This window comes from Ictidomys tridecemlineatus, unplaced genomic scaffold, assembly GCF_052094955.1.
Source record: "Ictidomys tridecemlineatus isolate mIctTri1 unplaced genomic scaffold, mIctTri1.hap1 Scaffold_195, whole genome shotgun sequence".
Taxonomy (NCBI): Eukaryota; Metazoa; Chordata; class Mammalia; order Rodentia; family Sciuridae; genus Ictidomys; species Ictidomys tridecemlineatus.
In genome coordinates, this window is record NW_027521673.1 from 49,696 (window position 1) to 121,147 (window position 71,452).

Sequence of the window (71,452 nt, forward strand, 5' to 3'; positions counted from 1 at the left end):
TACTGGCAACTATGAAAAATTTTTTTAGGGAGTTTTGCTTGCAAATTTTGTTGACAATGTTCTGTAGGAAAGAAAGTTTAATGGAACTTATTAGGTAAGTTAGTGGGGGGCTGTTTTGTACATCTCCTTGTCTTGGACAATGGATTACCCAAAGAAATGGAGTGGTCAAAGAACCAGGTAGGTGATATCATTTAACTCTCCCCAAAGGGTTTTTCTTAGCTTCTTCTTTTCAATCCTGACCACCTTAATAATTTGCCAGCAGTGATGTTTGTGTATCCTCTCCCTCAAACTCGTTTGTTGAAGCCTTAATCTCTAATGTGGCTGTATTTGGTGAAAATTTCTTGACAGAATTAATTAAGGTTAAGTGGGTCATGAAGGTAAGGCCCTGATCCTAGGAGACTGGTACCCTTATAAAAAGAGATAACGGAGAGTTCTTTTTGCCTTTCTCTCTTTTTGTCTGAGGATGCACAAGGAAAAGGACATGTGAAGGCACGGCAAGAAGGCAGCCCTCTACAAACCAGGAAAAGTCCTCCACAGAAACCAAATTTGTTAACACTTCAAGTTTGGACTTCCCAGCCCCCAAAATTATCAGCAATAAATTTCTGTTGTTTAAGCCACCCAGTGTGTAGTATTTTGTGGTTTGTACTAATGCAATTAATGGACTATTGCAATTAATTTAAGTTATGTCTTCCCCATTAGAAGGCAGAAACCATGCATCTCTATTTCCTCAAATACCACCATGCCTGGCATAGTAGCTCTCATATGGCAGGCACTCAATATTTGTTGAATGAACCATTGATCAGAAAATCAATGGGGGCATGGTAAGTATTATTATGCTTATTTTCATGTGGAGAAAATTGACAGCTATAAAAAGACAGTTAATACTCATAATCTTGGGACACAAATGTATTTCCTAAACTAAAATTAATTGAAAGTGGACCAGGGCTATATAACATCCTCATACACAAAACACATTAAGACTTGTTTTAGTTGCTGAGGGAGGAGGGTTGTATTATCCTCTGCTGTCTAGTGTTCTTTCTCTAATCAGGATCAGGGATTTGCCAACCCACATCTGGTTCCTCATAATCAATGCTCTCAGAGTCAGCAGATAGATATAAAGCTAGAGGAAATTTTTTTTTTTTTTTTTTTTTTTTTTTTTGCTAAAGGCAAGGTGAGGTACATCAGAGGATGAGTATTTGGCATCTCTGAGAGATCTCACAGGGTGGCACCACTTCTGTCCAGGGCCCTGCAGGTTTAAGAACTGGATTTTCAGAAGACTGTGTGCAGATCCATCTCTCAGCTTTAATTAAGCATGAAGAGCTGATGCATGAAACCAGCATGCCAATTTGTTGATTCAAAAGAGGACTGGAACTGCCTCTCTGTCTGGAATGCTTGTCTCTTCTCACATCATCTTCCACTGAAGACAGACCTCTAAGGAAGGTAAATATCAGAAAGTTGCTCATGAGCATGAAATCCAGATTAAGGGAACTGGATGGCTCAAATGTTTAATGGCAGTGAACTACCATTTTTACTTTATAAATATTTTTTCTAATGGCAAAAATAATTCAAAACCATTGTCTGGGGCTCTGTCTGCAGAGGGCATTTCTTCAATAGGTATTTTCCTCACAGTGACAGAAGCTGACTAAAATACCAACTTTTACAAATAGGTACCTGAAAATCATCTCATACAACTCACATATGGCTCTGATTCTGAACTTAAAGTATTTGTGGGTTTGTACTAGCCAGCTTTATGGAGCCCATAAGGGCTTCAACTATTTTAAGAATGAAATGGTCATCAAAACTCTCCAGGGCTGTGGCTGTGGCTCAGCAGTAAAGTGCTTGCCTTGCACACGTGAGGCATTGGGTTCTATCCTCAGCACCACGTAAAAATAAACAAAATAAAGGTAAAATAGGTAGAAGAAAATTTATATTAAAAAAAAGCTCTCCAGATTCTCCAGAGTTTCTTGCATGAAGCAGATGTGACTGTTTATACACAAATTTTTACAAAAGCAAAAGACAAAGTCATTGGTTTAGAGTAAGAATCTCTGAGTTTTTAATTTTGTTTTTATTATTATTTATGTATTTATTAATTTGTTCTAATTACTTATACTTGACAGCAGAATGCATTCTGATTCACAATACACAAATGAAGCACAACTTTTTATTTCTCTGATTGTACACAAAGTAGAGTCACACCATTTGTGTGTTCATACATGTACCTAGGGTAATGATGTTCATCTTATTCCACCATATTTCCTACCTCTGTGCCCCCCTCCCTTTTTCTCCCTCCTCTTTGCCCTATCCAAAGTTTCTCCATTCCTCCCATGCTTTCCCCCACCCCCATTTTGGATCAGCTTTCACTTATCAGAGAAAACATTTGGTCTTTGTTTTTTGGGGATTGGCTTATTTCACTTAGCATAATATTCTCCAACTCAATCCACTTACCTGCAAATGCCATGATTTTATTCTCTTTTAATGCAGAGTAATATTCCATTGTGTATATAATTTCTTTATCCATTCATCTGCTGAAGGGCATTTAGGTTAGTTTCACAATTTAGCTGTTGTGAATTGTGCTGCTATAAACATTGATGTGGCTGTATCCCTATATAGTGTGTTGTTTTTAAGTCCTTTGGGTATAAACCAAGGAATGGGGTAGCTGGGTCAAATGGTGATTCCATTGAAAGTTATCTGAGGAATCTCCATACTGCTTTCCAGATTGGTTGCACCAATTTGCAGTCCCACCAGTAATTTAAGAGCCCCCCACATCCTCACCAAAATTTATTGTTGCTTGTATTCTTGATAAATGACATTGGACTGGAGTGGGATGCAATCTTAGAGTAGTTTTTATTTGCATTTCTCTAATTGCTAGGGATGTTGAACATTTTTTCATATATTTGTTGATCAATTGTATATCTTCTTCTGAGAAGGGTCTGTTTAGTTCCTTAGCCCATTTATTGTTTGAGTTATTTATTTTTTCAGTGTTAAGTTTGTTGAGTTCTTTATATTCCTGGGTATTAGTGCTCTATCTGATGTGCATGTGGTAAAAATTTGCTCCCATTCTGTATACTCTCTCTTCACCTCACTGATTGTTTCTTTTTAGTTTGAATCCATCCCATTTATCATCTCTTCATTTTATTTCTTATGCTTTAGGAGTCTTGTTAAGAAAACCGAGGCCTAATCCAACATGATGAAGATTTGGTCCTACTTTTTATTCTATTAGGTGCAGGGTCTCTGCTATAATTCCTAGGTCCTTGATCCACTTAGAGTTGAATTTTTTGCATGGTGAGAGATAGGGGCTTAATTTAATTTTGCTGCATATTGATTTCCAGTTTTCCCAGCACCATTTTATGAAGAGGCTGTCTTTTCTCCAATACATATTTTTGGAGCCTTTATCTAGTATGAGATAACTGTATTTATGTAGGTTTTTTCTCTGTGCTCTCTATTCTGTACCATTGGTCTACCAATCTATTTTGGTGCCAATATTATGCCATTTATGTTACTGTTGCTCTGTAGTATAGTTTAAGGTCTGGTGTTGTGATGTCACCTGCTTCACTCTTCTTGCTAAGGATTGCTTTGGCTATTTTGGGTCTTTTATTTTTCCAGATGAATTTCATGATTTCCTTTTCTATTTCTATGAGGAATGTCATTGGGAATTGATTGGAATTGCATTAAATCTGTATAGTGCTGTTGGTAGTATTGTCATTTTGACAATATCAATTCTACCTATCCAAAAACAAGAAAGAGTTTTTCATCTTCTAAGGTCTTCTTTGATTTCTTTCTTTAGCCTTCTGTAGTTTTCATTGTAGAGGCCTTTTACCTCTTTTATTAAGTTGAGAATCTCTGAGTTTTAAAATTGGCCCAATCACTGAAAAGATGTGTAAGGTTTCATTTGTTCAGTTATTTAATGACAATACTGAGTAGCTGCCAGAGGCCAGGGGCTAGTCTAGGCACCTGGCAGATTAAACAACCAAGTCAGACATGGATCCTCTGTGAGAAGCCAGTGGGGAGGGAAATAGAAAAGAAAACAGGAACTGCAAATGATTATAACACAATGTAAACTCAACAGAACACACACTGCATTATTCTGTTTATATAAAGTAAATTCTTAGTGGTAGAGTCAGGGTAAGAGTTTATGTGGAAGAAGAGGGGCTGTGAGGTAGGCTTTCTGAGGCTTCCTAAGACTTCTTGATTTGTGTGTGTGTGTGTGTGTGTGTGTGTGTGTGTGTGTGTTGGTTACACAGGTGTGATCCATTTGTGATAATTTATTGAGGTCTCAAAAATAAGTGTACAAAAATATAATTTATGTTCTTTGTTATATACATGGTATTCTTCAATTAATCCTTTCTAAAATAAGAACAGTCACAAAGAGTATTATTTGTACAGGCAGGAAATTAAACTGATTATGTATGATAAAGTAGTATTTAATTAAAATATATATAATATAATCCATTATGCAGGACATTCTATAAGACAACTCAGCTGTGTCCAGAAAACCTCATTAATTTGATAAATAATTCATTCATATCACAATTTTTCAGCATATCTTATCATTGATATTAAAATGTTACACTTATGTTTTTATGCATGATACAGCCACATCAATATTTGAGTTCTGAATCAATCATGGCCAACCAATCAGTAAGCATTTATTGAACAACTACTTTGAAATCATCTGTTGGGTGCTGTGGGAGCACACACAAAAAATAGAGTAGCATTTCTGACTCAAGGAACTTCATGTTTTGGGGAAGTCTTGAGCAACCAAGGTACAGTTGAAGACTGCTGGGATTTCTGGAAAAAGAAAGAGAATTGTGCTAGGCACAATTCACAAGCCACTTATCAAGCAGAAATGAACTTTATTTTTAGAACACACGCCACACCACCCCAGCTCTTCAGAATTCCCTCAGAGCCCACCTGCCACCACCGGGGCTTCCCACAAGCCTCTCAACCCACCCCCCACTCCTGCTCTTGAGGCCAATTGTCTGGGTCGTGTGGGCAGAGCCAAAACAAAGTCCCCCAATGAGCAGCTTCTTGGTCTGAAAGGGAGGGGAAACAGCCCAATGAGCATCACTGCAGAGGAGCCAATCAGCTGGCGGCCAGAAGTTTGCTGGGGCCACTGTGAGCCAATCATCAGCTGACAGCTGGAAGTTTGCTGGCAGCTGGAAGTTTGCTGGGGCCCCTTCAGCTGTGGCTCTCAACATAATTGAAAGTAACTTGCCCAGCAAAAGGCTGTGGAGGAGCTGGAGGGAAGAGCAAAGAGTAACTTCTATTCCTGCCCACCAATACGTGATGTATGTGTATACTACTTTGATTGCCCTTATCAAAGTCTGAATATCTTTAAAATGCAAGACAGTGGGGAAGATCAGCAGGGGATGTTTCTTGGCATGTAGAGTAAGAATTTAAGCAGGTGCCACAGGTGAAGTGATGGGTGGGTAGGTGAAGGTCAGGTCGATTGTTGTGACCAGCAGTGAGAAGCCATTCAGGAGCCAGGGCTGAAATGTTAGAAGTAGCTATTAAGCAGTTCTACCAGAACTTAAAGCAAAGTCAAAACAAAAAGTGAATTTAGCTATTGAGGTTCACTCAAGTCCAAGATCAGAGTCAACCATCAAGGTTAACTCCCAGGGAAGCCAATGTCTCCTAAAAGGAAAATTTTACTAATGCTAACTATAGGGTTTGCTAGGTAAAGTCTAGTACTTCTGTGCCAGGAGTTCTTCCCTTTTCTCCAGCTCCATTACCTGGCCAGGTCTCTGTTTGGTGCTGTGGTCTTCACACGTGTACAGCTTTGTTGTCTCCATTGACCCTCTTTCCCCCATACGATACTAGGACCCACAAAATCTTCCCTCTCATCTGAAATTTGGGTTTTTGGCTGAGAGTTGGGACAGGACTATGACACTCAAAGTGTTTTTATAGACTATTTGGATAGAGGTGGTATTTATGATGTTGGAAAAATTTGGGCCAATTTTTCTTAAAATGTTAATTATTTTGAATAATTAATTTTCCCACTTCCATGGGGTCATCTTTAAAGAAATTTTAAAAAGAAATACCATCTCTTTAGAGTTATATCTTAAGAAGTTAGAACTGGAGTAAGATTAATGCTGAGAGAATTCCTATTTCAATATATTCATTAATTATAGAATTTCTACTATACTTCCAAACACTGCTCTCTCTCTCACACCCTGGCACAGAGAGTTCATAGTGACTAATCCATTCAGTATTGCTGGCTCTATCTTAGAAAAGTGTGACACACAATGGACTATTACTCAGCACTAAAAAATGACAAATTCATGGCATTTGCAGGGAAATGGATGGCATTAGAGCAGATTATGCTAAGTGAAGCTAGCCAATCCCTAAAAAACAAATGCCAAATGTCTTATTTGATATAAGGAGGGCAACTAAGAACAGAGCAGGGAGGAAGAGTATGAGAAGAAGATTACCATTAAACAGGGATGAGAGGTGGGAGGGAAAGGGAGAGAGAAGGGAAATTGCATGGAAATGGAAGGAGACCCTCTTTGTTATACAAAATTACATATAAGAAGAAGTGAGGGGAAAGGGAAAAAACAAGAGAGAGAAATGAGTTACGATAGATGGGGTAGAGAGAGGGGAGGGGAGGGGAGGGGAAGGGGGATAGTAGAGGATAGGAAAGGCAGCAGAATACATCAGACACTAGTATGACAGTATGTAAAAACGTGGATGTGTAACCGATGTGATTCTGCAATCTGTATATGGGGTAAAAATGGGAGTTCATAATCTACTTGAATCAAATTTATGAAATATGATATGTCAAGAGCTTTGTAATGTTTTGAACAACTAACAATAAAAAAAGAAAGAAAAAACAACAAAAAATAAAAGTGTGAGACAGTGTCTTTAAGTCTTCAGGGGTAGTAGAAATAATTTGCTTCCAAGACACTCTGTTATCTCAGGGCTCCACATCAAAGAAGTTTGTACAGATCTCTGCCTGCTGAAGTAGCTATCTGGCAGACTCAGACAATGTTTGCCCTTAGAATGATAACTTGACATATCAACACTCTGCAGAATCTGGTCTGGTCTGGAAAGAAAGGATATGTGTTTATGCATATTGATTCAATGTGTATGTATTTCAGTATGTAAATGAATATTCACACTCCCAGTTCCTCTTTGTAAAACATTTCTTCTTCCTCAGCAGTCTTATAATGACAAAAAATTTTCTTTCTTTTTCAGATAATTTTATTATTACTTTTCAAATTATGAGAGCAATATTTTTTATTGTAATGGGAGAAATAATACTAAGATCAGCAAATAAAAAGTTAATTATTCCTGCCCTCCCCACCCTGTTTCTTCCCTCAGGCCCCTGAAATAATCACAATTGTTAATAGCCTTGTGTAACCCTTCCTCAAGGATCTCTCCCTCCCTCTCTCAGTCTACCTCCCACCCCCATCCTCAGCTGCATGCCTGAGCATTGCCCTTGCACTGGAGTCCAGGGGTCAGAAGTGACTGCAGAGATGGAGTCTTTATTTGGGTGATGAAATGGGAAGATGGAACAAACAACATTTAGGTTCTGCCTCCATGAATTTCAAAGTCTTCCATTTAACTCCTTCCTAGTCTTTTCAGTTCTGAAAACATATGTAAAATGTGAAAATGTAAAAACAGTGTGGAAGTGAAATTTTGTCCTGCTGCCCCTGGGAGACTGCCTACTCTCTAGTCTGTTTTCACCAGGCTGAAGCAGGCAGGCAGTGACTCACCAGGATTTGAGTGTTTATTAAATGCCAAGTAAAAGAAATCTCTGTTTCCATTGCTAGAGCTGTTGGATGCAGAGCAGGCTGAACTGTGTTGTCTGCAGGACAGGCTGAACAGATGTTGGCTGCAAGATACCCCACGCACTCAAATCCCCCTCCATCTGGTCCTTTATCACCTGTTTGCCTCAAGTCTGAACATTCAACCCCACTCAAGGTTGAACACTTAACCCCTCCTTGGGCCAACAAGGCAGCTTGCAGACCCAGAGGCCCCATTAGATTTGGGCTATTAAAACTCCCTCCTGCCAGCCCCCCCTCTCTTGCTCTCTTTGTCTCTCTTGCATGTGCTCTCTGTCTCTCTTGCTCTTGCTCTCTCCCTCTTCATCTCTCCCCTTCCGTTCTCTCTCTCTCTCTCTCTCTCTCTCTCTCTCTCTCTCTCTCTCTCTCTCTCCTTCTTTCTTTTCTCTTTGTTGCACTGCTGCAATAAAGATCTTTTGGTTGCTCCAAGTGCTGTGGTCACTTTCCTTTCAACAGCGATAGGGAAATAGAGAACCTGAATTTGACCAGAAGCCTGGATCTTACTGTAAGGTTCTTCCTTAGCATCTGGACGGCCATCTTAAGGGACAGTCGCTATTTTAAGTAAATTTCATTTTTCTGCCTAAGGTTCTTTCTGAGAAAAGCTCATCACTTCCTCATACCAACCCAAGCCTTCAACCACCTGCGTTAGGACCCACCGGGACCCCTGAGCCTGACCCATAAAAGTCCCAATCCTCAAGCCTGTTTTGCCTCTCTTTGGCTATGAAGAGATGTGCCTTTATTTGTCATCTCTAACCAATAAACTCTGGTGTGTATCTCCGCCTGGTCTCCATCTTTCATTTCTCGCCTGTCTCCTGGTTTCTTGCTTTCCTTTCACTTACCACTTTGTGAATTAACTGAGCAGCCCAGAGCAGCAGGAGGGGTAGAGGCAGTACACAAGGCCATTCCACAGCGAGGTGGCCCAGGCTAAAAAGCACAGTTAATGGGCCATGGCAGGCATGTGCTCTGGTTATGGAGAAACCATCCAGTTTGACAATGGGTTTGTATACCTGTAGGGGCTATGTTGCAAAGCCAACTGGAGCAACTTAGTGCTTGATGCAAAGTTTTTTAATTATGGACTAAGAGCTGTTTAGAAGTACGAGGCAGCTTAAGCTGAATGGTGAGATCCTTGTTGCCCTGATATTTTTTGTATTGCAGTGTGCTAACTTGGGGCGACTTCACAAGAGAACAGTCCTCAGGAGTTGTCTTTACTAGCACTGGAAGAAGTGGGGAAACTTCAGTATAAGTAGATCAAGGGACCCACCCCGTTTGCCCTATTAGAAGATGCTGGCCTTTGTGTTCTCCACTTTTTTGTTTTTTAATTGTAGTGTTGGGGATTGAAGCCAGGGCTTCACATACGTTGGGCACCTGTTCTACAACTCAGCTATATCTCCAATCCTGCCTTCTCTAATTTTGACTATATTTAACTTTTCTTTCTTTTAATACATTATTCATTTATGTCTTTCTAGTGTAATCAATTTATCTATTTATTATTTTATTTACCTAGTCTGACTTTTAAACCTATGATTTTTAATCTTTCATTTTTTCCATTATTTATTCTTTATATCTATTCTGCTTATTAGTCTCCTTTCTGCTATTTTATCTTATTGTCATTGATAATGGTATAATTTTGTTGTTGGCACTTTCTCATTACTAACTTTATTTCTGCATAGAATTTTATCTAGCTTTGACCATACCAATATAAGAGGACAGGGAAAGGGCACCATAGATAGAAGATTATGAAGAAGGCCTTTGACCAAATCCATAAAGAAGAAACCGTGGTTGAAGAAGAACCCAGCTCATTCACCTGCTTTTTCAAAACTGGAATTCCTTTCACTAAAATCCCTTGAATTTGTTACTTGTAGAACTTTAGGCCTAGGGAAATAAAATGTATATCTTCCAATGACCTGGCTGAACTACTAGAACTTTCTGCAGCATCTTGCCTCATAGTTGGGTGGGGTGGAGTGGGAGGAAAAGAGGGAGTTTGTTGGCACTGGTATAGTCATATCCAGCAATTAGGGAGGAAATTATGTTTGTAATCCTTGAGCTAATGTTATAGCAAAGCTGTGAATTTGTTCATGATTAAAGCTGGCAAGAGAGTTCTTGCTCAAGGCAATGAAACACTGAAGGCCAGAGGAAAGAGCCAGCACAGAGAGTTGTGGAGTCCTGCACTGCTGCACATGGTATGATGAACATGATTCTGCTGAGGCTGCTGTGTAATCCTCTTGTCTCTGCCCTGGACAAGGGTTTCCTCTGAAGGGTAAGATCAACCCTTGCATCAGCCTTTGGGAGCTCGTACCTGGTGCTGGATGAGAGGTTTGACTTGGGGTCAGGCAGGAAAACAGCCAGGAAGTGGCTTTAAGCTGCAGATGGATGAACAGGATTCTGTAAATCAGATTAACAGACTTTATCACAGGAATGTTGTTGTGTTCCCCCAGATGCTCCCAAGGACTTGGTAATATACTACTTAAAAAAATGTCTTGGTGGTGACCCAGTTGTGTTCTTGAAGTGTGTTTCTCTAACTAGGTCTATAGATATGTTTTTGAGGGAATGAATATTCCATGAGAATTTTTAAGTTTTAGGGTTTTGCTTTGAAGATAATCTGAAATATATATATATATATTCCACCACATTATTTCAGTGCTTACAGCTGAGTTTGGTGCCAACTGAAAAACAAATAACATCATGGCCTGTGGGCCATGGGAATGCAGATTTTGCAGGAAGTTCAAACAGAGAAAGGTGGTGGAAAAATTGATCTATTTCCTGACCTGAAGGTAGTACAGGCATCCTCAATTCAAATTCTCTGTTACAGCAGTGGAATTTCATGTCATATAGGAAGTATACCAACTTGATTATTGCTCATTAGCGAGAAAGAAACAAGAAAGTCATTTCTGTTCAATAGTATTTATAATCTTAATCTTTAGTTTTTTTTTCATCATTATGCACTTGCTACATGGATGTGGTTTGTGTGTGTATCCCAAAAGGTCATGTGTTGGAAGTTTGATCTCCAAGGTGCTGGTCACAGAAAATGGTATGAACTTTTAAGAGATGGAGCCTGGAGGAAAGTCAGTGGAGGTATGCTCTTAGAAGGGATTGAGGTATTTCTTGTGGGGCTCTGGTTAGTTCCCTCTAGAGGGCTTTGATGAAAGCCTGAGCCTGGCCCAATTAACCTCTCTGGCTTCCTGTTTGACACTGCGATTTCTCCATCTTGCACATAGTTCCACCATTGCCATCTGCCATGAGGTGATAGGACCAAGGGGGTTCCCTCACCTGCTCTATCCTGTTTGGACTTTCAATATACTAAAACTGTGAGACTCAATAAACTTCTTTTTATTTAAAAAATAAAGTTTACTTATCTTGGTATTTTGTTATAGTAATGAATAACATAGTACTTATTGAAAATTTTTTATTTTATTTTATTAAGGAAGCCAATTATTTCCTTAGGTCTTATAGAATATCTGGGTTCTAAGAATTTCAGCAGAGAGTTTTAAGTGTCAAAGAACTGAATAAAAAGAATAGTCATATAAGTGCAGAAAACTAGAAATTTGGGTTCATGGAGATGAAATGAAACTTATAAGTGTCTGTAACAAATCTTTGTGTGTGGGGGGTGGTGAGGGGATTAAGAAATTTGCCTACTCTTGTTTGTGAGTTGGTGATGGAGTGTCTGCTGAATAGCATCACCCATTCCCCAGACATCTTTCTCGAGAGAGCTTGGCTTGGATTTTTCCTGGTTGTCTCAGGTATAAATCTAGGTATATTTTGAGTTTTTATATTGGAAGTTGGGGAAAAGTTCCCATGAATGCACTTTAGAACAGTTAGTTTCCATTATAATCAAGTGTTGGAGTGACCACAGTGCTAGTGGGAGGCCACTCTCCTTACATCACATTTCACCATTTATTTCAATTCTGTGTCTTGGTTATTGAGGCATGTACACATGGCATGGAGAACTGGGCCTTGGTCAGAGCTAGGGAAGTAGTAAAGACAAGGTGAATACATATAGAGAGATATTATAGGAGAGAGAACATCAGAATTAATGGTACTTCTGACCTTATGGGGCCTTGGATAGCCACTTTCTAATTTTCTGAATGGGTAGAATGCTACATTCAAGTATAAAAGAACACCTGCTGTCTCCACTGCTTGACACTGATAAATATTAGTTTTGGTGTGCCAGAGCATGACTGGCTGATACTATGAATTGCCTAAAATTCCTCCTTGTACTGGTCAGCTGTTGGTGGGTATCTCCCTCATAAAGACACAAACTACAAGTTCTATGGTGTGAACTCTTCTGAATGCAGTCTCGGAGTGGTAGGGCAGGTCTGTTATCTGCTCAATGGGCAGCATCAGTAGACCTGGTCTAGGACCTATTCAAAGCATTCTCTCTGACCCTGATGGGTAGATGACAGGTGAATTGGAAAATGAGTAGTCTTTGAATAATACCTTCCAGAATAATAATATAAATTGGGATCATCTTCTTATGACAACCTGGGGTTTTCTTTTGTCATATATAGCAGTTTGTAATGACACATTTCTGTACTTATTTAATTAATATCTACCATATGTGTTATATTTTAAGCTATACAAAGGCAGGGATTGTATCTACTTTTACTTACTGATGGATCCTCAATGGCTAGCATAGTGCCTGAAAGAGTGGGTTTCTTGGTTATGTGTTAATTATCTATTGCTGCATGACAATTGTCCCCAGGCTTAGTAGTTTAAAACAATCAACATGTATGTATCATCTTACAGTTTCTATGAGTTCACAATTTGGGAGTGGCTTAACTGGGTAGTTCTGGCTCAGGGTCTCTCATGATATTGCAGTAAAGATCCTAGTCCTTCCTAATACAGTTGTCTTAGTCAGTGAGGGTTTGAGGATACATTTCTAAGACAGCTCGTTCTCATGGATGTTATCTCAAAGGTTCAGTTCTCTTGCTGCTTACCTATGGGAGGCTTCAATTTTTCACACATATGTCAAATAGTGCCATTTGAGTGTCCTTAATATGAGAGCTAATTTCTCCTACAGTGATTGATAGAAGAGGAAGGGAGGAAAGGAGGGAGGAAGGAAAGCAAGGAGGCAAGAAGAGAAAGGAATCAGTAGTGCCTTTTTAAAAAATAGTTTTTAAAATTTTGAAATAGAATTTACATATCACAACATTCATGCTTTTAAAGTGTAAACTCAGTGGCCTTTAGTATATTTACAAGGTTGTGCAATAATTACCACTAATTTTTGCATATTTTCATTATCCCTCAGAGAAACTCCATATCCACTGACAGTCACTTCTCATTTTCCCTCCCCACAGCACTTGGCAACCATCAATCTACTTTTTATTTTAATGAGTTTGCCTATGATATGTGGTCTTCTGTGTCTGGTTTCTTTCATTTAGCATGTTCTCAAGATTCGTCCATTTCGCAACTTGTATCAGTGTTTCATTCCTTTTTATGGCCTAACAATATTATATTGTATGAATAGATCACACTTGGTTTATCTGTTCATAAGTTCATGGACATTTGGGCTGTTTCTACTTTTGTACATTATAAAGAATGTTGCTAAGAATATCTGTGTACAAGTTTTTACTCAGACATATGTTTTCAGTTTTCTTGGGCATATACCTAGGGATGGAATTGATTGGTCATATGGTAACTCTGTTAAACTTTTAAAGAAATTGCCCATCTATTTTCCAAAGTAGCTGCACTACCAGAAAATATGACCAGAAATATGCGAGGGTTCCAATTTCTCAATATACTCACCAATACTTTTTGTCTTTCTCTCTCTCTCTCTCTCTCTCTCTCTCTCTCTCTCTCTCTCTCTCTCTCTCTCTCTTTTATTGATGTTATAGCCATCTTAGTGAGAAGTGGTATTTCATTGTGGTTTTGACTTGTATTTTCCTTTTCTAATTAATAATGATATTCAGCATTTTTTAATTGTATATCTTCTTTGGAGAAATGTCTATACAAATCCTGTGCCCATTCTTAAACTGGGTTTTTTTTTAAATCTATTATTGTATTAGCTGTTTATTTTTCACCAATATCCTATTCTAGGTACAAGTCCTTTATTAAATATATGATTTTTCAAATATTTTGTCTTTTTATCCTTTTAATAGCATCATTGAAGCACAAATTTAAAAATTTTAATGAAGTCCAATTTATCTGGTTTTTCTTGTTTCTCATGCTTTTGATGCTTTTGTCTAAGGGTTCTTTGCTAAATACAAAGTCATAAAATTTATATTCATGTTTTCTTCTGAGAGTTTTATAGTTGTGGTCTTCTTTTCAATTCTTTGATTCATTTTGAGTTAAATTTTTTGTATATGATGTAGGATAAGAACCCAATTTCATTCTTTTGTATTTGGTTATTCAGCTGCCCTAGCACAGTTTGTTGAAAAGATTATGCATTGCTCATTGAATTGTCTTGGTGCCCTTGTTGAAAGTCAATTAATCATAAATGTATAAGTTTATTTCTGGGTTTTCATTTTCATATCATTCATCTATATGCTTGTCCTTAAGCCAATACTGCTCAGTCTGTATTACTATAGCTTTGTAGTGAGTTTTGAAATTGACATATGTGAATCCTCTAACTTTGTTCTTCCTCTTCAAAATTGTTTTGGCTTTTCTAGTTTCCTTGCATTTACATATGGATTTTAGGATAAGAATGTCAATTTCTGTGAAAACAGCAAGCAGGGATTTTGATAGAAATTGTACTGAATCTTAGATCAATTTATACAGTATTGCCTTCCAATTTATGAACACAGGGTATCTTCCAAGATAATTTGATGTTCTTTAAATTCCTAACTATAAAAGATTAGTATGCAGATTTTTCACTTGATTGGTTAAATTCATTTTTAAGAATTATTTTTTTCATTTGATGTGATTATACATAGAATTATTTTCTTAAATTTTGGACTGTTCATTTCTGTTGTTTAAAAATACAATTGATTTTTCATATTGATCCTGAATCTTGTAACCTTGCTGAACTCATATATTAGCTCTTGTAGTCTTCTTGTGCACTATGTCTTTTATGATCTAATCTTGAAGGGCATACAGGTCACTTCTTCATATTATCTATTATTAAAAGTTAGTCATGGAGTCCAGCATACACTTGAGGAGAGGGATTTCAGACTCCACTTTTTGAAATAGGAGTGTCAAAAAATTTATGGACATAATTTGAAGCTATCACAATAGTGTACAAATGATTGACTGCCTGATACAAAATTGCTACCCAGCCCTTACTCCTAATGTCTGCTTGAGTTCCATTTGGTCCTAGTCCTCTACTCTAGAGGGCAGGAACTAGTAAAGGAATGAATTTCAAAGTTCTCTTTGAGAATGCTGCATTTGTGTATAATAGAGATGGATGGCTTCTTACTACAGATTGAATCAGAAGAAAGATTTTGAACACGATTTTGAAAGATTTGAACCAGGTGTCATGCCCTTATAGAAAATTATTGAATTGTATCAGCATGAGACCAATAAATCCAACTTCTAAAAATAATGTTAGTGGGAAGTCAGGCCTGATTCACAGTAGGAATAAATTTACTGCTTATTTATAGTTTTTCTCCTTTCTCTCTCCTTCCCTGGAAAACTTTCTCCTTCTCTCCTTTCTCTCTTTTTGAAAAGAACTTGTAATGTTTAATGAATCGTACCTCTATTTGATCACTAGCACAGAAGCTGTCCCATATCCTTGAACTCCTCCTTATGTCTTCTGTTTAAGAACCTTCACAATTACTGGATGCTTCATGAGATTTCTTCTCCCCAAAACTTTGTGGTAGACTGGCTGCATCCATCAAAGATGGCAACTATTGTTTCAGCAGCATTGACTCTTGTCTGCTTCACCAAGGATCTACAGAATATTGACAGAGAAATTCTGGTTATTTTTCAGGAGATAAAACGTCATACTGCTCTTCCAAGTGACCAGAGTGTTATTTGTGGACTTGTATTGATGCATGCCACCAGCATTCTCTCAGCCTCTTAGGAGCTTCCAATGCTGGGCAAAGTGATCATAGCTGTGGTTCACAAGTCCCTGAATTTCATGGCCTTAGTCTACATGTCATGCCCATGATGGGATGAAAGAGCTTGGATAGATATTTTACAAGAACAATTTCAAAGTTAAGTTTGTTCAAAAATAATCATAATAAGCCTCTTGGAATTAAGCTTAACATAAAAAGTGCTCCTAATTATAAGCACTGGTGGTGTAATAAATGATACTTAACACTGTTTATATGGTAAATATTTCTACATATCAGTTTAATTCATAACTGAAATGTCACACAACTTGACATTTACTACTTCCTTACTCTCTTTTGAACACTTCTTAAATACTACATATACTTCATAATAATTCTATTATTTCTCGAGAATAAGAAAATCCAATCTTCTTGACCGCTGAACTAAAACGGAATTTTTGGGAAGTGATTTAAGTTAGTGTTTGGCTCTTCTCCTGGTTGCACATAAACTTTTCCAAAAACCAGATTCCACAGATGAGAGTGTGGGGCAAATTCAACTTCTGACTGTGTCTGTTGTTCATATAAAGAAGGAGACTAAACAAACAAAGGAAATGACCCAAAAGTGTCATTACAAGTATCTATCTTATTTTCTGTTTTTTTAAGTTATAAAAGATATTTTTCTTTATTTCATGCTTTTACCTTTCCCCTCCATCAAAGTAAACAAAATAAGTAAGAAAATGCTAAATTAATTGTTCAAGGGCGTGATTCTAAGGATTGAGGGAAGGACAGAACCCATTATGGGAATTACTAGAGGCTTTTGGTAGACATTTTCAAATAACAATTCTAACAGGCTTTTTATTTTTGAGACATCAATTCCAAGTGAGTCACTGTTAATGATTCATTCATCCAGTAAATATGTATTGAGCACCTACTAAGTGCCAGTTACAGTACCACACTGAAGACTCAATGAGCAAAATCAGGCGGGAACACCTTCTTTCTTTATAATTTTTTAGTTGTAGTTGGACACAAAGGTATTGTACCTTCATTTTTAAATTTATTTTTATGTGGTGCTGAGGATCGAACTCAGGGCCTCACATGTGCTAGACTAGTGCTCTACCACTGAGCCAACCCCAGGCCCCAGGAATATCTTCTTTATGGAGGTTTTGATTTGGAGGTGAAGGAGGAGGAGACAAACATCGTTCTAATAATCACACAGGAAAATGCAGGATTATAACTGTGATCAGTTCTAAGAAGGACAGGAGCCTAGTGGGGTGGGGTGGGGGCGGTGGGTGAAGGGGCCGGCGCCGCTTGCGAGCTCACAGTCGGCGGCCTTGCGCAGCACACTCAGTGCCAGGATGGAGGCAGCGGCTGGAAGCGGGGCGCCCCGGGAGGAGAAGGGGCCTGGAGGGGAGGCAGCGGCCTCACAAGCTCAAGCTCCGAAGAGTGGGGGGGGAAGTGGGGGGGCGGGGGGGCGGGGCTGGACTCTGGAGGCTGCCTTTGGCGCCAATGAAGGCTTTGGTGAAGGCGGACCCGATGTGAAGCTAGTGGCAGAGAAAGCAATCTTCATTGTGGCTCGAGCCCCGCTGCGAAGGGAGCGCAAGGGCACTAGGGGTGGCAGCGCGTGGTTCTAGGGGCGTGGCTTCCTTTGGGCGGGGCTTGGGGCTGTTTGGCGGAATTTGGGGAGGAGGAAAAAAAGGGTCTGAGCGGGCTGTGCTGAGCCGGAAAGTGAAAGGGGTGTTTGCAGTCCATGGCGTGTGTAATCAGGGAAGGTTGGAGAAGAGTGTCACGCACCTTCGTGTGTTGTATTGCTTTGTTAACCACTTTACGAGGGCGCAGAGATCAACTTTAATTTGCACCTCTCCTGGCTCACATGCAACCTGTAGCAGTCTAGTAAAGGAACACAGTGGATTTATGAGCAGGGGGGAAGGGACGTAGTGGCCTTCTGGGGGAAGAGGTACTGGAATGACCTTAGTGAAGTCCTGTACCGTCTTAAGTTTCAGAACCTCCCCACCTGCTTGAGCCCTTCACCTTCTTTTCTTTCAAAAACAGGAGTCCATTGATTTTTTAATTTGTTCATTTGTTTGACAGGAACTGTTTGTGGAGACCATTGCAAAAGATGCCTACTGTTGTGCTTAACAAGGAAAGAGGGAAACCCTTCAGAGCAGAGATTTGGGTAAAGTATCTCTATAGTATCTGGCAGTAGACAATGGAGGGCTGGGTTAAGCTTTCCCTTTGCAGGTTGAGAAGGCAAAGCAGGTGTTTGATTTCTGACCCTCTATCCAGCTGCTAACCCTTGCACATGTCTGAAGTTTTCATATACTGTATCTTGTACTCCCTGCTATATTGCCAAACTCTTCTCTGATAACTTTCAGAACAAAGAGAATAAATTCAAGAGTAAAGCAACATGGTAGGAGGATTCACATTTACCCCTCTCATTGAACAGTATTTGCCTGGACTTGACTTTACTCTATTAGGCAGCCAGTATGTAAGATTTAGTGGTGGAACAGAAATAGATCTCAAGACAGCAAGGGACATATTTTATAAATGCCTAAATTTGTATAAAGCCTCATCTCCTTCATTGTGTGGATTGTGCTAATTTGGAGCTGATGTCCAAATGACCACAGTCAAGTGTCCCTTTTCCTTGTGTTTCAGATAATGCGATAGAAGCTGTCGATGATTTTGCTTTTCTGGAAGGTAAGCTTTTTATCAGTGGAAAATCATTTCCACCTGTTTTTTTCATGCTAAAGATGCAAGTTCAGCTCTTATAAACAAATGTTTGGTTCTCTCTTATTTGTACAGGGATAGTTTCTTCTCCTTACTTCCTATTAGGACAGTGAAAACAAACTTGCTAACTCTATTTATAGTCAGTTTCCCTTGGGGAGTTAGAACTTCTGGCAAACTTCTAACCATAAAGAAGGGAGAGGGAATATGAAGACACATGGTGGACTCAGATGAATTGGAAAGTTTTGTACCTGCTTGTGTTTTCCATCCCTAAATGTAAATAAATACAAATTTTGTTCCCTCATCATAATGTTAGCCATCAGGAACAATTGCCAACATTTAAAAGGTTACTTCTGTCCATTTTCTTCTTTAGCAGTCTGTGTGTACTGATTATTTGCATTGATATTCTGTACTTCTTGTAACTATTTTTTTCTTAGGAATTTTAGGTTAACTCATGTACTAACTAAATCTTGTCATCAAAATAGGAAATATTTGAAGTACCACATTTTAACTGCTTTCTCAGCTATTTCTTCTACTGAATTCCTAAGTCTTACCCTTAAATCCATATGTTCTGATTGAATAGCTTTTCAGAATCCATGTGCCCTCAGTTCATTCTCACCTTCACCCTAACAAGGTGTTCTCATTACCTCCTTTAAGCTTCATTACCTTCTGAAATCTTTTCTTCATTTATTTCATTCTTTTTATTCCATGTTCTGCATCTCCTTATCACACTAGGCCTGTGTTGTAGTATTTTATATGTCTTTGAAGATACCTTTTCATGGCCAGCTTCAAGCCTAGATCTTGAGTAATCTCTTAATTTGTAGATGTTTGTTCAGCCTCTTTTTCAACCTATTTTTTAAAAAATAATTTCTTTAGTTTCATGTGTTACTAATCCAGTATGTAGGTGTATTATGTGTGTGGGTGCCTATGAATGAAGAAAAAGTGTAGTCTCCAGTTGTTGGGTGCAATGTCAAGTCTCATTGTACAGTTTATGTTTTCTATATTCTTACTGAATTTCTTTTGTCTGCTTACTGTATCAATTAATGAGAGTTGTGTATTAATGTCTCCTACTATGACTGAAGAATATTTTCACTTATGGTTCTGGATCTATTTTTCATTATAGATTTAAAACTGGAATTAGGAATATACAAATTTAAAATCATTATATATTGCTCGTGATAGAACCTTTAATATTTAAAAATTTACCATTGTTACTTCTAATAATGTTCTTTTGCCTTAAAATCTATTTGGTCTCGTTATTAAAGTTTGCCAGCTTTCTTTAGTGTTTATGTGTTTTTTCCCATCTTTTTGTTTTTACATTTCCATATCTTTGTAAGTGCTGTATAATTGGTGATATTAAATTCATACTGACAATCTTTGCCTTTAACTGGAGCACTTAGTTCATTTATGCCTAATTTAATTAGTGATAACAATGGACTTAAATCTCCTATCTTATTTTTCCTGCTTTTCATTTGTCCTATTTTATGCTGCCTTTTGTATTATTATTCCTTTTTTTTCCCCTTCCATCTGTTGGGAAGTCGTATATATCTATCCTTTTAGGGTTCGTCCATTAGTTACTATATGCATGCTTAATTTATCAAAGCCAAAAGTTAGAATCTTTTCCCTCATCCTCAGCAAAATGGAATCTTAGAATCCATTAATGCCATTTACAAACCCTCATTCCTTAAATTAACATGCTGTTATTGCCATGTGTCTTTATCAGCCCACATCAGACATTGTTATTGATGTATGATACAGACAATATATGAGTTTATTCACATGCTTACAACAATTTTTGATCTTTTTGTATTTCTTACCCTCCATTTTTAATCCTTTTCCCCAAAATAAGTCCTTTAGAGCTTTCTTTAGTATAGGTAACTGGTAGCTGACTCTCAACTTTCTCTTTTCTTTCTTTTTTTTTTTTGAGGGGGAAATGGAAATACAAAAAGATTTTACTGCTAAATTCAGAATTCTAGCTGTTCTTTTACCATTTTTTTTGGCTTCCACTGTTTTTGTTGAGAAATCACAGTCTGTCTTTTGAAGGTAGTTTATCCCTTTTTAAGATTTTCTCTTTGCCTTTGATTTTCTGAGATTTCACTCTGATGGACAGAAGTTTGGATATGCTCTGGGAAATTCTCAGCCAGTTTCTCTAGACATTGACTCTGCTTTGGTCTTTCTCTGCACTTTCTCTGGGATTTTCACTAAACATACATAAAAGCCCAACCCTAATTTTGCCTTTGTATGATGTGTTCTGTGTAATTTTTGTTTTGGAATTTTCGGTTCTTTCTTCAGTTCTTTTAATTTCCTTTAAACCTCTTTGTTTTTCTGTGGATACTCTGAAACTTGTATTTCATTTATTTAAGTGGTGAATGTAGTTGTTTATTATAGAGTATGTCGTGTGTAATATCCCATCTAATATCCAAAGCCTTTTGAAGTTCTTACTTTGTAGTATATCCAATCCAATATCTAGACTTTTGAGTTTGTCTTTTTATCCGTTCTTTCTTTTGGTACTGTCTTTACATAGTGGTCATTGCACTGGAAAAAAATTATTTGTTAGATAATTTGAGATTTTATGGTGATATCTTTCTCTAAAGAACATTTTTCTTTGCTCCAGCAAGACACATAGGAACATTATCAGTACAGTACCTCCTTAATGAGATCTAAGACTGGAAGTTTTCTGCATCATAGTGGTGATGTAACCCCTGGGCTATAAGTCAGTGAGGAGTCTGATTTAATTTTGGTTACTGTGAGGGTATAATATTATGGGACTCTAGCTTAAAAAAGGGTGGGTTACCAGTCTTCCCCACTCAGGCAGACTTTGGGGTTTGACTATTGATTGGTTCCCTGCCTTTTCTAGATTTTAAATTTGCCTTTTCTTGATTTTTTTTAATGTCTTAAAGATCTTCTCTTGGGCTGGGGATGTGGCTCAGGCAGTAGCGTGCTCGCCTGGCATGCGTGCAGCCCGGGTTCGATCCTCAGCACCACATACAAACAAAGATGTTGTGTCTGCCGAGAAATAAAAAATAACTAATAAAAAAATTTTCTCTCTCTCTCTCCCTCTCTCTCTCTCTCTCACTCTCTCTTAAAAAAAGATCTCTCATTTATACTCATACACATACACATACACACACACTTGTATACATATATACATGCCCATATTTATATTTATATATTTTAGCTTTACTAGTTGATCTCAGCAAGATGTTGTCATTGTCAAAAGCAGGCTATTATCTTTTTAAATTAGAGGTGTTTCTGGCTTGTTTTTACTATGTTCTTTGCCTTGAGTTATCTGTTTTATGCTAGAAACTTTTAAAATAAATTTTGGTCTTTTTTATTTGTGTAGGATTTCTTCAAATTCTCAATGATGTTTATTCTTTTTAAGAATGATAGAATGTGAAGACTGGAAGCTGTGTGTAGTGCAGTGGGGATGGTTTTTGCCTGGCAGCTTTGCTTTAGAATGAGCAGAGTTGTGGTTAGATGTTAACCTGGGGCTTCCAAAGGCCAGTATACAGAATGCTGTGTTGTGGAAGCAGTGTTGGTAGAGGTGCCCTAGTGTCCAATGATGGTCTGTCTGGCTCTTTAGAAGAGAGCCCTGTGATTCTCCCATCCAAGTTAGGTGTAAATATCTTCACCACATAGAAAAAGTTAAGAGGGACATATGAGGGCAATAGTTTGTGATAGAGAAACATGGGTCATTATCTCATTTTCCTATCTGGTCTTTTATAATTCTTGTTGACTGAGTCTAGATCCTCCCTGTGGTTCTAGGCAGATGGGCTTCCTATTCAGCTGCAGCCCCCTCTGTGTTCCTTCTGGGCTCATTTTTCTTTATTTAAAAACTTGCTTCAGCCAGATTTTGATAATTCACTTTTTTTGTTGTTGTTGTTGGAATCTGTTAACTGCTCATAGGCCCCTATTCCTTTTTGCAGATTTATATCTTTTTTAAACCTTTTTTTTTCTTTTGAATGTAATTTTGGGTGGCAGGGCATATAAATTTATGGGCTCAGTCCCACATCTTAAGTTGGAACTATCTAAAAGATTATAAACTCTTTTAGCTTATCTCATTTATTTTATGTCACTTACTCCTTGTATGGTTTCCCTGTATGTTTAGTTACACAACAGTTATTTATAACCTTACCTACCTAATTCTAATTCTCTAGATTGGTATGCTTAATTTCTAACTACCCACCCTCTTTAGTATCATATTTTTCCCTGAGGAGCTTTTGGATAGAGATTCGTCAAAATTAGAATTGCTGCTTGTACCAACATCCTTTCTATTTTAACTTTGCTCAGTTTGTTACACTAATCCTGCTCTCAAGGTACCTTGCTTTACATATTGCTCTTTGTATTTTTAGGTACTTTGGATTGATTGCTGAGCTGGGCAGTTTTTGAGCCTTCACTGCATTCCTCATCTTGCCTCTCTGCAGGCCTCAGCTTTGAAGAACAGAATCTCTGCACATCTGCACATCTTCCTGCTCTACCTTTACTTGAGCTGGGATAAGTAGAGCTCTTACCTGATAACTTTTCTTTATAAGGTCTTCCACTACTTATGTCTGTCTTCCACTTTAGCCCTGGATGCAGCTATTGCTGCTTGGGGCAGAGATGAAGAAATTATTTGCATAGGTGGCTTAATGAATGATGAGGACCAGAATAAAGGTCTTTGATCAGCTTCATTCTAGTGTGTTCCATGATCTTGCCTTTGTTCTTGCCCTGTGATTGGAAAGCCACCATGCCCTGGTACAGACCTTCCTGATCTTCACTGCCAGCCATTTTAAACCACAGTCCTTTTATTATTATTATTATTATTATTATTATTATTATTATTTTTGTTCTTTGTTCACTTTTGCACCATAATGTGGTTCCAGAATTTATAGAATAGTATTTGTCTTTAGTAGTCATAGATTGAAAATGAGTTAATTTTTTTTAATTGAGAAATAATTCATAAACTGTTCACCAAAGTGCATAATTCATTGGTTTTTAGTATAGTAACAGATGATGTGCAACTATCACCAATGAATTTTGAACATTTTCAATGATTGGAATCACATAATATGAAATCTTTTGTGCTTATGTGGCTGGCATTTTTCATGTAGATTTTTTTTCTTTTTTTTTCTTTTAAGTGGTCATGTTTATTTATACCAATAGGTTATATTAAATCATTAGTACCATAACTATATTATTGTTCATGTAGATTGTTTTGTTTATTTTTTCTAAGATTTGTCCATGTATCAGTGCCTTTTATAAAAATTGTGGTATACATAATATAAAATTTACTGTTTTAACCATTTTTAAATGTATTTAGCTCAGTGGCATTAATATATTTATATTTTTGTACTACCCTTACCACCATCCTTCAGAATTGCTGACACTTTCGGTGGGGAGATACAGAGAAACAGTATGGTGAAGGTTTTATTTATTTTTTGCAAATGTAGAACTTTCCCTTAGATGTTAACATAGTGGGTATTTAAATTCCTTTAAATTGTGTAGCTTGTATTCTTAGATTCTGTTTCCAATTCTAAATAATGGCTGAGATCAAAAAGTGAAAAAAATTAAACTGAAACTTGGTACCCAATAGATACCCATTAAACAGTAACTCCTCTTTCTTATCTCCCTCAGTCACTGGCTAAATTTTTTATTTTTGTGATAAAGTGTGAGTGACTTAGGAAACAGGCAGAGGACTAGAAAGCAGTGATAAGGAAAGCAGCAAGAAACCTTGGAGAGCAGTTCTGGAGTATTTTTGGTTGTGGACCAGTTTTAAGATACAAAGTCCATGGCTGGGTGTGGTGGTGCATGTCTATAATCTCTTTGATGGAGAAACTGGAGCAGGAGGATCACAAGTTCAAAGCTAGCCTCAGCAATTTAGTGAGGTCCTGAGAACCTTGAAAAGCCTAAAATAAAATATGAAAAGGGCTAGGGGTGTGGCTCAGTGTTTAAGTGTCCCTGGGTTCAATCCCCAGTACTAAAAAAAAATAAATAAAAAGATACAAAGTCCACAGGATCTTCCCCTTAGAGTATCAATGAGATGCTCAGTCCTATTGCATTAAAAAAAAGTAAACTTTATTTCAGAATAAGATGATTCCCAGAAAATTCTTGCACACCCTATACCTAGTTCCCCCATTGCTAGCATCTTAAAGTTACTAGGTACATTTGTTAAGAAATGGCATTTATGGGTCACTATTAACCACACTCATAGTTTTTAGGATTTCACTAATTTTCCCATTCCAAGATCCAAACCAAGATACTATATTGCATTTACTTGTCATGTTGCCTACTCACTGGTTTCTGACAGTGTCTAGTCTTTTCTCATTTTTTTTTACTGCTTTGACATTCTTGACTAATTCTGGCCAAGTATATGTAGATTGTGCCTCTGCCTGGGTTTGTCTGTCTGTCTTGTCATTAGTTAGCTCCATAACTTTGCATATAATTTTGGATGTTTTACACACTGATGCCCGGGCTAAGACCATAAAACAGGTCAAGGTCCATGGAGGAACAACCACAGCCATGATTCATTCCAAAGTCTTAGAGGCTGATAAAACTGCCTTATCCAATAAGGACCAACCCCAGTTAGACACCATCTTGTTTTTTGACCAAGCCAACACAGCAGAAGCCATAAGCTGTATTAAGGAAGTCTTGTGTGACTAGACTGTGGATGGCCAGTCCCTGGAGGAGGACTCAGGCTTTCACATCATACCTGCCTGCAATCCTTACAGGAAGCACTCCCAGGAGGCCATCTGCCATTTGGAGTCAGGTAGTTTGGGATACAGGGTCAGTGCAGAGGATACAGCATACAGGTTGTGCTCTATTCCCCTCAGGCAGCTGGTGTACCATGTCCACGCTCTGCCCCTGAGGCTGATTCCTCTAGTGTGGGATTTCAGGCAGCTGAACAACACTGCTGAAAAGCTCTACATCCATCAGATTGTGCAGAGACTGTTGGACTACATCAGGATCATTGAAGATGAGACTCATATGATCACAGAAGTGCTCTCTGCCTCTCAGAGGTTCCTGAGGAACACTGAAAGTAAGTACAGTTTTGTCAGCCTCTGGGATGTGGAGTGCTGTGTGAAGGTGTTCACTTGGTTTCATGGCCGCAGCGAAATGCTATTGGTGAAGCTGAACACCTTTCTCTGTGAGATCTGTGTCAGCAAAAATAACTTCAGGAGAGACCCCATCATCTGGTCTCTGGTGCTGGATGAATCCCTAAAGGAGAAGGAATCCTACTGCAGAGCCATTTGCAGGTATTTTCTAGAACCATATGATGACAGCAGGGTCATCCTGGATGAGATCATGCATGCACAGGATCTTTTCCTGAGTGAGATGCCTCTGAGAAAAACCATAGCCAGGAACTTGGCTCTGAAGGAGAACTTATTCATGATGATCATCTACCCTGAGCTAAAGATACCTCTCTTCCTGGCGGGAAAGCCTGGCAGCTCCAAATCTCTTGCTAAGACTATCATGGCAGATGCCATACAGGGCCAGGCCTCACACTCCACTCTATTTCGAAGCCTGAAGCAGGTCCACCTGGTGTCATTCCAGTGTAACCCCCACTGCATCCCCACATGGCATCATGAACACCTTCAAGCAGTGTGCTCACTTTCAGCAGGGGAAGGACCTGCAGCAGTATGTATCTGTGGTGGTGTTGGATGAGGTTGGCTTGGCAGAAGCTTCCCCAAAAATGTCCCTGAAGGCTCTGCACCCACTGCTGAAAGATAGGTGCATTGAAGGTGATCCTGCCCCCCACCAAAAAGTTGGCTTCTTGGGTATTTCCAACTGGGCCCTCGGCCCTGCCAGGATGAACCAGGGTAGTTTGTGTCCCATGGCAGCCCCAGTGAGAAGGAGCTCATAGAGAGTACCAGAAGGATCTGCTCTTCAGACAGTCTGGTACAGGACAGGGTCCAAGGGTACTTCACTCCTTTTGCCAAAGCCTATGAAACACTGTGCAGTAGGCATAACAAGGAATTCTTCGGGCTTCGTTACTACTGTAGCTTCATCAAGATGGTCTTTGCCATGGCCAAAGCATCTAACAAGAAGCCTTCTCCACAGGATATTGCACAGGCAGTCCTTCAGAACTTCAGGGGCAAAGGTGACATCCCCACTTTGGACATCTTCATGGTCAGTTTACCTGAGCCCGGGTGTGTGGGAGAGGTCAGTCAGCACCCTGGAACTCATCAAGCAGAGTTGGGGAACTGGAAGAAGCTGAATCCCACTACTTGCTCATACTGACCAAAAACTACATGGCCCTGCAGATCCTGCAGCAGTCATTCTTCAGTGAGGACCAGTAGCCCGAGATCATCTTTGGTTCCAGTTTTCCCCAGGATCAGGAATACACCCAGATCTGCAGAAACATCAACCTGGTGAAGATCTGCATGAAGACAGGCAAGATGGTGGTGCTGCTGAACATACAGCACCTCTATGAGAGCCTGTATGATGCGCTCAACCAGTACTACATCTACCTCGGGGGCCAGAAGTACGTGGACCTTGGGCTCAGCACCCATGGTGTCAAGTGTCAGGTCCACCCTGACTTCTGCCAGCTTGTCATCGAGGAGAAAAATATGGTGTATGATCAGTTCCCCATACCCCTTATAAACCAGCTGGAGAAGCACTACCTGGACTTCAGCTCAGTGCTACAGGGGTGGCAGAAGAGCATCGTGCAGGAGCTCACATAGCGGGCAGAGGAGTTTGCTGATGTGAAGGCTTATCAATTCCTTGCTGGGCACAAGTACAGCCCTGCTGATGTCTTTATCAGCTTCCATTCCGACGCCTGTGCCTGCATGGTACTGCAGGCTGTGAAGAGGCAGGGCCCTGGGGACCTGATGGAGGAGATGCACCACAGGGTGTCTGGGGAGGCCAAGCTGATCCTATTGTACTGTGCCACACCAGATGCTGTGGTGCAGCTGAGCACCTCCACTCTGGGCTCATTTGTGGTGCAGGCGCTGTCACACAAATACTGGAACAAGTAGCAGCACCACTCCTTTGCAGATTTCCTCTAGGCCCATCTTCACAATGTGGACCTGGGGTGCCATGCCATCTTCACAGAGGTGACTACCCCCACAGCCTTTCCTGTTTCTCTTTCACCCATGAGCCCTTTATCTCCAGTGCCAGAAGGTCTCAACTCTGTTTAAGGCACTGTTCAGTTTGGGAAACCCGTATGTCCCTCCATGTTAGGCCCAATGAGGATAAGTCCATTTTGGCCTCTCTCACCTGTTTGTCAGCAGAGCTCTATTCTGAGAGCAGAACTGAGCACAACGTTCAGTTCCCAGAATACTGGGCCCACCTGGGATATAAGTGATTGGCCTGCTTCTCATTATTGGACAGCCTAAGAGTAAAGGATGAGGATGCCTCCCATTCAGATGCCCTTAGTCTCATAGGTGAAACTTGTGCAGCTAGATGGGGGAATGAATCATAGTTGGTTCTCCTTAAAAGACATCTCCTGGGCTTGCCATGAGGGCTGGCTGGGTAGATGTCAGAGGCAGAGGCCTCCTTGAGGCACAGGTGTTGAGTCTGAATCTGCATCTGTGCAGGAGTCTAGGAAGGGACCGCTGACAGAGCTTGAAATTGAGGCTGTGAGTGCTGGGTTGTGGAGATGGGATAGGTAGAGAGACATGTGGAGGGGCTTGTGGACAGCCTTGGACTTGGTCTTGACTGTGCAGAGAGGAGCTATGAAGGAAAGTGTATGTAGACATGCCCTAATGGCTGGGTGATAGAAAGACAGTGGAGTAAGAGAGTGACATTGAGAGGATAGATCTGTCAGAAAGCTTCTGGCATGGTGCAAACTGCAAATGGTTAGCAGGCAGTGTGGCTGGGCTAATTATCAATTCCATGGAGGGGTGGCAGGAGGTGGAGGACAGCTTTCCTGAGCTCATTGCAGCTTTGTGCAATCATCATGGAGACCCCAAGAAAGAGCAATGGGTTTGGGAGCCAGTGGTAACATCTGTTTTGGATAGGTTTGGATGTCTGCTGTGTGGTTTGATGTAGGAATATGAAGCATGTCAGTAAGGACAGGTTCAGAGAAGGAGTCTGGAGCCAGGCGGAGTGGCACATACCTGTAATCCCAGTGGCTTGGGAGGTTGATGCAAGAGGATTGAGAGTTCAAATCCATCCTCAGAACTTATGGAGGCCCTAAGTAACTTAGCAAGAACCTGTCTCAAAATAAAAATTAAAAGGAAGGTCTGGGTTATTGCTCAGTGGTTAAACCCCTGCATTATTCCCTGGTACCAAAACAAATGGGGTCTGGATAGCTGAGGTCCTATGTGCCTGGGAATGTCTGGGTTTTCACCATGGGATATGGTCATGGCAGAGAATGGAAAACTACGGAGGGGAAGGAGAGTAGCCAGTGGCTAACTCCATTTGATAGTATGAAGTCAGATTACAAGATGTAATGGCATTGTGCTGGGCCCTAAAGGGTCAGAAGGCTCTCAGGTAGACTCCAAAGCTGGAAGAGAGACATTGGAATCTCACAAGGAGATAAAGGCTTCTTTTAGTCAGGGCAAGTCTTCTTTCTGCCATCTGTTGACCCTGGAGGTCCTGCTTGCCTCAGCCACTCCTTGTATATAAAAACTGTTCTGGGTTGGGCTTCTTTCTGTCTGAGTGCCCACTGGCCCTGGGTTCTGATCTGGTACTCTGTGCCCTTGCTTGAATTCCAGCTGATGACTCGTGTGCCCATGTTGTATGCCCATGTCCAGATGCCCTTAGTGTCATAGGTGAAAACTGTACAGCCAGGTGGGGGCATGGATCATAGTTGGTTCTCCTTAAAAGACACCTCCTGGGCTGGCCTTCTCCAGACTGCTGATGAGCCATGACTGCTAGGCCCTATGAGTAGAAGTGAAGGGCTTGGCCCTGAAACCTGTGATCTTGTCACTGCAGCAGTTTGACACTGAGTACTCATTCCTCAAGGAAGTTTGGTGAGATGTCATACCTGCCCAATACATTTGGCCCCTGCCCTGGGAATGTGGTTTTGCATGCCTGAGTGTGGTAACCACCAGTAAGGAACTCTGAGTACTATGAGACGGTCATTGCTCAGCCTCCTGGTATGCCCCTCTGGCCCCAGTTGTAAGACAGTCATGTCCATCTGTCTCCTGAGCATTGTGTGGCCCATTCCTTCTCCAGTGGATTGCATCCTCACCTTGTGGAGGGAGACCCCACCTGGATGCTGGGTTATGCATGGCCTGTGATTCCCTTCATTTTGTGGAGTGTTGTGATCAATGTTTTTTGTTTTGTTTTGTTTCACTTGTGTTTGGGATTGAACCCAGGGCTGCCCTACCTCTGAGCCACATCCCCAGTGCTAATTTTTATTATTATTAATTTTGAGATAGGGTCTTTCTGAGTTGCTGATGCTAGCCTGGAACTTGTGAGCCTCCTACTTTAGCTTCCTGAGCTGTGGCTGCCCATGTTTTTGGACAGAGGACTCACTTGGGTGATTCCCTTTTTCTTTCAGAGGAAGCTTAATGAAGACAGTCAGATGTAAAATCCTTATTGTCCAGATGGATTTTGATGATGGTACTCATAGTGCTCAGCTAATTGTGTAAGCTAGTAATTTTCTTGAAAAAAACATAGGAAGCAAAAATGTGCCCAGGACATCCTGAAGAATTTTTTCCATGAAAACAGTGTGGAAATATGAATGACTCTCCCTCCCAGCTCTTGACATGGGCTAGTAAACCTAGAGAGAAAAGGATCAACAAAAAGGCCATTAGTGGCGCAGAATTTGTGGAATGCAAGATGTGTCAATAATGAAATATTTGTAGTGTGTAGGAGAATGTGTTAAAGCTGCATTTGCAGTCATTTGCAGTCTTTTTTTGATCATTTTTATTTTGAATCATATAATTCAAATTAAAGTTGAGTCTGGGATGTAGCTTGTTGGTAAAGCACTTGTCTTGTATGTCTGAGGCCCTAGATTTGATCCCCAGCATTGCATAAAAAGAAAGAAAAGAACTTATCATAAGTTTAAGGGCAGTAAGACTATATAAATAAATTAATATTTATTGGATATTTTTATGATATCCATAAATCTGTTGCTTTCATAATTGCTGTATTCTGTTACCTCATGTAATATAAGAGTGATTTCTGCCCCTTTAAAGTATGGTGAACCTGTTATAAGTTAAGGCCCAGCCAGATCCTTTAAGGAGGTGGTCTTTGGCCACTGGGTGTTCAAGGGGCACCATACCACACTGTACTATCTCAAAATGGGAAGGCCAGTAAGCCCCATCCTTCTGGCATATGGGTACCCTGAGACATTCAGGGTAGATGGGGATTCTGATTAGCAGTTAGAGGAAGTAATCCTATGAATTGGAAGACACCCTCCTCTCATGAGAGATGTGGTGGCCCCTGGCATTGTGTGGAATGTGGTAAAGCCTCAACAGCTCCTGGGACACCCATCAGCCCTCGCACACATTAGATTTTGCTCCATTGCTTGCTTTGTTTTGATTTTTGTTTTCTCAATAGGTATTCTACTATTAATGAAATCAACAAAATACAAGGAACTCAGGGCTGTGTCTTTGTCTATTTCATCACAAAATGTTGAGAGCCACAGCTGGTCAGAATGACACCTGGCATTTGCCAGAGGGAATGTTTGAAAGGTGATGCCAGCGAACCATTCAGATGATGATTTGAGTTAAGCTATACATAATTGCTGTGATGCTGGATTTATTGTATTGTATATTTGACCTTTGCTGTCGGGCAATGGGGCGGCTCTTGCTGCCTCAGGCGCAGCTACTTTGGAGTTTTTGCATGGAGTTCTCTCGGGGATTCCCAGAGAGTTCCTATTGGTTGGGGAAGTGCTGGAAGAGGAATTTCCACCGGTGTGGGGGTTTTCTGGAAGCACTGCGTGAGAGTTGAAATAAAGTAGTTGCTGTTTGAACCTACAAGGCTTTGTGGTGGCTCGGTTATTCATGCCCATCCAGACTGCAGCAACAAAACTCTCCTGGATGAGGAGCAGAGCATCCAACGTGGGATTCCATGGAGGTAGGGCCAAAAGATGAGTGACTGTCTTTAAATATGTCTCGGCTGCTTCTCTGGGCTCACTGTTCACAGCCATCACCCTGGAACTTGCTGCTGGTATGTCAGTATCGCCTGGCCTACCTCAGGAGTGCACAGGATTCACTCTTGCTCCTACTTTTTGTTATACAAATGATTCAGAGATCTTCCCCTTGCACTTAGTGTTAACTCTTTGTGCCTGCTCCTTGGGGAAGTACTGTGTTCAAATCAGTCCATCCCTTATTCTACAGAAGGTCACCAGCTGGACAATTTGTATTTTGGAAAGAGGGAAACAGTTTAATAATTTCATAGATAGAAAGCCAAACTGTCAGCACCTTGCAGCACTTTCTAATTATGGGACAGTGAGTATGGTAAGATGCACATAAAAAACTGTGGGCAGGACCCATGTCATGTAGTCTTTGCATGGCAGTTAATCAGCCTTGATACCCACATAGATGGTGTGTGGGCTGATGTGATGTAGGGGGTCTGATGGGTTTTGGTGTGTTTGGGGATGTAGATTTTGAGGTACCCTCTGCCAGTAGTGTGATTAAACATCTGAACAGAGGTGTATACCTGAATATAACAAGAAGAAAGCAGACAGATGTGAGAAGACTTGGTGGCTTTGTTATTCAAAGGGCTATGGTGGTCTGTGCACATTGATGACCTGAAGAGGTCCACAGTCATAGCTGCTGATGTGACTAAGCTGTAGAGTGTCACCATCAGCCAGCTGTTCATGCCAGGAGGCAGCCTAAAGCATGAGTTGCAAGGTGGCAGTCTGCAGAGGTGGGGGCAGAAAGGCAGGTGAAAAGTGCCAAGTTAGGCAGCTTCCTGTGAAGCTGGAGTCATGGCTGCCACATTTGAGTCACTTTTGAGTCTTGACACCTGCCCATAGTAGGAACTCAGGATGTGGCACTAAACTGCCTGGTGCATGATCAATATAACCAGGGCCTTGGGAAGGCCAAGGAGCAGCATCCAGTATATTAGCTAGTGTTCTTTGGGTCATGTGCCAGGCCCTCAGCCCAGGCTGTGGGGCACCTGACTAGTGGATGATAGATGTCCCCTTAACTGGGGCTGCCACTGAAATTTAGGACAGGAAACCCTGGTGAGGCTCAGCCTAGGCAAAAAACTGGTACCACCCACCCCCTTCCTTCTCCAAGTAGTGACTTGATTGTGGTCCCTTTCCTTGCATCAAAAAGCAACCAGGAGGAGGTGATGGAGGCAGAGACCAGCAAATCAGGGGAGGTGCAGGAATGGAAATGAAAGAGGAAAGTCCGGAGAAGATGGAATGAGAGGCCACCAATCTGAGGGGAGGTGATGTGAGTTCTCCTCTGTTCCCCTGTTGGCTGCAGATGGCTGAGCTGGAGGAGCTCAGGCAGCTGTGCCAGGGTCTTGCTGAGACCTGCCTTCTCTTTATGATAGAAGTGTTGGGGATTTACTAGGACAAGATCTGCCTTTTCTTTCATAAAGAAAGTTTCTGGTTAGCTCTGCCCTGTCCCTCAACCACTGGCCAAATCCATGACATCAGCTACCACCTTGACAGTGGTCCTCTGGGAGTTGTCCAATTCACATGTGGACACAAGGTCACATTCTTGTGTGGGCAGCATAATTTTTACCCATCCTAGACATGGCAGCAGCAGATGATGTGCTGTCTCCCTTGGCAGGCACAGGTTCTGGACACCACCAGACTGTTGAGGAGCTGTGTGCAAAGTGCCATGGGGATGCTCAGTGATGAGGAGAGCTGCACACACAACATGAGAAGAGTCACCGTCCTCCTCAGCCTCTTGAACAGGGACATTGTGTGCAGTAGTACGAGACATGTCCCTGCTTCTCATCCTACCCCAGCAGGCCCTTCCTGAGCAGTGGGGATAAGGTGGCTGAGTGTGGTGAGCTGCCCTTCTAGGTTCTTGTGTCTTGGCAGATGCAGCTGGCATAGCGGGAATCTAAGGACATCTCTTGAATTCTGCTCTAGAGTTGGCCTGGCCAGGGGACCTTTGGCTTCCCTCTGCAAGAGAACTGGTCAAGCAGCACAGCAGAGCCTCCAATTTGGTGCTGACAGGTGGCCAAATTATGTACCTTTTGCCTTTCTACAGCCTTGTTTTTGTGGATATCCGAGATGCACCTCTCCATCCTTCTAAAGAAGCAAGAAGAGAACAAGCTCTGCAGTCTGAAGGAGCGGGTGGGGAGAGAAGTTGCAAACCAGGATGCACTCTAGGAGGCCGGCACCTTCAGGTACTATGAGCAGTGGGCAGTGCAGGTACCTGCTATACCGTCTCAGGGGAAGGAGCACACCCAGGTGTATTTTTCTCCACCTTAGGAGGGCAGAGCTATGTTTTTGCTCCAAGATCTCAAAACAGACCTGGATGGTGGTTATGTGTGGTTGCTGGCCATGCAGGTTGTGGTCCTGGGGTGTTTATTGACCACCTGGAGTTGGTCATGAAAGATTGTTGGCCACCTGAATGGTGGTCATGGGGATTGTTGGCTTCCTTTCTCTGCTTTTGTGTGCTTTACTTTATTTCATTATAGAGAACTTTAAAAATATTGTTCTCATAGGATGTTTGCCAGCATGTCATAAATAGCAGCCAGGGTTGCCATTCAAGGTTATTAAAATTGAGATGGAGATATACAGAGAAGTAACAAAAATTATCTTTTCAGGCTACTGCTTGAAGTAACAGAAAGTACAAAAATAGGACCCAGGAGTGTCATTTATTATCCATGATCCTTTTTCTACAAAACCATAACCCTTTTCTTCAGACTTGAGACAATCTTTAAAGAGCCTGTGCCATGGGGACAGGAGGTTTGCTCAGGGTCTCAGATGGAGAGTCTAAGAGTCCGAAACTACCTGTGAACAGGGTGATATTAGGCCAATGAGGTCCTCCAGGGTCCCTCCAGTTCTGCTCTTCTGACCTCATGGCTCCAGGTCTGCTGCCTCACGTGGTTCACAGGGGGAATGTGGGTGATGGCAGAGTCCTGGGCGGCCAAGGCCCATGGGTGCTGGCTTCCTCACCACAGGATCTTTTCCATTTTGAGTTCTCTCTGCAGTGCTCCTTGACTTCTTTCCTAGTTACACCTTCTGAAGGACGTTTGTGAGCCCAGAAACTGAGTATGCTTTTGTCTCCCTGGATGGTCTCCCTTTCTTAGCACATGTCCAAGCCATGTCCCATCGCTTCTTTGCCACTGTTGCTCTGGCCTTACTGGGTTTTACAGCCTCCCTTTTCACTGTCCCATGGTCCACAGCACCTAGGACCAGTTTCTTCTGGTCACCAGCAACACCGAAGAACAATTGGACCTGTTTGCACTGTACCCTCAATGCCCATTTCTGGGGCTGTCAGGCCCTTGGGAAACTGCTGGTCTGTCACAGGATCTTGTGACACTTCACCAGCACTGTGTGTCTCAGACTTAATGTCACATACCATTGGGGCTAGATTGCTGGCCTCCTTGGAGTCCTTTCTGGCAGAAGTCTTCTGGTTTTTAGTTAATCATTTTATATAGCCTGTTGCCTTCATTTTTTTTAATTCTCAAATTATTTCAAATTTGGTCTCCTGGAGACCCTCTGTGGTGACTGCATTACTATGGATCACTTTTCAGGGCTCTCAGCTGCTCCAACCCAGGGTCTTTTCACTGCCTCCCCTATATCCTCTGTGCATGTTCTAGGCTGGGGTCTTTTTTTTTAACAGTGAGAGAGAGGGAGAGAGTGGGAGAGAGAGAGAGAATTTTAATATTTATTTTTTAGTATTTGGTGCACAAAACATCTTAGTTTGTATGTGGTGCTGAGGATCAAACCCGGGCCGCACGCATGCTAGGCGAGCGCGCTACCGCTTGGGCCACATCCCCAGCCCAAACCTGGGGTCTTAAGACAAGGGATGTCCTTGACTAATGGGATGTTTGTTTTCTCAATAGATATTTTTAAATTTGCTGTAGAATCTTTTGTATTGTATACTCAGAAAAAGAAATTCCCTACAAAGGGCTTCACTTTCTTTTTCAACATAAATATTTATTAATTATACCTTTTTCTACAAGAAATTGTGGCACTTTTCATTATGTAAAAAATATATCATTTTAGCATGAATGTGAGATGTAGTTAATTCAACCAATTAACCACTGTCAGTCTAAAGTACTCAGGGTTAGTTACAGAAACACCTTCAAGAAAAGCTGAATTTTTGATAAACGTATTTTCTTATTTAACTTTGTCTGTATCAAATTTAGTTTGGTCTCTTCATCTTTATTATATTTTATCTATAGCTACATTTTAAAAAAAAATATTTATCTAATTTTATAGTGAAGTTGGTCATTATTGATTTGTTTTTAGAACCTAGTAGGCTTGTTCCAAAAAATTATATAAAATGCAGCAAATACTTCTTCATCTTTTCAAGGCACTAGTTACTATTACTAAATGTAAAATTAAGTTCCATACATCCTGCTTATAATGTTAAGACAAATGCATTTGTGAGTCTCTTATACTTAAAAGTGATGGAAACTTCAATTTGTAGCACTGGCTTGTAGGCTAGAAAGCTTGTTGACACAGAGGAAGGAGGTGTCAAGAACAGCACTGGCTATGATGCTGAGCCACTGTCCCCTGTCCCCTGTCCCACCCCTGCTGCAGACATACCCTTTGGAAGCGGGTCCAAAGCACAGTCACCCCTCTGCTGGCCAGCATAATTTCTCTCATTGACAGAGATGACAACCTGGAGCTTCTGATTAGACCAGACTCACCAACCTGGGCAGTTGTGGATGTATATTTTTAGTAACAGTAAGTTGTTGAACATTCTGCTTGTAATGAATAATATAAGGTGAATGAAAATCCACACAGCACCCTTAGTCACTTTCCTGGGCTTGAGAACGTAGACGCTGCTTTCCAAGGAATGTTTTGCCAGCTCTTTCTGCAAGGTTGTGGCATCCTGACAGGTCTTTGTCCTGTCTCTCTCCTCATTTTCTCCTCTCAGGGCACCTGTGATAGTTCAGAAAGTCAGGTTGGATTCTGTGTGCAGTGGGGACACTGCCCTTTGGAAAGAATATGTCCTTGATCATGCTCATGTTCCATTATACTGTTCCCTATTTTGTGTGGGGCCTCCGCAAGCTTTCTGTTCAGATTGCAAGGACTTCAGTTCGTGAATGTAGGCCAATACGATGCAGGAGAGAGACAGGCACAGGCCCTGGAGACCTGGTTCTGCCTGAGGCTTTGGACCCCTCCTAGGCCCTGCATAGATTGCCTGCTTTCATTCTGTCTGTCAACAGGGGTTATGAGGTAGCCCTCCAGTTCTTGTTAAGCAGGAGCCCTGGCCATAAAGGGAGACAGCAACTGTCTGTGCAGCCTTGTTTTATTTTTATGTGTTACAGGGGATGGAACCCAGGCCTTGCACATGCCAAGCAAGCAATTTACCATGGAGCCACCCCTGGCCCACAGCACCTTCACCTCTCATTCACCTCACCTAACTGCAGATCCAAGAATGAGATGTTTACCATCATGGTGCAGAACCATATGAGCCTTCCTAAGGGTTCTTGTAACAGTTTCCCCTTCAGCTGGAGAATCAGGGACTATCTGGAAGAGCTCTTGGTCAAGGCCCAGTATATCACAGATGTAAAAAGTGAGCACTGCTCAAGATTGGCCTGATGCAGACTTTACCCATAAAGACACTGCCTGACCATTAGTGGGCAGACAGCAGCTAGCACCTAGTAAATTCTGGGACTTATAGTTTTCACACTTTCCATGTGGAATAGGCTCAAGTTCATGTCCTGCCTTCATTCTGAAATTTCTGCTGAAGGAGTAAGTCTCCAGGAGGCGAGAAGCCTTTAAGTCACACCCCATCAAGGGAGCCTGTGAGGTGATTTAATGGTGCACTGATGAGCAGTATGGTGAACTGGAGCAAGTTCCAGCAGGCACAGGGCTTGCTACCTGCTGCAAGTTGATCATTTCAATCCTGAGGCTCAGATCCAGGAAAGGTCCCATTAAGCTTTCTCAGCAAATACTAGCAATGAAAGGAGTGTATCCCCTTCTTCCATGCTAAGACATTGGTCTCTCTCCTAGAGAGCAAGCTTTTCTTAGCTTGTGGCTTTAATTGTCTCAATCCATTCTGGCTTTCTCCCTAAATTGCAGTCAGATAAGTTAGTAGAAGTCTTCCAGCAGACTACCCTGGGAATATTCCTTGCGCAGTTCCCTGGGGATCTGTAGCAGGAGCTGGTTCAGTACTATCTGAGGGACTTCTTGCTCTTGACTATGAGAGTGTCTACCTGGGAGGAGCTAAAGGCAGGTACCTACTCAAGATCATGTGTGGAAATTGCATGGTATTGACTAGGGGCAAACATGGGAACTCAGCTTCTGAGATCTAATGCTGCAGTGTGGGAGAACATAATGAAGCCATGCAGGATGCTAGGCTCAGAATGTCCCCTGAGCAGAACACATGACCAGTTCTTATCACTCCCCAAGGCCCTGAGAAATGGGGCATACTAGTACCTTAAGAAGCTCTCCAGGTTCCTTGTAACATTCTATGAAATTGTTGAGTTTCTCTTGACAAAATTAAGATACATATGTAACTAATCTCTTAAGGTAAAAATAATAAGTGAAACTCAGTGGAATGGTTGACACTTTTTGTTTCTAGAGCTGGGGAGAAAACCAAGAGTCTCAGACATGCTAGACAAGTGCTAACTGCAGAGCTGCAGCCAAGCCTGAGATGGAAACTCAGATGCCTCGCAATCACATGCAGCACAGAAAAAGAAGGTAAAGAATGTGGGAGAACATACTCTAGCCAGAATAATAAAATGTTATCAAGGTGTTTCAGGGACTGAGCAGAATATATCTTATTTTTAAAAATGGGTAGAAGTTATTAGTCAGCTGTACAGGCATAATTTTTCAGACTTCTAGAAGGCTTTGCTCACATGCTCAGCCCAACCAGTCAGTCAAGAGAAGATAAAAAGTCTTCCGATGCCAGTTGTGCCTGCTTATCTGGCAAAACTGAGTTTTCCAAAAGAAGGGCAGGCTTACAGTCTTCCTGGGCAGGTGCTGAGCAGTGGTCACATGGCATGGTGGTTGGGAAGCCTGCCCCCTACAGCTTCTTGTCTTGCTGTGAGTATCAGCTAAGTCCAGGCAGGTGCTCACAGCAAGGCTTTCCAGCTTTATTTCTGATCAAGAAGAATTAGAAACAATTTAAGTGTCCAAATAAATGAAGGAGGGACATATTAAAGTAGGACAATTTTAAAATAGTTATTTTCAACCATTGAAAACAATATTTTCACAGAAAATGAGTGATAGAGGTATTCTTATAATCTAATCCTGAGTGGAAAAAAAAATCAGGAACAGAGTGATTCTGATTTGAGGATGATTCTGAGGAAAGACACAGCTGGGAAAATGGCTAGAGGCTGTACTGAAAAGAAGTCAGGAGATTGGAAGTCTGGCTTGTAATTTTCTTTCTCGTGTTTTTTGAATAGTTATGATTTCCCATAGGAAAACACATCTTTATGATTTAAAAATACATATTGAAAAATGTTCAAAACCTTAATTTCTGCAGATGTTCCTGTGGTCCTGTGTCTGTGAGCTATGAGCAGTCTCAGGGAGGCCCAAGGATGGGCTCTGCTTGCTGTGGGTGCACCTTGCCTATCCACATTTCAGGACCTGGCTGCACAAATTCTCCAGAATTGTGACCATCCACCTGCAGGTTCTGCAGAGCCTCACTGAAGCTGCACAAAAGCATAACACAGTTGGCAGTGAGTTGGGAGGGAGGCCTAGTCCCTGGTCTGTCCACAGGAGCTCAAGAAAAGACCCTTCAGGGGCATGTGAGTCAGCATAGCTGAGAGATTTTGGGAACAGCTGGCTAGTGCTTCCTGTGTCCCAAGACCCAAAGGAGCAGGTTAAGAACCTAGAATGCAAGGACACACTGCCCCTGCCAGAAGCTCTGGCCTAAGGGAAACACAGCCAATGAAGCATATGGGTGGAGAAGCAGGGGCCCTGTGGGGTCACATGGTTGCTCTGGTCTTCTTAGACACTAGATGTGTTTGCTGCAATGACTTGTGCTGAAATTCTGACAAGATACACCCTAAAGCCAATTCCCCAGGCCTGGATGCATCTAGGAAAGAAGCTGCTCATACCACTGGAGCTTGTCTGCTCAGATTGGTACTTTCAAGACAGCAGGAGCACAGCCAGAGCTGTCACTGAAGAGGTCAGGTGAGACTCAGAGCCCGGCTCACCCTGGCATGCTTGGCCTGTGCTCTTCAGTGGAATCCAGGTCCTGGTACAGTTGGCAGGAGGGTAAGCAGGTGCTCCTGTCATGGGAGGGGCTTTTTGTGCACTCACTCTGACCTTGATAAACCATGTCAAGTGCCAGGCATCTCGTTAGTGCTGGAGAAACAGAAAAACCACATTCAGGGAGGCCATGGTACCCCAGGGCCAAAGAAAGTCAGGCAGGTTATTAAGCTGCACTTTGAGAACCACTTTGGTGGCAGGGAGCCATGAGAACAGACAGAGGCAGGCAGGGCAAGCAGAGGGGCAGGCCTTCATGGTTGGGGAGGGCCATGAGGATCAAGAGGGACTCACCATGTGCAGGATTATGAGAGAGTGGGTACAGTGGCAGTACCTCATATGCTGAGGTAGCAAAGTGAGACTCCAAGTCCTGCCTGCATGGAGAGCTGTGGGAGTGCTGAGGACAGGGCTGGTGGATAACCTTTCCTGTCAGTTCATCCTCCAGTGTTGCCTCACACCTGCCTTCTCATCCCCTCCTCCTGCCTCAGAGTCCTTGTTTGGAGCTGAGTGTGTAACACCCTCTTTTGACAGAACCCAGTGGAATCAGGTTTTCTCCATTGCACTCTTTGTGGAGCACATGCTTCTGGGGACCGAGAGCCAGATTCCTGAGCTATGTCAGCTGGTGACCAAGTACATCTTTCACTAGACAATGTGAGCACTGGGCATTTCTCTTCGTGGAATGCAGAGTTTGGGAGCCCACTCTGCCCTTACCTGCAGGTCAGTGCTGGGACCTCATCCAGTCCCATGGGGGAATGTGGCTCATCAGCCGGCCATTGCATAGATAAGCTCAGTTCAAGAATTTGCCCTCCCTGATAGCTGAGTCAGGGCATATTACTTAGGGATAGGAATGACTGTACAGAAAGGGACTTCTTCAGGAACTTGCTTGCAGATGCTTTGCAAAAGCTGAAGGATTAGGCTCCACCCACCTCCAGGATGACCTAGAGCAAGCCAGTAGCCTAGCCCTTGGGGGCAAAGTCACCATCATACTCAGCAGGATGACAGTGGTGGAAGAGAGTGCCACTGGAGCTGGGACGTCAAAATACATGCTATCCATGGGACCATGGAAACAGGAAACCATTGAGCCTCTGCTACCAACACCAGATAAAGCCAATGATAGCATAACCTTTGCCCCTCAGAGAAAGCCACCATCTCTGTAGCCAGGCTATCCAGTAACAATGGTCACTCAGCACAACAAGGTTCCCACCTCTTTCACCCCATGACCTGGGCTAGGGTAATTGTTTCATGATCTCATCCCATGGGTGGAATGCCATTGCCCTCCAAAGTGCCCACTGTCCAGGTGTCTGAGAAAGGCAATTATAGACAGGTATGTAGCCTTTGAAATGCAGGCAGGTTCACAGAAATAGATGGGCATAAAAACTTGACCAAAATGTCAGAGGCCTTGTGCAGGACAGCCTGTGCAGGCCAGGGCTTGCTCACAGCTCCAAGGAGCCAGGTGCCCATATTGCTTCCCATTTGCCCCTCTGTCCTCCTTTACATCCACCTTCCAGCTGCTGGTTTTTGAAGCCTGTTCTTGCTGTCATAGACTGGAGACAAAAAGAAGGGAGTGGAAATGCCAGGGATGGAACCAAGGGCCTGATGTATGCTAGGCTGGCTTCCTGCTACTGAACCCTACCTAAGCTCCTGCAAACAGTGCCTTTTAAACACAGCCCAGTGAGCACACTTTTGCATGCATGCACACACACACACACACACACACACACACACACACACAGAGAGAGACCAGCTCATATTTCATGGCTCTAAACTAAGTACCTTGGCCTCATCTAGTTGAAAGGCAGCGAGAAACTGTTTGCTTATGTACCATGAATCATAGAGGGTTTTATTTTTCCCTTGAGAAAAAGGAAAAACAAGTTTTATTACTCTGCTAGCAAAGGAGAAACACAAGGGACTCCTGTCCCAGAGGCATCCTTGACCACCTTCCCACATGGCCTGGACACAGTTCTCTCCAAGTTTTACTGTCCCATGCAGCATCCTCAGACCTCTGGGGGATGTGCTGGCCACTCATCCAGGTCCAGTGTGGTCTCCGGTGGTCAGGTAGCCTGCTAGCTGACAGACAGGTCTTCTGGTCCTGAGAGCCAGCATGTGGATGTTTATAGATGATGGGAGACTTTTTCCCCAATGAAATCACTTCAAAAACTTCATGGGTTTCTGGATCACTTTCTTCTAGTCAGATCCCTGTGCAAATAATCACAGCCACAGATGGTACCCAGTTAGTTTACAAACTTAAAGTCTGTGCTGTACACGTGCCTCTGCTCTGTGTGTCCCCTCCAGCTACAGAGAAGCCCCAGGGCCATTCATTGGATACCTGATGCCTGGGAAGGGTGCTGTCATGCATTGATCTTTGCTACAAGTTGGATGCCTGGGAACTCCAGTCAAACCTCCTGCAGGCGGCCATTTCAGAGCTGCCTCCTACAGTTAGCCTATACACCCTGGGTATTGGTAAAAGCTGAAAATAGCCAGCATGTGATGGGTATTCAAGTCTTCTTGTCAGCTCTGACAGGAGGGTTAGACATTGCACACAGAGGTAGCTGTTAGGCAGTAGGCCAGCTGCAGAGAAAGATGCTAGGGAGACCAATTCTTTGGCTCATGCATATTTTCTACAGGTAACAGGGAACTGGCTTTCCCTTCTGTCCTATCCCTAATGTTCCCAACTACAACCCCACCACTGGGCCACTGCTGCTTTTTTTAAAAAAATGTGCTAAAATACACATTACACCAAATGCACCATGTAACCACTTTTAAATGTATTGTCAGTGGCTTCAAGCATAGTGGTGTTACACAGCCACCAGATCCTGCTCCAGAGTGTCCTCACCTTCCCCACCCAACAAGGACTCCCCAGCCCCACCCCAGCCCCTGGAGATCCCTGCTCTACTTTCTGTCACTCTGACTGCCTCAGGTACCTCACATAAATAGAATAGCTCAGCATTTGTCTGGCTTGTGTCACCTAGCATGATGTTTTCAAGGTTCATCTATATGGTGAAATATATCAGCATTCAACTTTCTTATAGCTAGATAATGAATGCTACTATATGGGTGGATACTGAGACTGTCCACTCATATGTTAATAGACACTCAGGCTGCTTCCACCTTCTGCATCTTCTGGCTGTTATGATTGCTGTGAACTTTAGTGTTCATCAACATTTGAGATCTGCTTTAATTCTTTTGGATATATACCTAGAAGATGACTCACTGTATCAATTTATTAAATTTTTCTCTCTCTCTTTTTGGGGGGTAGGTGCTGGAGATTGAATGCAGGGGTGCTCCACAACTGAGCTACATTTCAGCCCCTTTTAAAATTTTGAGTCAGGATTTGGCTAAGTTGCTGAGACTGGCCTTGAACACGTGATTCTCCTGCCTCAGCCTTCTTTGTTGCTGGGTATGTGCCACCTTGCCTGGTTCAGAATTTTGTTTTGTTTTGTTGGTTTTTTTTAAAATAATGAACATTTCAATTTTTTAGAATACTTTTATTTATTTCTTAATTTTAATGTGGTGTTGAGGATAGAACCCAGTGCTTCACACATGCTAGGCAAGTGATCTACCACTGAGCTACTAACCTGGTCCTCAGAGTGTACATTGCCATAATAGCTAGTTATGTTGAGCACCTTTTCTTGTGCTTTTTGGGTATTTATGTATCTTTGAAGAAATGGCTAAGTCTTTTGCCCATTGCTGAGTTTGTTTGTTAATTAACAAATCAAATTTATCAGGATAATTAACACACATCATTTCCAAATATGATAAATTCTGGGAATTCAAGGATAGCTCAAAAATATCTATAAATATCATCAGTTATATAAGCTAAACAATAAGCTCTAAATGATAATTTTAATAGGTATAGAGAACATTTGACAAAATGTATAATTTAGAAAAAATATACCCTCAGCAAAATAGAAATAGGGAACAGTCTTTACTTGTATAATGCCCAGTGGACTACTTTCTATAGGAACATCTGTACTAACATTGATACCACAGGTTACCAGTGACAAGTTCTGCTTCCTCAAATGTTGAAGTTTGAACATTAGAGAAACATGCAGAGGCAAGTGTACAAAGCAGGGTTTATTTAAAAAGGGATAACATAGACTTCTCCCAGAAGGGACAAAGGGGGCCATAACTGGTATCCTGGTATCCCAAGAAGTGAGGGTGTTCTGCCTTTTTGTATGTCCTAGGCTTTCTTTGTTCTCCAGATCTCTTCTCCCTTATCTCTCTCCTTCCTGTATAAGTGACAAGGCTCAGGAGATGGATGGCCAAAAGGTGAGATGCAGATGGGCTGGAGGAGCCAAAGCAGAGTGATTTAGGCAGGAAGAGGGCTTATTAAATCTCCCTATATATCCCTGGGACGGGTTACCTTAGAAACAGGTTGGAACAGGGCTGGTTATGTTGATAAGGGTGGAGGAAGTGTTCTGAAGGAATTAACATTTCAATCCTTCCATTCTCTGGATTGACCCTTGCCTATCTGAGTGTCTAATTCTGGCTTCAATATTATACCTGACCACAAACTCTCAGAAACAGCCATTAAATCATTAAATTCACTATCCTGAATTGCTGGAGATGTGCATTTCTAAATGAATGTCCTGGAGACACTTTGATTTATTTTGTGGTGCTCAGGTGGAACTCAGAGCTTCATTCATGCCAGCATTCCCCAGCCCAACTTCCTGTTTTTACTGAAGCAAACATATGCTAGAGTATTAGTACAGCACTGAAAATTGCTTTCAGAATTGTGAAAACCCAAATACACATTAAGTACCCATTATTGGAAACAGATATCTGAATTTTCATGGGTGCTGCCATACAGTGGTTAATGCCAGTGATCTGCAGGATGTTTACACAGGCACAGAAAACCTCAGAGAAGTTTAGGAATGTGATTACCTGGGAGCCAAGGGGAAACTTGAGCAGAAAGGGCATCCTGTGTTGCCACAGCTGGATTTATATGTGCTGTTGCTTTAAAATATGATCTAACCATGGGTGGAAGGACACACCTACAGTCCCAGCTCCTCAGGAGACTGAGGCAGGAAGATGGCTTGAGTCCAGGAGTGTGAGAGCAGCTTAGACAACACAGCAGTAAATAAGTAAATAAATAAAATAAGACCTAAAGCCAATATTTAAAAAAATGCAGAGGTCTCTCAGAGCTTAATGGTATATAGGTTTCTTTGTTTCCTTTTCTCCTTTTTGGTACTGGGGTCCAAAGTCAGGACCTGGCATATTGCCAGGCAAGTACTCTACTACTAAGCCACATCTGCAGCCCACCTTTCATAGAATTTCATTAACAGGTGAGAAGTGTTTGAAAGGGGAAAAAATGAAAAGATAAAAAAATTAATGGAATTCTGTGACTTTTAATTACCAACTCATGGTCTTTACCTCCACATATGGTTGTCAGCTTTGGGTGCTCACCTCAGTGACAGGCAGCACACACTCAGACCTGCCCAAGCTGCAAATCTCAGTCCCTTCTTGGATTCCTCCCTTCCTCTCACATCTTGTCTGATGTCATCTTCATATTTTCAGCTTTTTAAATCTTGCTGGAATCTGCCCTCTTATCTGCCTCCCCTTACCCCCTTCCCTGTCTGTTCTGCCATCTCTGCTTCTGTAGGTTACTAAGGCAAATTGCCATGGGCTCCCCACCCCAAATATTACTCCTTGATATCCAAGGCTAGGAGTGATTTCCTTAAAAAAAAGTGGAATCATGTCACCATAAGTCCTCTTAACTGGACTTCAGTGTCCTTCCTGTAACCTCAAGGTAAATCAAGTAAACACTTATTGACAGTGGCTTGAAGCCCTTTGTGATCTGTCCCCTGTTTGATATGACCCTGTAGGCTGGGCTCCCACCACTACTATCTTTCCCACACCCTATTCCCTACACCCACAGTCCTCTCAGGTTGGCTTTGCCTGCCTCACACACAGTGCTGTGCCTGGCCACCTGGCCTTTCCAGGCATATTTCCTCTCTTGGACTAGTCTCCACCTGGCTAGCTCCCAATTCTCTCTTAAGACCTAGTGTAGACTTGCTTCTTTCAGTGATCTCCCTCAACCCACAAGTCCAGGAGTGGCCCCCTGCACCCTTGTCTTGGTCCATTTGAGCTGCTATAGCAGAAATTCTCAGACCAAGTGCCTTATAAACAACAACAACAAAAAAATTTTACTCAGTTCTGGAGGCTGGAAGTCCAGGATTCCTGCTACATACACATTCTCTAGAACCATCCACCTCCCACACGCCCATTTTTATTATTGAATACTCCAGATCTCTTGGTGATAGCTCCTAAATCACAATTTCTATTACTCTTTGGAGGCTGGATTGTCAACTGAACACACCTAGGAGAACTGATTCCTCTGTTAGCCTGGAGGGCTTACTTGTCTCTTGGCCTTTTCATCAGTAAATTGGTAAGAAACATGGCTGTAAATGATCCAAAGTGGGGAGGGTCTACTCTAATGGTAGACAAGAGAAACTGATTCTTAGTGAAGCCAAGCAGGCTGGACTGCTGAAGCATACAGATGACTTTCCACAGGGACCCAAGGGGTATCCTATGTCCCTGTAGAATTATAATTGCTGCTTAATTAGAATTTCTCCACACAAGCTCCCAAAACCAGAGAGCAAGAAAGGAAAGCCTCCTCTCATTTCCCAGGCCCATGACATAAGATGAGCCTATTACAGATGTCACTGTGCCCCTGGGGGAAATGAACAGACCAAGCTGCAAAGTAGCTCAGGCCAGGGAGACAAATGAAAAGAGAGTGAAGAGCCCCACACTCATGTGCTGTAGGCAGAGGTTTACCTATCTGCTCTAGAGCAGAGGTTGACCTACATGCTCTACCAGGTTATAACCAGCCACCCTCTTCCACTGTGGGGTAGGGTCTTTGGGGTTTGAAACAGTCTGTTTGCCAGAGAAGCCTAAAAAAAGAAGCTTAACTTTAAAAGCTTTCTGGGTTGTTCCCAGTCATTCCAGAATGCCCGGTCCATCTGAGCCCTCTGTCCTCCACACCCACACCTCCTAACATCATGGGAAAAGTCTTCAGAGTCAGTTCATCTTCTGTCCTTGCAGCTGCACACCAGGGTGCACTCCCCTCCTCCCTCTGTGTCTCTACACTATCCTGTCCCTGCAAACCCCTATTCTCTCAGATTTTTTAGCTCTGAGGGCATGCCCAACTTATTAGATGATTAGAGGTCTTTTCATAAAGTCAGTGTGGTAACCTCATTGTCACAGCCTCCAGGAGACCCAGCTTTTCTCATCTCTCCCAGTGTCCACATGATGCTGCCTTTATGCTAGTGCCTTCCAGTGCTTTGTCTTTGAGCCTCCAGCAGCCAATGCAAGTGGTGAAGTCAGCATTGACTTACAAGAAGGCCAGGAGGGAAGGGGCAAGCAGGGGTGAGGCTAACCACCACCCTTAGAACAGCTCCTGTAAAATGGAGTTGGGGATCCTCACACATACCAGTTCCCAGGTGGGCACGTTTGAACTGAGAACTCATCTTTGAACTCAATCCCCACCACCAGTTGGGGGAAAGGTTATTTTGTCACTTCTTTCAAATCTTTTACCTTGCATATCCTACCCATGGGTGAGGCAGAGAAGGAGGCCATGGGTGGGGTAGAGATGGGAGGTTTGTTTTTGGTAGTGAGAAACAGGGCAGAGAAAATGGAGGCAGGAAGCAGGTGGCCTCAGGTGCCTGCTGGCCTGCATGCCTGATGGCAGTTGGTGTATGAAGAGAGATGAATCGTTAACCTCATGGCCTTCCAAGAGTTGTCCTTCCTGGTGGATTTGGTGCAGTGGCTATAGAAGCCAGGCTTCATGCCCAAGGCAGATGCCTCATTTCAGGCCAGTAAAGTGGCCCCTCTGCCTCAGCCTGGTCACAGGGGGAGGCTCATGTGAGCCACCAATACCCAGAGCCAGAAAAGAAGAGAATTTTCTAAAAACCTGGACCCCTGTGACAGTTCTTTTTTGTGCTGCCTCAAGGACAGCCCATACTGAGGAGTGAGAATCAGCTTAGCTGACTGTGACTCCCCTGTGGCTCTGTAGGTCCTCCTTGTGTGTGGAAATTTGATGCTCTACCATCAAGGTACTCTTGCTCCCAAAAGAGGTCAGGGTGGGTGCTTGGAAGGACCAGAGAGGGCACTTCCAACCCCTTGACAAGAGCATCTTCTGCCAGCAGGACTTTGATGTCTCCATTCTGGACTCATTTCACCATCAGGCCATGAGACACAGGACAGATCCCCCACTCAGAGAAGAGCCCCCTTTTTACCCCACCTTCACTGCCTACCCTCCTCTTCTCCATAGCACCCTACACTGGCCCATCTCCAGGACCATGATCCAGTGCCAACCTGGCCACTGAGAAAAGTCACAGGGCCTAAACTCAGAGAGCCCTACCCTCACTACCATCCATGAAGTGGACAGAATGGCCTCTTTCCATAATAAGGACTGTGGATGAATAGACCTTGGTCCAGGAGGGTGCTGAGGTTGTTGGTCATCCTGGACACTGCCCTTGGACCCCATGGCCCCAAAGCCAAAGGATAAACTCATGTTGACCTGGATGCTAGTCTTGAGAGCAGCAGGCTGCTCCTGGGCATGGGAACATATACATAGGCCTGAGGGCAGCAGCAAAGGGGACAGGAAAAAGAAAATTGTCAGAAAATGAAAGGAAGAAGAGGGTGAAATGTTGTGAGGATGCTAATTAGGCTACTGGACCTGTAAAGGAAGAAGGCTTCCTCTGCACCAACCTCACCAATGAAGTCAGGGCACAGAGGGTCTTGGAGTCTGGGCCCTGAGTGCTCTGCAGGTCTGCAGATGGTGAGATTCTGTTAATCCCTCATACTGTGCCCATTTGCAGGCTGCATGGCTTACAGCTTGCCAACCCCACTTCACTAGTTCACTCTCTTCTGCCATCTGCCAAGCTTTGGTGTGGCCTGCTACCTTGGTGTCTTCACAGAGCTGACCTGTGCTGGAGTGGCCAAGAAACTCCTGCAAGTAGATGGGCTGGAGAACAGCGCCCTGCACAATGAGAAGGTAAGGAGGGCTGGACAGCCTGAGCCCAGCCAGAAGGTGCCTGGAATGGCCCTGGGGATGGGGAGGATTGGTCAGCTACCTTCTGCATACCTCTGTGTGCCTAGATCCTGGCCTGGAGTAAAGCACACCTGGTGTTCTCTGGGTGCCTCCGTCCATGAGGCCCTGGATAGTGCATCCTAGCCTGTAGCTTACAACCCCTTGGGCTGCTGGACTCCTCCCTCTGCTATGATTAGTCTTCCATCTCCGCCTCTGTGCTGCTACCAAACTCACATAGGTTACTGTAGATTTTGTTGTCCAGTCACCCCCATGCCATCCCAGCTGCCTGTCCCCCTAGCTCAGCCTCCAGACCCTGCTCATGGTGCTGCCTATGCTTTGGACTGCTGCTCCTGACTGTGACTACATCCACTCTTTCTCACTCCTCCATTTCTTTTCTCTGTCCCTGCAAACTGAACTGGGAAGGTGACATTAACACTTTGGCCCTTCCATTGGACAGCAAATTCCAAGAGCTGAGACCCCATCTGTCCTTTCCTCCAGCTAAGGAGTCTGTGTAGAGCACTCACTCCATCAACATCAGTGGAGGGTACAGAGGTCCAGACTCTACCCAGGCCAATGTGATACACTCGGGGCTCACCTTTTCCCTTGCAAAGGAAAGTATGGAGGTGACCCACACCTGCCCAATCTCCTGGTAGGAGAGGAAGCAGAAGGCAGGTAAAAGCTCAGTCCTGGCCATAGCCTGCTGCCAGGGTGGCCCCTTGTGCCCCAGACCACTCCTCTACTTACCAGTGCTGTGTTCCAAAATGAGCTGCTGCCCATCTCAAATCCTGTTTTAAGGTCAAGCCTTAGACACACTCAAGGCTGTCTCAGCAGATGGCTTTACTTGGGTACAGTATCCATCCAAGATACAGCCCTTCTCTTTCCTGGCTTGTAACTAGGTTTTTAAGAGAAAGAGGCTCACATCAGCACTTCACCAAGGAAAGAAGTTCTTTTAAAGTTTTCTACCTATTTTGTAGATTCAGCTTCTGTGGACTGAAGAAGATGCTTCCCTTCACTCAGGAGGCTCTGGCACTATCTTGGGAATGGTGACTGGCCTGGACCTTCACCCTACTCTGTGAGGTCAGAGGCAGTGCATGCACTCGCACACATGCACTTCAGACCCTCTGCTGTCAGCACTTGCCCACTGTGCCTGGGGACAGGCACTGGGAAGAAGCCTAAGGGACAGGAGTCCAAGAGTTTCCTGCTTACACTCAGGACCTCATCAGAGCCTTTAGCCCCTGTGGCTGGCCTGGACCCAAGGGCATGTGTCCCATATTTCTCTGACCTACCTTTCATGCTATAGGCCCTGAAGAGACACAGCCTTAGCACCAAGCTTCTTTACATTTCTGTTGGCCAAAAGATGAGCCTGGAGACATCCGTGCACTTAACCTGATGCTGCTGCAGGTGCCAGATTCCAGAACCCTTGTACCAGGTGGGGTCCAGCACTTTCTCCTAAACTTCTCACCATTTGTCAGCTCAGTTGGGGTCACAGAGCAGTGGTTTGAGGACAAGAAGGCCCTGGACTGAGGACAAGCCCATGAGCCCCTTGCTGGGGAACCTGGTGTGTACATATTGGTCCCTAGAGACAGGAGGGTAGACAGGAGGATGCAGAGTTCTCAGGAATTCTATACTGAGAATTCCCGGCCTGTACTTCAGAAGCCACTGTGCCTGACACTCAGCTTCTCCTGTACTTCAACCTCCTTCACCCAGGTACCAAGTTTTCTGGAGGATCATTTGATGTTATCTCTGATGGCAGGGTGCTCCACCAGTCCCCAATCAGGAGCTCAGAAGGAGCATTTCTTAGCTGAGGACCCATGCAGGAACACTTGGGGAGAGCACTGAGGAAGACTTATGGCATCAGAAACTCAAGGGTGTGGCTATACCAGGTACTCAACACCTAAACTGGTGCTCAGAGGTCAGGGGATCAGCACTCTAATGAGCCAGTTGGCTCAGCTGAGAGGAACTCAGCCTGCAGCCGAGCACATGATGCCCACAGCTCACTTTCACCTTCAGTTATGATGAGGGGATGCCAGTCACATGCCAGTAAGTGTTCCACAGAAGCCATAAGGTGAAAATATAAGCTTTCATGTTGTAGACTTCACTGCAGGAATTCAGAAGCCAGTGTTCAGGGCTTTCAGATCTGTCTTTTGAGGCAGCAGCTCCTTGTGTACTACCAGGCCCTTGGGCCTTTGGCAGGAGTTGGAGATATGGTCTATACCTGCATTTCACATCCAGCCTTGGAGACTGCAGAGAGGTGGGGCAGAGGGACCAGAAGCCTCCCCTCTCTTTCTGTTAATTCGGATCTCCCAACTTCTGGGTCTGTTGCCTGTACTGAATGGATGGAGGCAACCACCAAGCACATTCTTTTGAAAGTGGGCTTCAGCCCTGCCTGGGCCTGATTGCAGGTTGCAGAATGACCTCTAGGTGGCAACAGCAGCCTGCATACCACCATGGCTGTGTTCCTGGGGCAGCTTTGCAAAGAGGTGGTGAATGAGTGGGCTTGTGGATGTCCACTAGCAAAAGCCTCGCTCTTTCCCATCCAGGATGTTGCTGAAGTCTTAGGCCGGGCTGTCTAACCTGAGTACATCCCCAACCCCAAGAGGCCTTTTCTCTTCCATTCTTTTGCAGTGGCCTAATGAAAAAAAATCCAGGAGATTCTCTTAGAGGCCCTCAGCCCTAGAACTCTGGATTTTGCTATCCCAGACCTGCAGGGCAGGTCTCTGTCCTCTTCTCAGCTTACCAATGAATGACCCCTGTTCTTGCAGCTGAGGTGTCAGCCACATGAAAAGTACTTTGTCCACCTAGAAATAGACAGGGTCATGTGCCTTGAGCTGAAGAAGAGCCCACCAAGTCCTAAACTCACAAATCAGAGAAAAGTCCCTTGCATCCAGAAGCTTATGTCCCTGTATCTGCTGGAATGGGTATGGGTCCTGCAGGCCTCGCATTTTCTTTCTGGGCCTATTGGCCTCTCAGCCCTCCTAGATAATGTGAGAGATGGTCTTGGAATTGAGCCTCCCTCCTACTGCTTGGTGGACACCTGGTCATAGATACTGCTGCATTGCCAGTGCCAGGTGCAAGTATTCCTGCCATGCTGGGCTGTTGCCTGTCAGACATTCACTGCCCACCTCACCTACTTCCCCAGTGAAGCAGAAGCCATTTGAGGATTAGCTGCTGGTGTCCATGAGTCATATGATCCCAAAGCTAAGCTAAACACATCTGAGCTAGGATCATGGGGGCTTCTTGAGGCCAGGGTCCCAGTTGGGACTGTGCCCTGTTCCATATCCCTTCTCACCAGGGTCTTTCCCAGTCTCCACCTATGACACACAAGTCCTCTTTTACTCTGATATCCTTGCTGAACATTCTATAAATGGCAGGAGTCACAGTTGGAATGACAGACTAGCTCTACTGGGAGTCCTCAAAAGAGAGTTGAGTAAAGTCTTCAGACTTCACTCATGTTGGGAGCTGCTCATATAGGGAGGACTCTAGCACCCTCTTCATCTGTTTCAGAGCCTCAACACTGAGGTTCTTGGCATCCCTGTCACCCACACACTGGTGGCTGTTATTCCTAATATCTGGAAAGCTGGGCCTGAGGTGTGAGGGTATCGCAGACTGTTGCTCAGGAAAGGTGTGTCCAGAGTCTGGCTCAGAATCGCCATCACATCTTACCAAGCTCTATCTCCTTCAGGGTGACATCTGCTCTTGAGAACACATTTGCAGGACTCTGGGTCACTTCATGCCATCTCCACAAGTTCAGAAGAGGTGAGCACTAGGGGAGGCTCAGGCTGCTTAAAGGTGACTGCTTTCAGTAGCCAGCCTCTTTCTGCTGCAGTGTTGGGCTATGAACTGGCCAGGAACACAGGAGAGAACCTCTAGGTGGCAACAGGTCTCTAAAGGGGGAGAAGAGTGAGACAGACTCCTGGCTTTTTGGGAACTCTCTTTAAATAACTGAACCAAAACTTGTCTCCTTGCAGGGTTATCCCAGCTACTCATGGTCCACTTTACATTCAAGGGACCCTGCCTTGGGTTTCACAGAAATGACATGGCCTCTGGTAGCTCTTCACAACTAGCTATATCACATGCAGCCTGGCCCTCTTTTCCTTATCTGTGAGGCAGCACAGTAGTTCTGGTCCCAGGTGTCACAACACAGTCCTGTTGTGAGGACTGTAGATGGGGTAGCAAAGTCCAATGGCAGCCTCACCACGAGGCAGGTACTGGATTGTATAGTTGAAGAAATTCAGGCCTAGTATGTAAATAAGCAGTAGCACAGGCTGCAGCAGCACAGGCTGCAGTGACAGCCTGGCTTCCAGGCCCTATTTCTGGCACTTCTTACTCCCTGAAAGAAGCTGTGTGAACACCAGAGCTCTTCTGCTCATTCCACTCTATTTAATATAAACCTGCATCCACCTGCTCTGTCTTTTCTTTCAGAATTCATTTTTAACTTGTGCCCCACCAGCCATAGTGGGCCAAGGTCGGGGTCCATGCTGGTGTGGTACTTAGGCCTGGACAGCACAAGTCATTCAAGAGCTGTGCATCCTCTGTGATTATTTCCCTTCTGTTCTCATTTCCTTGTTACTGTCCCTAAGCCTTAAGCTGAGAGACAGGCCACTGGGACTGCCCAGATTCACAGTTGGAGCTGCCAATCTAAGTACAGGGTGGGCCTGTCAACCTCTGGGCAGACGCATCCTCAGGCCTTCCAAGGACCACACAGAGTCTTCTGGGCTGGCTCTGGCATTTTATGGTAGCCCTTTTTCCATGTCATTACCAGGAACCAGAATGCACAGAGTCCTAAGGCATGACCCAAAAGAGGCCTGGGAGAGCCTGTAGACCACTAAGGACCACAGCACAGGCCCCAGGACAGGCTTGAGGGCTCACAGTTAAAGCAGGGCCAAGCAGAGTGGAGAGAACTGAGTGCTGTGAGAACTTGGACTGCTAACTTCCCACTCTACCCTCAGGAAAGTAGCTATGAGGACCTCACCCACCATAGGTAGGTAGAGGCCCATAAAAACATGGATGAGGATCCTGGAAATGCCCATTGGAACACCTAGTATGGCCAGTGGCAGTCTATCCTATCCAGCACTGTCTGGTGGATGTGGCCACAGTGCCCCAATAGGACAGACCTTCCCAGCGCCAGTTCCAGACCATAATGAGTCTACAATTGCCCTCCTAGAGTATGTGAAGAGGATTTATGTTCATGTGCACAATGGACCCAAAGCTGTGTGAATATCACAGCTCTCCTGCTCAGTCCATTCTTTGAATATAAACCTGCCTCCACCTGCTCTGTCTTTTCTTTGAAGGTTCATTTTTACCTGGTGCCCCACCAGCCATAGTGAGCCACAGAGGGCGTTCACACTGGTGTGACCATGCTTCAGTACTCATGAGTCTGTCCTCAGCCTGGAATAAGGCCAAGGTAGGGGCTGCCAGGGGTTCAGAGAATGCCAAATAGGAAGCCAAGTGAGACCCTGTGCCCACTGCCAGAGAGCTAGGGACACTCCTGCCACCCTCACCCAGAGGAACAGCCTCAAGCCCCATCTCCAATGTGGGAAGGCAACTTGTTCCCTGCCTAGCTGGCCACTTTCTCTCTTTACCAGCCCTCCAGCCTTATGTCTATTCATGATACTGACATATGGTATCTCCACATAGATCCACTGGTCCAAGGATGCTGCTAATTGAGAGAGTAAAGCATGTCCTCATTAGATCCCTGCTGAAGCAGAACAAATGTAAGATCCTAGGGAGCAGAGGGCAGCCTGAGGTGTGTGTCCGTATGCAGCATTGCAGGGGTAAGGGAGGAAGGAAGGGGGAACATGGGCAGGCTTCAGGCTTGGCAGTCGGTTCTGGGTCTCAGAAGACTCCTGGGCCTCAGTTGATGAAGTCCTAAGGAACTGGGTTGGCCATCCTGGCCCAGGCAGGCTGGCTTGTAGCAAGAGCTCAGCTGACAGCAGGCCCCATCATCTCCCTTCATTTCACACCAAAGAAATGCTGAGCCAGTGACCATAGATGCACCAGAGGCTCAGCAGCCCAGCAAATAAGGCTCTAAAATGTTCTAGTTCTTTCTCCAACAAAGACATTCTATCTCATATTGAACCAAAGTCCTGAGAGCTCTAGACCAGAGTCTTCTGTTTTTATTTGGGGTGGCCTGGACCCGTATCAGTGATTATGGTATTGTTACTCACCAGTGCTTTCCCCACCAGGCCCCCACTCCATTCTGTGGTCCCTCTCCAGTGCCCAGCTGAGGATTAACCACTAAAAAGCCCTACTCCTGGGACTGGAGAGGGCAGAGCTGAGACAAAAGTCAGGGTCTCAGGGTCCTAAGCAGCCTTTCCTCCCCACGCAGGTCTGGAGCTTGCTGCCTGGAAAGAGGCTTCTTCACCAACTGGCCACGTGCATCCTAAATGACCAGTGCATTCGAGATTCATGGTCACCACCTCCCAGGAGGTGTAGGACCATGGTCCCCTAACCTAGTATGACCAACTGCCCCTGCAGTGATAGGAAGTTAGAGGAGATGGAGATGGGATCCAGGACATGAAAGGCTAGGATGCTCAGGCTGTCTAGGGGAAGTGCTGGGGGTGGGGCTTGCCCTTGGATGCAGCTGAGCTTCTGAACCTCTGGGACACTAGAAAGCTCAGGATGCCCTTCCATTGGCCTGTGCTTGCTCTCTGTGAAGTGGAAGTCTCATGGGGTATGACTGAGGGTTTCACCTACTCCTTCTTGGCAGGGGTAAATCTGGGGCCTGGAACTAGCACCCCAACACTGTGGTCTTTTCACAGGGAGTCAAGCAGGGGCAGAGTCTTATCCCTCAAGGGTGCAGCCTGCTAGAGAGGGGCCCTCATCAACTCCCTCCAGGCAGCTGGAGTGAAGGGCTACTGCCAAGACAGCTCTGACTCTAGGTCCATCAGCACCGTTATTCTAGCCCTCTTGGGCCATCTGGGTGTTCTGACTTTTCCAGCCTCACCCTGGACAGGTGCTTCTGTCCCAACAGAATGTATGGAGGGGTCTCTGCCCCTGGCCCTGGCCCTGGCTGACAGTGTTCACATCTGCTGAAGGTGCTGGGCAACCACATATCAGGCAGTGCTGTGCAATGAGGCATCTGCTGCTACCATCTTGGGGCAGATGACTGCCAGTGAGATAAGTGTGTAAAAAGGAAGGGATGCCATAGGAACCCTTTCTTGCAGGGAGAATGGGGTGGAAGAGGCAGGCACCTGTTAGCTAGGGAAGCAGGGACCACATGTAAGGGAGAGTTCTGGGATCACATGGGCTCCAAGGTTGGGGTGGGGACCAGAAGCCAGATCACAGGTAGCTTGGGCCCAGCCTCAGAGAGGGTGCAGGACCCTGCAGGACAGGATTGGCATGCCCTTGTCATGCCTGGTCTGGTGGTCTTAGGCATGTCCCTTCCCTCTCAGTTCTTTAGGGCCTGAAAGAAAATGTTGGTTTCTTCAGGTGCTTTCATTTCCTGATCCCTGCGATTGGAAAGATAGGGGCTTCATCAGCACACACATGCTTGCCGTCTGCAGGATCCTCTGGCCAGGAAGTGACAGGACCCCAGCAACCCTACTAGACTCCCCTCAGCGTGTGCAGGAAGGGCCTCCACCCTGCATCCAGAGGCTGAGGCTCCTACAGAGCTTTAAGTGGTGGTCATTGAGGTCTCCATGCAGAGCAAGACCCTTTGTCAGCTTTCCTCATCCTCCTAGGTTGCAGCAAGAACCACATGGTAAAGGGTATGGCCAGGATGCTGGGCAGGAAGCTGACTGAAATATGAGATCCTGCCTGCTTTGTTTGCCTGCAGAGCCAGTCCACTGGACCCAGAAACCCTCAGTGATATTAGGCCCCAAGGAAAGAGAGGTGTGAAATTTCATCAAGGAAACAGCCCAGTCACCAAAGCCTTGTTTTGGTTGGAAGGGTCTGAGGCTGCAAAGAAGGCTCCATGGGCAACCCCAGAGTCCCTGCTGTAGAGTAATGCACACTCAGGCCACAAAGGCTTCTCCTTGGTGACAGAGAACATGGCAGGATAGCCTGTACTCAGTCCTAATGTGCTGGACTTGGAGTCCTGGGCTCTCAGCCTCCTGTAACCAGCACACCACAGTAGGACAGAAAACTGGGGCTAAGAAAGCCTGAGTCACTTGCCCAGGTCACTCAGGGTTACTTATTGCCAAGCTGCACTATGAATCTAGGTTCTGGTCAGCTTTCATGCAGCCCAAGGTATGTAGACCTGTAACACCAGACCAGAAGAGCCTACATTCTCTGGATGGTCTGCCAGCTGCATCCAGAGGTCCAAGGGAACATGACAGGTGGGCCCATTTCCCCTTTTCCCACCTTCCAGTAACCTACACCCAGCCACTGACCATGTGCCAAAGGTCTCCGCCTGCTATGACTCAGCCCAGCTGTTACTCAGCCTCCTGTTTGCTGGTTCTTGCCTTTTTTTTAACTTTTCAAAGTATGACTTCACCATTGAGTCCTGGCAGGGTGACTTCTGCAGCTCTGGCAGGTCCTCCTCTCAAGCCTCAGTCCATGCATGCCCAGGAGTGTCCTTGGATTCCTCTCACCAAGTGGCTGAGAATTAGATGCTGGGATGAGGCATCCTTGGACTCTGGTCCTGGACAGACTATCACCCCCAGGGCCAGCAGTCTGTTCATAGTCACCCTTCCTAGGTGCCTCCAAATCCAAGGGCCCAATGTCCGTGACATCATAGATTGAAGACCAAGAGGCCAGAAACCCTCCAAGGGAGGAGCACCCAAGAGTCCCCTTCAGAAGGAAGAGGCAAGAAATGGGGTTTGTCATGGGAAGGCTGAAGAGGCGGGTCAGTGCCATGAGAGGCTGGAGCATCATGTGGATAAGGGCTGTCCCTGGGGGAAGGCAGCTTCCCTGAAACTCAGCACGGGCAGTAGAGGCTGCTGTTTTGTTAGGCACTGAGCCCCATGTCCTTAGGAGCCAAGCAAGGAAGGACAGCCCTGAGGCAGATGGGATCCTTCTCAGAACTGGGCCCGGCATGGTACAATTGGTGGAGTGTTAAAAGTGGAGGTTTGCCATGTTGAAGTTGAGGCCTGGGTTTAGTCTATGTGAACTCATTTAGGATTCGTGTCTTCTCATTCCTAAATGGACTTATTGTCCCCCTTGAGGGCAGTGCTCTGGTGCCAATGAGACAATGTGGGAGCCACCAAGTGTAGAACCGAGTTCTGATCCCTGTATCTTGAAGGTTCTCCATCTTTGAGAAGATTTGCTGCCCACAGGGGCCTGCTGAAAAGGAGTTGGCCTACACTCCACAGGGGATCTGGGAGGAGAAAAAGAACTGCTTTGGTGACAGGTAGTGAGGGATTTACTATGTTTTAAATGCAAAATCACAATAAACTGCAAACAATTCATAGGAAATAAAATTGTACATGACAAAAAAATGAGATATTTAATATCTACTACCAGTCTGTGGTTTGTTTCTTCATTATCTTTTTTTTTTCTTTTTCAGACATAAGTTATTGATTCATTGATTGATTCATGCATTATTTGTGATGGGATATCATTTTGTTGACAGGCTTTCCTTAAACTCCTGGACTCATGCATTCCTACTACCTGAGTCTCACGGGTTCTTAAAAGTTTTAAATTTTATCAAAGTCCCAATTTACCAGTATTTTCTTCCATGGATTATATGTTGATATTGAATTAAAAACCTACTGTAAAATGCAAGGCTACCTAGATATTTTCTCATGTTATTTTATAAATGTCTTACAGATTCATTTTTAAATTTAGATTTACAAATTTAACTCATGGAAGTAAAGAGCAAAATGATTGGTATCAGATACTGAGTTCAAAATAGACACATCCACCAGTGGAATATCATAGAAGACACTGAGATAAATCCACACATGTAGAATCATCTGATCCTTGACAAGATGTCAAAAACATACATTGGAGAAAAGACAGCCATTTTAACAAATGGTGTTGAGAAAATGGATAGCATATGCAGAAGAATAAAATGAGACCCTTATATATTTAAAAATAACTAGAAGTAAGTTTAAAATATTTCACCACAAAAATATAATAGATGAGCAATGAACTAGATAGATAATATTAATAAGCTTAACATTTGAATCATTCTACATTTTGTGTGTGTGTATAAAATCACATGGCACCCCATAAATATATATATAAGTTATCTTCTCAAAACAATGTAATAAAAATTAGATCTAAGACACAGGTTCAGTTAATATTCATTGAAAGGAGAAAGGATTGTATTAGTGTTATGATTGGAATCTAGAATGTTCCCCACAGGGCTCATGTGCTGAGAGCATGGTCCCCTGGGCATCAAGGTTCAGAGGTGGGGTTTCTAGGTAGTAACTGGATCATGAGTGCTCTGACCTCATCATGGGATTAATCCATTGATAGCTGAATGGACTTCTAGAAGGTGAGACCTAATGGGAGCAAGTAGGTCACTTGGAACTTGGCCTGAAATTTATCTTCTCCACAGCCCATACTCTCCCTCTCTTTCTCTGCTTCCTGGTTGCCCTAAACTGAACAGCTCTTCTTCACTAAGCATGCTACTATGATATTCTGCCTCACCTCAGGTCCAAGAAATGGAACCAGCCAACAAAGGAAGTAGAGAAAGCAGTACTTAGAAGAAAGATTTTAGCACAGGATGCATATATCCAAAGAAGAAAGCCATAACATCAATAATTTAAGGATCCATTTTAGGGAAATAGAGAAAGAGCCTAAGTAAATCAGGAAAAGATATAAAAATTAGGAGAAAAATCAATGGAGTTTTTTTAAATCAATATCAAAAAAGTCAACAAAATCAAAACTAATTTTTAAATAAGATCAATAGAACATGAGCTTCTAGCAGGAAACTACAAACTGATTTCTCTGACAGCAGTGGAAGTGTAATAAAGTAAAAGCAGAGGTGTGTCCTGGGGGGAGGGGAGAGCAGGTTGTGTCCTGACAGGGCGAGTGCTGCTCATGGAATGAAGTCAGCAGAATGGAAGTCACCACCTCTTTCAAATGAAACATGACAGTGACTGAAGGGAGGGTAATAAAGCACTCTTCTCCTGGAGCAGAGCAGCTGTGCCTCCTCTACTCACACCAATGTGACCCAGAAGAGGATGTGGAGCATCCCACTTCATTTCTCATGGCACCTTCTGGTCTGAGATCCACTGTGCCTTCCTTAGCCAGTGAGGGGTCCCAGTCCCATGGGAGCTGCTGGGCCCTGGGTCTTCACCCTCCCACACAACCTCAACTGGCCCAAATAGCCTCCATCATCTTCCCAATGAATGCCCACCAGTGGCTGCATGGAGTGTCTAGAGAGGGTGGGCTGCCCACCTTCCAGGCTTCATCGCTATCAGAGCATTTCAGCAGACCTCAGAGTATTTGTAAGAACTTCCAGAACTGGCAGCTTTTCAAAATTCTAGTTCACAGGTAACTTTCTAAGACTCTGGATGTGAGAGGACATTTCTGCTTCTTTGGGGGAGTATTCAACACAAAGACCCAGAACTCTTCTTGGAGCTCTGAAAAGAGAAAAACTGTGGGATGAAAAAGGAGGCTAACTGTGGGGAAACTTAGAAAGTTTCTGAGGGAGGAGGAACAAGCTGAGAGAGCTACATTCACCGCCACATTCATCTCACACCCATGCATAAAATGTGCCTCATGACAGTTGCCATCACTGCCTTGTAAGAGCAGCAATCTTTATTTTTAATGATCATCACCATTACACAGAGGACCCAAGGTCAGAGCAGGTCCATGGGTTAATGTGGGCCAGGATTTGAAGTTGGATGTCTTGCTTCATATGTTGGTTCCTACTCTAGACATTTCATCTTAAAACATAGGTCTGATTGTTCATGGCACAGTGGATAACTGAAGCCCACAGCAACCATGGAAAAGACCCTGTGGAAGGGTTTGCAGGAATGGCAGCACACAAGCAACTTTGAACAGATGATTTTCTACAAGACTGCAGAAATGGGTCAGGTTTCAGGGCCCAGACCCACTTGGGGGATCATGGTTTGCACAGTAGGGTTTGGTACAGTCTATCACATACCTATGTGTTGGCTTCGAGGCATCTAGCTCTCTAAATAGTGGTTCCCTCTAGCTGGTTGACAGGGCATTCTCTTTGCCAACAATCCCAGCACTCTAGCCTCCATACTCTTGATTCTAACTCTACCTTGAGGTTCAGGGTCAGGATAGAGAGGAGTAACCAGCCCAGTAAAAAGGTCTCCCACTGCTTTCTTGGCTCTGCAGAAAGGAAAAGTTGCACTAGCCTCACTCAGGCCACCTGCCTGGGAACTGGCACCTCTTTACAGAAAGAGTTGGTTATAACTCATGAAAGTGGCCACTACTTCAACATGATGTTCCAGAAGAGGGTGGCAGTGGGGAGTGCTTGGTCAGGGGAATCTAGCACCTCAGATGCCTCAAGGACATGTGTCTAGTCTTTACTGTATTTATTGTATTATTTTCTCTATGTAATTTTTGCCATTCTAACAAGTGAAAAGAAGATAAAGAACCGGCCTTCATTGGAAGCAACCCAATGTTCTCAAATTAGCTTACTCTTTCACATGACCCATCTTGTTCCTTTGTCTCCCACATGATCCTTCCAAAGCTCATGGTCCTAGCCTCAGTATCCTTGAATTGGGTCAGGACCCCTGGTGTTCCCTGATATAAATAACATCTCTGACCAGTTTCTGGCACTTACCTAATCTGTGTGATTCTTGGCAGGGACAGGAGAGACCTGGAATAAGCTTGAGCTAGGGGCCCTGCCTGGGTCCCTCAGATCTGATTCCCTTAAGATGTTAGGTGATATACTGTGTCCCCAGAACTGTGGTTCACCCTTGGGAGCAGCTCTTTCCTGGGACTGACCCAGCTCACTCCAGGACACAGCTCCATATCACTGCCACCATCTCCTGCCTGATATACCTGACCTGCTTCTCAGCTTGGCCTGTGCCTTTCTTACCCAAACTCCACCTAGGTATGTGGAGTTTGAGGCTGCAGGGGAGATGAAGGATCCAAGGATGCAGTTGTCAGTAGTTTTCCAGTGCCTACATCCTCCTGTCCCTTCAAGGCTGGTTCTTCCAAGGCCCCCGGTCCCTGAGGGTGTCCAACACCCAGGCAGAGTTTTCTCATTCCCACAGAAACTCATGATGGTAGTAAAGGAGGTCAAGAAAGGTTTTTGTCCCAAATAAAAACTTTTCCTTTGGTATTGGGGATTTTGTCTTACAAGCACAACTGCCCCCTAGCATCTGAGGTCCCAGCCACCCTGTGTTTTGAACTCTGTATTAACTGGGCCTTGTACACAGCTCTTTTCTCTCATTGCTTGGCTGAATACTAATGCACCATCTGCCAGGAATTTAAGTCCTGGGTGGGAATAGAAATGGATTATCAGTTGCTCCAAATATCCTCCCATGTGACTGTCCTAGATGTTCCATCTGGTGCACTGTCCCCTCCCTTGGGTCCTCAGATCTGGTTGTCTTGGTGCATGGCAGATCAAGTTAGGTCCCCTGATCTCTGCCTTCTTCCAAGTGTTTAAGATGAAGCTGGATCCCCCATCTATGCACTGTTCAATCCCAAGTACCCCACCCCACAGAAGTGACAGTGCAAACACACCATCTGGACCCTCAGGCGACAGGGCAATGGATCCCATACCCCTGAATTAAAGGTAGTCCACGGTGGAAGAGGGCTTCAGAAATGAGGGGCGTCTGCCATGCGGCCACCGACCACCGGAGCAGGAAGCCAGGAGCAGGACGCAGCCATAGGCTCAGATTTGTGCGCAGGGAGAGAAAAGACCGGCCCCCTGTGCTCCCCTCCTTCAAGCCACCAGTCCCTCTCCCCAGCTGCATGTCCCCTTAACCGTCACCCTGCCCACATTCGCGCACCTCCCCGGGTCACAGGAGCTCACCGCTGCCACTGCTGCTTCGTAGCTCTGTGTCCTAAATGACCTACTGAACACCCCAGGCCTCGATTTCTTGGTCTGCAAAGTGGGGCAATCACAGCAGAGCCGAAGGAGTTGACCGAGCTGGCCGAGTGAGCGGAGCGCGCAGGAACCCGAGTGGCCCTCCGGAGGCCGGGCTGTGCCATTCTTCCCCGACGCTTCCTTCGTCTCCCTCCCTTCAGAGCCAGGCACGGTGCTCTCCCACCCTCCCCGACACGTGAGCTGCTGCACTGGCTCACGCCTGGGTCACCTGGCTCCAGCGACAGTGGAGCCCCTCAGCGTGTCGCCGCCAGAGCTGCACAGCTGCGCTCGGGAGCCCTGGCTCCTCCCCAGGATGTAGCGCGGAGCCCGGCTCCAGAGGTCCCAGCTTCTCCTGGGGTGCAGCCTGGAGCCCCGCTCGGGAGCCCGACTCTTCCCCTGGGTGCAGCGCGCAGCGCAGAGCCCGGCTCCAGATGTCTTGGCCCCTTTCCGGGGTGCAGCGCAGAGCTCCGCTCCGGAGCCCTGGCTCCTCCCTGGATTGCAGCTCAGAGCCCCGCTCGAGAGCCTCGTCTCTTCCCAAGTGCTGTGCGGAGCCAGGGGCAGTGCAGGTCCTTGGGCTGCAACCCCGAGCGGTGGGAAGGCTCCAGGCCCAGAGCTCAGAGCCTCTGCGAGCCGCGTATCGCGGACCGGGAAACAAGGCGAGGCGGTGAGGCTGAAGGGAGGCGCTGGGAGCCCTGTGGCCAAGGGCAGTTCTTTGGCCTAGGGGTGCGAGAGGTCCCGGGTTCAAAGCCCGGATGAGCCTAGGCTTGTCTCCACTCCCCGCGGCCCCACTGCAGGCCTTAGAAGGCCATGGGGCCACCGCAGCTCCGGAGCCCGCAAGCCAGAGGCAGCCCCGCAGGGAGCACGACCCCTGAGGGTGGAGGATCCCAGGGCGCACCACGCACCCGCTGCACCCGCTGCACCCGCTACACCCGCTGCACCCGCTGCACCCGCTACACCCGCTGCCCACGCTGCACACGCAGGTTGGGGCCAGGTTTGTGTCCCTCACACACTTTCTACGTCTTCCCGCCACTCCTCGTAGCCGTATTTGAGAGTGAAGCGTTCCTCTAAAGTTTCGCTCACCCATCCTAGAATCTTAAAAAGTTATCTCCAGATAATGGAAAATAAAATAATGTGTGCAACATTCATAGCCCAGCTTCAAAAATGTACCAAATTTTACCTTCCTTTCTCTCCCTACGAATTGGTAATCCTCTCCTGGATCTGTGAAATTTCTATTAAAAAAAAAGCATATAAACACTGCATCAAAACATGAGAAAGAGACTGGGGATATAGTTCAGTTGGTAGAGTGCTAGGCTAGCATACATAAGGCCCTGGGTTCAATCCCCAGCACCACCAAAAATCAAATGAACACACACACACACACACACACACACACACGGACTTTCCCGAAAGCATATGTAACCTGTTACTAAGGGAAAACTGCTTTTGAAAGGAGTGGGCAAGCTGCAGAGTAACCCTCTAGGTTGCCACTGACACTATTTGCTCCCCTGACTTTGTTTATCTGCTGGTCATCATTGTTAAGCAAGTCCCAGGGCATTTAGTTGCTTACTTTGCTCCTAAAGATAGGAATAAAGGCTCTGATTTGATGTGGCAGGATTGCATTGTGCCATCGGGCAAGTTTGCTATTCTTGGCCCTTCTTGATTCCCACAAAGCTTTGTGGCCATTTGTCTCATCAGCAAATTCCACCCCGTCCTGTTTTTCACGGTGGACTGTCTACTCCTCTGTCCCCAGTTCCTTGGCAGGCCTTATTCCTGGCAGTTCCAAGGGAGACAACACTTGACATCTCAATGCAAAAAGTCACTTTTATAGCCAAGGGCTCTGGGATTGAGGCACTGAAGACAGTATGAAGATAAACAAGTCTCTGACAGCCGACAGGCATTGCCAAGCACCCACTATAAATTATATTTAAGACTTTCAATCACCATAGTAAGAAATGTTATGCCCAAAACATAAGAATGGAGGCTCAAGGCTCTTCCATGTTTGCCAAAGTTCAGCTTGTTAACCCAGGATTGGATTCAGGGCTGCCCCATGGTGGAAATCTCTGCTGCTTTCTAAATTTAACCCTCGAACAGTACCTTGAAAGAAAAGATGAGGCTAGAGAGACTTGGGTGTCATGAGCCAAGAGAAAATTGGTAAATCCTAGAACACACGAGCTTTCTTCGGGTGGTCCAGGGAGAAACGCAAGAGTCCAGAGGCTAAAGGTTAGAATTGATCTGTTAAGGGAAGAAGGATGTGTAGAACACAGAGATTAGAGAACCAGGAGAGAAGAGTTAGGTTCCCTCTTTTCAGTTTTTCAATTGGGTAGAACGACTTGTCCACTATCCACCAAACAGCTTCACTCAGTGCTTATTTCATGGACTTACAAAGGCCCAGGCAGGTGAGCAAATGGTGTGGCTGATAAGAGGCAAGAGGTAAAAGTGGGAAAAGTGGAAAACTCAGGTCTGTCAACAAGGGCAGCTCTCAGGTCCCACTGACTACAGCCACATCTTACAGGTTTTTTTTAGAAGGACATGAAATTTTCAGTTTTATGTTTTTTTTCAATAAAATATAAATAGCCTGGAAGCAGCCTTCAGGTCATCAGTTTTCCTCTTCTACCCCAAAAGGCCAGAGTATTCCTACCACAAAAAAATATTAACACCAGTCCCAAAGTTGCCCAGCTTCTGAGGTATCCCAGAGCCCGAAGCTAGGTATTTATTTTTCATGTGTACTTTTTAAGTTAGGGTTAAAAAATCATCTATTATTTCTCATATAATCTGATTTGGCAGAGCAGAATTCGTAGTGAAAGTGATTAGTATTAAATCTCAACAGTTGCAGACAAAAATGACACTAATGAGGAGGGGAAAGTCAAAGGAAACCTCTGGTTGTAGGTTGAAACCAAAGACTGGAAACAAGGTGTTTTGAATGACTTTGCAGACAAGGAGATGGATGGGAAGACTCCAACACAGGTAGCAGTCGGTACCATGAACAAGGCAGGCAGTAAGGGGAGTTTGAGTTTTCCTCCCCACTTTCTCCCTTAATAGGTACATGTTGGGCCGAATAACAACTAACTGCTCTTTGAATAATTCAGAGTGCTAGAAAAACCAAACCAAACAAACAAACCCTCATCTAAAGACAGTCACCACTTAATTTAACTGATCTAATCTAATCTAAGTCGTGTGGCAGGTCCGTGACAAAAACAATTGTGAGGTCTCCTTAACCCTTCATACCTATGTGCCTCAGATCCAGGGATATTTAGGATACTGCTGCAAGGTCAGGGAACATGGGTGAAGACACTATACAAAAAAAGAGAATTTTTCTTTCTGCAAAGAGTGAAAATTCCATCTGTACCTGAGAGCAGTATGTGTGTCCCTGGAGTCCTGTGAGCTTACATAAACATCTGTATTGATTTTCTTCTTGATAAAAAAGATAAAACTGTTTCTGTCTATTGGATGTTGTCATCCATGCTGGGAACTGAGACAGTCATGGGTGGCCATTAGGGGAGCTCAGCTGGCTCTGAGATGCAGCATAGAAGGATGGGAAGAATCTTTGTTTCAAAGATGAATGTGAAAAGTGACATTAGCCACTCTTGGAAGTGCCATGTCTCCAGACCTCTTTTTATGTCAGATGTTAATTTTCCCTATTTTTAAAGGGAAAATATAGTTATGGTTTCACATTCTTCCAATGAAACTATCTCAATGTTACTTTTGAGCCTTTGTTTCACCATCAGCCATAGGGAAATAAATAGCGGGGTGTTGGAGCTGGCTTACACCAGCTGATGGTTAGACTCTTCCAGATCCACTTTTGGTGACATCACATTGGTGGTTTCAATGAAGTCACATAGATGGGTTGAAATTATTCATGTTGTGAGTCTTCTTTATGCCACAAACATTGGCAAACGTTATATATAAGGGCTTTCATTTTTTTTGACTCTGTTTACCAGCCTACCACTAGAAAAAATAAAATAAAAATAAAATAATACAAAATCATACCCAGTGTATGATACGTCAAGATCATTGTATTGTCATGAGCAACTAATAAAAAAAGAATTTTAATGCAAAAATACATGTATAATGGCATAAATTGATCTGAACATACCTTATATACAGAGATATGAAAAATTGTGCTATATGTGTGTAATAAGGATTGTAATACATTCCACTGTTGTGGAATTACTTAGTACTCACTAAGTTAAAGACTTCAGGCCTTTGTGATACTTTTTTTTCAAAACATCCTATATCTAAGGTGGACTCAGACTCACGACTCATGTGGTGTGATTTTGTGATTGCTGTTGTCTTTGATACATGAGTTACTCCCACCACTTTTGTATTTGTCTACTATCAAGGGTGTAATAAAATAAACAAAAATGCTTTTAGAAAACATTGATTCCAAGTGCCTCTTCTTTTCCTCCTTTTTCTGTGTATCTGCCAATCTCAACCAAAGACTCCACTTTTACTGTATTGCCCACCTAAAAATCCCCAGCCGTGTTTCATTTCCAACTCTTCATCCAATCTAAGCCTTCCCCTTCAACTTAAGAACTTTTCTCTCTTCGGCCAAATTAACCTACATAATTTGCTTTTAAAAAGCAAACACCAACTTACGTTTTTCTCTTTCTGCAAAGTGCCCTTCCACTCTGTCTTGATTCTGTCCACATTCCAGATAAAATCAAGGGCATCTCCATAAAGGGAGCCTGACCTCTCCATTGAATGTGACTTCAACTGCACATGGTCTGTTTGGTACTGTAGGGGAGATGATGCAGGAGGGACTTACACAGGGAAAACAGTGGTATAAACGACATGTCAGATACCGACCAGGAGGTCCATAACCTCTCTCCCACAGGCCATTTTCCGGTGTTCTGCATTTGACTAGACACTGCACACAGCACACACACAGCACTTTTCAGTACACATTCCCATGTGTGTGTCCATGTGTGGTAGCTAATGAGGCTGCATCCCCATAGAATCCAGCATTTATTAGCTATTCAATAAAGAGGTGTTTTATTGACTTCTTTTTTTTAACCTTTTTTTTTGGTATTGAGGATGGAATCCAGGGATACTTTACAATTGAGCAACATTCCCAGCCCTTTTTAAAAAATTATTATTATTATTTTAAATTTTGAGACAGGGTCTTGCTCAATTGCTGAAGCTGGCCTCGGAGTTGTGAGCCTCCTGCCTCAGCCTCCCCAGTTGCTAGGATTAGAGGCATGTACCACACCCCCATTCATTATCCTTTTTGTTCTGGTGAAGCCTTCTCACAACAGGATGGGGGACAGATGTTTCCATTCTTCATGTTTTAATTCATGTCTAAGTGTGAGTGTTTACACTTGGAGCCCTTTCTGCCAGTGAGAAATTGGTGCTGATTAGTTTGGATGCCTTTACTAGATTTTCCTAGGAGTGAAGGAGCACTTCACTGGGATTTGGGGCTCATTTAAGGGCAAATTGTTTATTGTAGTAAGACATAAATATGTGCTTCTGTTTCAATAACTGAAGCTTCACGTTATAGGGAACCTCATATCTGCCTGTCATCTGTTTTAAATGTTTGACAGCTGTCTGGTCATTTGTAGCTGCTGTTGGGGTACAGAGGCCGAGTCAGGCTCCTGCCTGGAGATGGGGGTCCCTCAGGAGTTAGGGTTAACTGTGGAGCTGGTAACTAAAGGGAGTTTGCTTCAGTGGATGGTAGCCATGGTGTGTACAGGGAGTGCTGAGTACTGAGGCAAAGGGGTGGCCGCTGGGGGCTTCAACAAGCAGGCAGGCAGAGGGTCCCAGAGGCAGGCCTGGCCTCAGGATGGGTGGAAACCAGCGTCATGCGGCCAGAGGAGCACACACTGGGGGCTTGTTGGTGTTGGATTAGAACTATGGGTTCTGGAAGGCGTGCGGGAGCTTTTCACCTGGGTTTAAATAAGAAACGGGTACAGACAGGTTAGCAGTAAGCTGGGGTTTACCCAGAGCCCGCCCAAGGATAACCCAGCAATGGACCAGCTCCATTTGAGTCACTCCCTGTGTGGGGAGGATGCCACCAGCCTATCTGTGGCCATTGGGCTAACTCTGCATGCCAGTGCGGTTCTGAAATGGCAGGGTTTTGTTAGTTCTCTGGTAAACAGTTACTGATTCAGAAGGTCATAGTGCACTGCTTTGGTCTTCGAGAAGTTCAGGTCCAAGCCTGTCCTGCTCACCAGGCACGGTCTTGTGCAGGAGCTTCGGGTCCCCACATCTCACTGGTGTGCTGGAGGGTGGTCCTGTGTTTCGAATCACCCCAGGGCCTTTAAAAGGTCCAAATGCCCGGGCCACACCCCATACCAATTAAGTCAGAGTGGGGAGAGGTGGCAGTGGGACCCAGCAGTAGTAATCTTTTTAATAGACTTTATCTTCTAGAGCAGTTTAAAGTTTACAACAAAATTGAGAGGAAGGCACAGAGGTGACCCATAGTTTCCTGCCCACAGGCCCCCCAGAGAATGTGGTGTCCCCATGGGGGTCACGCTTGCTGCTGTGTGTTTCATGGATTTGGTCTGTGGTGTTGCGATGCCTCTGCCATTATGGGGTCTCACATAGAATGGCTCATTACTTTTCAGTGATTTCAGTTTGAAGGTTTTTCCTATCTTTTGGGCCGTATTTTGGGGTGAGGTATAACCCTGTTGCTGTCAGCGCAGGTGTCCTTCAGTCTCTTGTTCTGTCCCTGCAGTGGTGTTTTGTATTGAGCTCTCTAATACACTGTGAACCACCATCTGTGAGCTCAGGGACATAGGTTGAAGGTGCAGCAGTGGTTCTTGGCTTTAGGAGTCTTTAAGTCCCTCAAGCCCTGGGAAGTGTGAAGTAGGAGTATGTGTCACCTATCGGATAAGCCCCAGAGCACTCGACACAGATGGTAAGACAGGCTGCTACAGCTTATTAGAAGTAAAATTGTCTGACTTTGTGCCCAAAGTGTCTTATTTTCATCTGCTATGATGAGAAAATGTTCAGGTACTTGGTGCAGAATGCTGGGCCGCCCCACCAGCGACTCTGGCACTGATGTGTGGACTCTAGTCTTCCATGCAGCCCCACCCCACGTAACAGCCCCTCAGTCAGGGCCAGGACCCAGCCGCTGCGGCTGCACTGGAGGTGTTTGTCCCCACTGGGCTGTCAGGACCCAGGGGCTGAGGCTGAGTCCTAGCTTGTGTGGGAAGAATGAATGGCTGATTGAGGAAAGGGAATCAGTCACCAGAGAGAGCAGAGCAGATGTCGAGGGCCAGGAAGGAACACCAGGGCTTTCAGGGACCTTGATTAGTCCATGACTGGCCCTATTCAGGACCTTTTGGATATTGCTCATTTCAGAAACAGAAAGGTCTTTGAGGCTGGGGACGTGGCCTGCTGGCCATAGATCATGGGGAAGGCGTTGGCCTGGCGTGGTGACCCTGTCTGTGAGATAGCAGGCGGGAACTCCCCTTTGGGAGTCCCCTGAGAGCACCGTCTGTGCCTCCCTGGACCCACAGCGTCATTGCTGTGAATGCTGTGCTGCTTGCAGTGGTTGGAGCCACTCAGGGGCTGAAGCTTATCTTAGGGCTGAGTTATCTGAGCTGTTTGATTTTTTTTATTCTCCTTAATTTTTTTATTTACTTTTACCAAAATTCAGACAGATATTTGTTGAACACATTGCAAAAGTCCAGTGTTCATCCAGCAATAAGGGTGTACACACCGGTGAACGGGGACACCGTCCCTGCATTCTGATGGCCACAGACATTGGTCCTTCCAGCAGAGTGTGAGCCAACAGGGGAGCACAGGATGTGGGGGGGCTCAGGGTGGGGGCTCAGGGCAGATGCTGGAGGAAGTCGGTTGAAGATTGGGCCTGCAGCATAATTTCAGACAGAGTGGAGTGGAGTGTGTTCCTGACAGTGAAAAGCTGGTTTATTAATGTGTAGGGCTCATGGGATGGAGTGTGTTTTTGTTGCCTCCCCTACTTTGTGCCATTCACCTGGGGAGCTGGAAATAACAGAGAGGAGCCTGCATCAGCCCCAGGGTGGCCCAGCTCTGAGGAGCATGGCTGCCAGATTCCATGCTTTCCCTGGGATGTTCTGGAATTTAACGGGAGTTCCCTCATCACCTTACTACAGTCTTCCTTCTCTTTTAAAAAGTTTTTATCCTAAAGTGAATGTACACATGAGAGAGACCCACTTCCAGGGTGGATGTGAAGTGAGCCCCGGGTACTCCCTCCCCACCTGGGAATTGAGCCTGCCGGGCTGTTCCCTCACACCGGCCTGCCCTGGCCCGGGGAGTCATTCCTCTAGCTCTGTGCTCAGTGCATTGTTCACTCTGCTCTTTTAGTGTCTTTTAAGAGGCCACATCTGTGCTTGTTAGGAGATGTCACAGTGTCAGACTGTCATGGCATAGCGAGAGAACATAGACAGGCCACAGTTGCTCAGTGGCTCGGGGAGATATCCTGACTACATCAAAGTGCTTCAAACAATTTTTCAAACAAAACCCTCTTTCAGTTTCAAGGAAGTAGCAGGACCTATTATAAAGATAAGGATCTTACAAATCTGCATGCTGCAGGTGGACGCTACCACAAAGTGACCAGCCAGCTGAGCGCCAGGCCAGCCTCGACTGCCCCAGTGATTTCTTCATAGCGATGCTGCTCAGTACATTTCCAGTGACTTCACGGTGTGAGGGCTAGAATCACTCGGAGGAAGCTCGTCCCGGTGGGGAGCTGGGCGCCACCGTTGCTTTTGTGTTACTTTAATAATTCAGAATGTTGAAATGGGCCACCTCAGGAAGTAGCCTCTTGGGTGAACCATTCCCAAATTTGCTTTTGTCTTTGTTATGATGGGCGTTGTTTTGTATTCTGTCTTTTCTTCATTCTTTTTTCTTTCTCAAATGTCCTGTGTCTCCATCTACCGTGTAGGAACATCAAGCTCTGAATGT

General features: G+C 44.3%; 1 protein-coding gene and 1 pseudogene across 13 annotated transcripts; both read left to right on the top strand.

Moving 5' to 3' along the window:
* Window positions 1–1,154: 1,154 nt before the first annotated feature.
* Window positions 1,155–58,323, top strand: LOC144364793 (E3 ubiquitin-protein ligase RNF213-like). 13 transcript variants are annotated; one of them, XR_013432756.1, is made up of 13 exons: window positions 1,155–1,440; window positions 17,801–17,885; window positions 18,365–18,406; window positions 22,786–25,448; window positions 26,471–32,712; window positions 33,487–33,625; window positions 37,990–38,108; window positions 38,896–39,091; window positions 40,155–40,340; window positions 42,880–43,020; window positions 48,446–48,621; window positions 49,632–52,413; window positions 58,106–58,323. XR_013432756.1 is itself a non-coding variant. In XM_078036130.1 (12 exons), the coding sequence occupies exon 5, from the start codon at window positions 26,794–26,796 to the stop codon at window positions 27,091–27,093; it is 300 nt and encodes a 99-aa protein (XP_077892256.1). In that variant the 5' UTR covers window positions 1,155–1,440; window positions 17,801–17,885; window positions 18,365–18,406; window positions 22,786–25,448; window positions 26,471–26,793; the 3' UTR covers window positions 27,094–32,712; window positions 33,487–33,625; window positions 37,990–38,108; window positions 38,896–39,091; window positions 40,155–40,340; window positions 42,880–43,020; window positions 48,446–48,621; window positions 49,632–58,056. The 13 variants fall into 13 exon arrangements, 1 of the variants encoding a protein (XP_077892256.1); XR_013432749.1 differs by lacking the exon at window positions 58,106–58,323 and adding an exon at window positions 35,997–36,143 and having other exon boundaries at window positions 49,632–58,056; XR_013432752.1 differs by lacking the exon at window positions 58,106–58,323 and adding an exon at window positions 54,986–58,056 and having other exon boundaries at window positions 49,632–54,061.
* Window positions 58,324–63,373: 5,050 nt separating this feature from the next.
* Window positions 63,374–71,452, top strand: part of LOC144372931 (myelin protein zero-like protein 1) — a 23,945-nt pseudogene continuing 15,866 nt past the window's right edge.

Bases quoted from the DNA above. Each gene is read 5' to 3' on its own strand.
- LOC144364793 (XM_078036130.1), top strand. From the start codon at position 26,794: ATGAAGACAGGCAAGATGGTGGTGCTGCTGAACATACAGCACCTCTAT.